This window comes from Sipha flava, unplaced genomic scaffold, assembly GCF_003268045.1.
Source record: "Sipha flava isolate LNK unplaced genomic scaffold, YSA_version1 41_pilon_pilon, whole genome shotgun sequence".
NCBI lineage: Eukaryota > Metazoa > Arthropoda > Insecta > Hemiptera > Aphididae > Sipha > Sipha flava.
This window is the reverse complement of record NW_020273144.1, coordinates 2230270-2291217: the sequence shown is the minus strand read 5'-3', so window position 1 is coordinate 2291217 and position 60948 is coordinate 2230270. Positions and strand designations below refer to the sequence as shown.

The window sequence follows — 60948 nt, the reverse complement described above, 5'->3', positions numbered from 1 at the left end:
GATATGTAACTCCAACTTTTGAGGCATTTTCTTTAAAACAAACGATCTTGAATTGGTCGTGAAATCATAACGACAGCAAATATGTCTTGAATAACTATTGTTAGTTCTGATAAAAAACCACATTTTGAAGCAAAATTTTTGACACGTGCTCTCCATTGTCACACAGATTCTTTTTGTTTTTGTTTAGCTTGATAAAATGCCATAAAGTTTCTAGTCACAGAGTACATTTTTATTGGTTTTAAATATTCGTTCAAACTTTTAATTAGAATGTCATACTCAACATCGTTACTAATGATTCGTTTGACGTACTAGGAATACGTAGACTAAAAAGTACTTTGAGAATTTTCACATTGGTCGATAATAATAATATTGCTCTTTTTTGAATATTGTTTTCAATTGAATTTGTCAATATAAATTTGTCAATTTTGATTTGAAAATTCCAGGTGACCCAATAACTTGATTGAAGTTCGTTATGGATACTGTCTTAAGATTTGTAATTTTGTATGAGTATGAATACAATACTTGAAACTTTTAATGCATTAGGTAGTGATTACGATTAAATTATTATTTTCTTTGTCGCCAATTTGTTATGTATCACTTATATAAATAATAACATAAACGTGTTAATAGACCTTTATTGTTAACAGTTCAAATCGTAATGACGTATATTATAATTGTACACGCTTATGACCGATGGAACTTCTCCACCGATCGTAATATGATACTTATGATTATTGTTACCTAATATAAACGCTATGTGTAATATATAATATAAATTTTGAATATGTAACAATTATTAAAAAATAACATTTTTTATCTTAATTAATAAACATACTCATATTTCGAAAATGTATTATTTTTTTTCCAAACCAATCAAGTCTACAATTATTTTTTCATGGAACCAACAAAATCATCCGATAAAAATATAAAAAAAGTAATGCTTAAAACTAGAAAAAAAATGAATATTTCAAATAATGCTTCTGTGTTTCCTGTTAAGTGAGAATAAAAAAAAAAAAAAATTAATTATTATATAATATTTTTTAAAGCTGAATTGTTTTGTTTTAGATTATGGAATAATCATATACTAAATTCATCAGTACCGTTGACATCTGAAAGTAAACGATTTCTTAAAATCCTCAAGTTATTATTTATCTATTAATATTAATTAATATATTCTTTTTATAATAGATACACAAAAAACACATAGTGTTAATGTCCATCAAAAGATAGATCTTAGTTCAGAAAAACTTCTGAAATTAAATCCGTATCCAATCTTAAGTACTGATCAAAGCTTAAAAAATTTAAATATCTCAAATAAATTATCCAAATCTCCCCATTCAATAGGTAAGACAATTAATAGGTAACTTGTTACCTAAAATTAATGTATGTATGTAGCTTATTTGTTTAAAAAATACCTATTTTATATATTCATATGCTAATTTTGTTTCTATCTGAACTAATATATTGTAATTGTTAGTTATCATTTTAAACATAAAAATTAGTTTATAAACCTACAGTTAATAAAATCATATATTTTAAATTAATATTTGAAAAATTATCTTGTTGATGTTAACTATGGCAGTGTTAAATGCATATTAATTTATATATGGTTTTTGTAATAGATACTCAAAAAATACTTGGTGCTAATCTACATCAAAAGGTAGATCTTAGTTCAGAAAGACTTCTGAAATTAGCTCCGTATCCAATCTTAGGTGTGGATTCTAGCTTGAAAAATTTAAATTTCTCAAATCAATTATCCAAATCTCACCATTCAATAGGTATGATAATCAATAGGTAACATGTTACCCAAATTTAATGTATATATGTAGCTTATTTGTTTAATAAATACTTATTTTTTATATTTACATGATAATTTTGTTTCTAACTGAACTAATATATTTTAATTGTTGTGTTAATTTTAAACATAAAAATTAGCTTATAAACCTACATTAAATAAAATCATGCATTTTAAATTAAAATTCCAAATTAATTGAAAAAATATGTTATTGATGTTAGTTATGGCAATATTAAATTCATAAAATTAATTATGGTATAGGAAATCACGAGCAAAAAAATATTTCTGAACAACATTCAGGCTTAAGATTAAGTTTATTTTCAAATATGCCTCCATACATACGATTTTCTTCGCATGATGTAAAAGGTAATATGAAAATTATAAAAAATGTTTGATATTAAAATCTAAATACAATAGTATTTTTATTATAGGTGAATCATTTCCAATAGATTTGCAAATACTACTGAAATGGGAATTAAGTTCCATCACTCCATATATTGTACGTCAAATTATTCAAAACAGTGGTTTAAAATTAGTGAGAAGTGAGTGTAGATTAGGTAATAATTTAAACAATCCTTCTTTCACTAATAATCAATATAATCAAAATGATATTTAATTACAAAATCATTTTGGTGTTACACCATCTACTGTTTATGATTTTTGTGGCTCCACTTCTATAGGTATCAACTAGGGATGGGCAAAATTGTTTGAACATCGATATTAAATGTATTGATACATCTATTTCTAAAATATCGATGTATTCGATGTATCGGTGAAAAACCATCGATGTTTAAGAACATCAAGTTTAAAAACATCGAAAAATGTGTTTCCCCTCTAGAGCTGCCATCTGTTGCACACCTTATTATCTGTATGTACAGTTTACTATTTTCCAGATTAAATAATAAATCCAAGAGTTAAAATACTATTGTTTAACTTATGTTTTTTAAATACATATTAAATACTTACAATAAGGACTTGTCAGTTCATATATTTGTATGTTTTTTTTTTGCTACATTGGAAAATATGCTCATTGAGATAAAAATCCGTTTCATGTCAATGGTAATAAAAATCTAAAGTTTAATAGAGCATATTTTTGCATGTTTTGTGTGTATTGGCATATTTGGCATATAGTTGATTTTTTTTTTGCAAATGCGCATATTAATTTTTGTAAATTCAGCAAAATCGTTTTTCATGGAAGTCAAAAAAAAAAATTAGATCAATAAATGTTTGAATTCATTCTTATTTACTTTTCCAAACTTGTTTATAAAATCTTAATATTTTATCAGTATTCTAATTTTTTCTGACATTAGGTTTTATAAGATCAAAGCAGTATCACGGAAACAATGTTATCTCGTATCACTATTACTCTCCTCCTATTGATGTGTTCATTGCAATCTATCTATTTTCGTCGCAACGTGTGTTCATTAATTAAAATTTTAATAAAATCGAACCGAAGAAAAAATATAACTTTTAAAAATATGAATGGATAATTCTTATTATTTTAAAAAATGCTTATACATCTTTTTTCGTACATAGTTAAGGATTTTTAATGCATATTGAAACCAAATGTTAGTGAATAGTTATTTATACGGTTTTTAGTGCATGAACTTACGAAATACAAAAAAAAAAAAATTCGAACATTGATATTTCAAGGTAAAACATCAATGTTTTTTGCCTATCCCTATTACCTACCCAATGCATTCATGATATTACCTCAATCTCATGAGTTTGTTTTTCATAATTTTCCTAACCTTTCCTTTTAGTCTTAATATAGAGTAGATAGGGGTAAGATGACGCACTTTTTTATGAAATGTGTTAAAATAATATAGTAATATATTTTTGGTACAAAAAAAAGTTATTTTTGTATAGCAAATATTCATTTCATTTCATTTTTTCAATTAAAGCTTTAATATTTTGAATAGATTAGTTTTAAAACATAGAAAACTTAACATAAGTCATACGCGCAATCTAACCCCGACATTGGGGTAAGATTGCGCACATGGTGGGGTAAAAAGGCGTAAGCAAAAGTCTTTATTTTAAATTAATCTTTTTACGGAAAATAAATTCTTAGATATATATTTTATCAATTGTAATCACTACAATTTATTATAAATGTCTATTTTAATTATATTTGCTTATAAAATTAATAATAAGTGAAGACTTTTTAAGACATATTATATAGTTATATTTATATTAAAAATGATAACATGTTAAAACGTAACAACACAAATAAAAACTATTGAACAATTTATTGAACTTTGTTTAATCATAGTATAACAAAAACAACAAAATAAACAAAATAGATAGGTACTACAATAGTAGATCTAACCAAACAAAAATTATCAATATTTCAGTTCATGCATTTTAAAACTAAATAAAATAAATAGGTAATACCTTACATAGTTTCTAAAAATTTACAAAAGTATTTAGAATATTTAGATGCTCTAATTGTAAATAATATGAATTTTATAATAACTATGTAGATACTAATATATATAATTATAATTTCAAACATATAAATATGTAGGTGTCAACATCATATGCTGAAATGCGCACTTTTACCCCAAATCGAATACGCCATCTTACCCCAATATACTTTTCATTGTTGAAAAAATTGTATAAAAATAAGTATTCGTGTTATCAGAACATAATACATGATAAATAATAGCCAATATAGTGCAGAAATAGTAAAAAAAAAAAAAAAGATTTCTATATAAATAACTCTTCCAGTGTGAATAACTAATTTTATTCTATCTAAATATTACATCAAAAAGTAAAAAATTAAAACTTATCTCATTTCGAGCTGTTGTTCAAGTAAATCTCGTTTTTTTTTTTTTTTTGTGTGTGTTACTGATAAACATAGCTGGTATATTGATAAACACTAAACAGTATGTCCATAATTAAAGATCTTAATAATTTATTGATAATAGTTTATCTTATCCCATGCGTCATCTTACCCTAGGTTACTCTAATATTAAATATTATTTAATTCCACATTTTAATTTAGAAACTATTGATTATTTTGGAACCTGGGGTAAACATATGAAATCGCTATATTTTAAAAATCTTCGTGATCAACAAAAGTTTAATCATATTCCGGGAACATTTGAAATTGGACGTAAAGATAGATTATGGAAAAACTTGTATAGGCTCATGTCGATATATGGAAATGATCAATTTGGTTTTATACCTACATCATACATATTACCTCGTGATGTTAATATCTTAAGAGAAGTCTGGAAAGAAAATGATGAAGATAAATGGATTGTTAAACCGGTATTTATTAAACTATTTATCTATTTTATAATATTTGTGAATAAACATTTTTCGTTTAACCTAACCTAATTTTGCTATAGCCAGCATCTGCTAGAGGAACTGGAATTCATGTGATATCAAAATGGAGTCAAATACCAAAGAAAGTACCTTTAGTTGTACAAAGGTATATTGACAATCCTTATTTAATCAATGATACAAAATTTGATTTAAGACTATATATACTCATTACTTCAATTAATCCACTCCGGATTTATTTGTATGACAATGGGCTTGTACGATTTGCTTCAGGTTAAATATCTTTCACTAAGTTCTAGACATTTTCACATATTTATTTTTAATTTCAGTCAAGTACTCATCTGATCTTACTACTATATCTGATCGATATATGCATTTGACCAACTACAGTATTAACAGACTCAGTAGTCAGTATACAGAAAATGAAGATCCTAATGCATGTCAAGGGCATAAATGGTAAATTATTTTTAGAAAAATAATATTTATCTTAATCATTTTTAAACCTTTATTCATTATGTAGTGCTTGTTTATTAATTATAATTATTTTAGGACATTGCGATCATTGTGGAAATACATGGAAAGAGAGCATAAAATTGATGTTAAAAAGTTATGGGATAGTTTGGCCGATTTAGTAGTTAAAACAGTAATCAGCGGAGAATTTCCTATAAGCCAAATGTGTTCATCAAACCTAGGTAGCAGATACAATGCATATGAGTTATTCGGAATCGATGTTTTGTTTGATGAATATCTTAAACCTTGGATATTTGAAGTAAAGTAAATTTAAATTTAACTTTTTGAAGATTGAATTATTGAATTGTTTTATTTATTAGGTTAACATATCTCCTTCTCTACATACTTCTTCTCCACTTGATGTGACAGTCAAAGGGCCATTAATTAAAAACTTATTGAATATGGTTGGTTACCATATACCAAACAAAATGTCACTTATTACACATGTAAGTTAAAGTAGTTTATAAAAATATAAGTTATAATAATTATAACTTACGTTTTTTTAATATTTAATTATTAAATATTAAAAATTTAATTTTTAACTGCTTAAAATTTTAGAATACATTAATTGAGGTGTTAGGAGTCAATTCACCACTATGTTATGATAAAAGAATATATACATTTAATTTATCAGCTAAAGAAAAAAAAAAACAAGAATATTTTGCAAATGTTAAATCTAGAGAAGAAGTATTAAATTATTAATAACATTTAATTAAGAATTAATACATTTTGTTTTAAATTTGTTTAGTATATTAACACCATATTAGAAGATCTTTTACCAGACGATGTTCGACATCTTATTACATATGAAGATGAACTCAACGAAATTGGATCGTATGTATTTAGTTGATAAAATATATAAATTTTATATTATTGTATATATTATATACGAGTACATGATATTGTATTTAAGGTAAAGCATTTTTAAATTTTAGATTTCAAAAAGTATTTCCAACTACTTCAACTTTTAAATATCATGAATTTTTTGATGGTCCCCGGTATTATAATATGCTTTTTGATGCATGGGAATGTAAATACAGCGAGAAAAGAGAAGAAGGTAAGATTTAAATTTTTATTTTATTGTATGTTTTACATAAATATAATAGTTATTATTTTAGCTATATTATTATTTTCAGCGGAATTTTAATAACTCATAAATAAATTTCAGAAAAAAAGTATTTCCTTTGAATTTTCTGCTATCTATATTTTTGATAACTCAAATACATTTTTCTTATATTTGTCTTTGAACTTTAAAGTTCTTCTATATTCCCATAGTTAAATTGAATCAATTCCAATAATTTATATTTTCTTAGATGAGATTATTTTATATTTAAGGTATTGCTGTGTTGGAAAAATTTTGTCAGTTACAAGTTCATTTAGAAGTGTCAGACGTTAATGATCAACAACAATCAAAAGTAATATTTTAACCAATTTAAATTAAATATAAGTTATAAATGTTGTAATCATGCTTAATGGAAATCTCGGAATTTTTCTTTGTAGCCCATATGATATATTTCTTTGGTCCACACCAATGGCGTAGCCAGGATTTCTAAAAGGGGGGTACAATAAAAAATTTTTATGAAAATTGTATTGTTTTCACTACTTAAAAAATAAAATTAAAAAAATAGAAATAATTCGTATTAATACTTATTATTTGACTACATATTATACTAAATACATCTTGCTGAAATGAATAAAATATATAACAACTTTTTATTTATAATCATTTATTGACAAAAACTTAATAAATATAAGGTATAAAAATATTTTTAATTTTAGGTATTATAATGTACAATTACTCCAATCTACAACTTTCATCCAGGGACTGGAACCTTGATGTTTTTACTGGTTCTGGAACTGATTCCGGTTATTTGAAAATTAAGAAATTAGGTTCCGGTTCTGATTCCGGTTCTTAAATAATACAACATTTCGGTTCCAATTCTTAGATATTTAAGTTACATAAAAAAAATTTCAAATTGAGAAAATTAAAAATTTATTTAAAACAATAATTTTGTTAGTTTAAAGTTGTAATTGACATACAATGGTTGCTTTTTAGATATTTAATTGTAACCATTAATTTGTTATTACTCATTAATGAATTATTTAAGTCTCCCAATTTTTTTTTTTTTACCATAATCCATTAACGAAACTTTAAGTGTCCAAAAATTAATTATTTAAATAATAAAAAAACAAAATTTTTAACAAAATTTTTTTCACTTCTATTGTGCATGAACATGTTGTATAGGTTGATTGGTCTTTTATTTTACTAAAGCTAAAATATTTGTGAACTATTGAAGTTGACAGTCGACTCATTTTTCAAAAATAATTTATGTGTTTATTATTAAAAATATTTTAGACTTTCTTCAATTCTTCTTTCAGTCACTACACCAGTCACTAAATATACATAAAACAGACCTGATGGTCATAGTGCATACTGCATAGAGATGATCGGGATGTGTAGTAGTGTGACGTGGAGGAGTAGCTTATCACGTGGTGTCGGTTGCTGTTGTGCTAAAAATAAAATATTTTTTCCAATAAAATGAGAAATTGATAAACCATAGTCTATATTATACCACATGATGTTATCTGACTTTTGTATGAATCTGGTATTATTTGGGTTATTATTGTTATTATTAAGGCCTCGACAGTCGGTACGCTGTGTATTTTCGCCATTTGTCAGAACTCGTTGTGTTTTTACGTTCGTTTCTTATACGTACGCTCGTATGTATAAAATACAAAAATTACAAGACATATATTTATCAAATCTTTATATTTTTCCTAATAAAGATAAAAACAAAAAGTCATGTTTATTGTTAAAATATTAGATAAATGGTTTTAGTTATATCTGCTGTAATTTTATAAAATCGAAAAACTCTGAAGAACCGAAAAGAACCAAAAATATTTTTAATTTTTTTAAATGGGTTCCGGTTCCGATTCCGGTTCTACGAAATAAAGAATATAGGTTCCAAAAAAGGTTCCGTTCCCTAAGTTTTCTTCAAGAACCGGTACTGGAACTGGTTCTTTCGGTTCCGGTTCTAGTCCCTGCTTTCAACCCTCCTAGGTTATTTTTTAATAAAAGCAGTTAGTACTTCTTTTTCTATGTTTTCAAATGCTTTCATAGGAATGTTATTATGTCTTAAAAAACATTGATAAAAACATGATTGCCTACTTATTATATCCATTAAATAAGTTATAAGATAAGACATAATTTGTAAATTTAATAGAAACTTTGTAATTTGTCTATATATTATAGTCATTTTTCTGGAATTATATATTTTATTTGTTCCAACATATAATTTACTAAATTAAGGTTTTGATGATAAATATGCTAGATACTTTAACTAAGTAACTATCCTTTATGTACTCGTATTCATTATTTTACTAATTTTATTTTAAATAAAATGTTTATAAATGCATGGGTTTTTAATTTTTTTTTTTTTTATTAGACTTGTGATACTTTCCAAGATACACAAATGGAAGTTGAAAGATCAGACACTGATAAAATTAATGACCATCAACAAGCAGTCATTAGGTAATCCGATAACTGATTATTACCAGTTAATAATTTTTTAAATTATTATATCCGGGTTTTTATAAAAATTATGTTTGAAAATATAATGAATACCATACATTTTATTTATTATTTTTAGTTATTTATAATTATTAATATTGCTTATTTTAAGGTATCCTATTTATATTTTGGCTTTTGTGGAGTTATAAACTATTATTATGAAGTCTGTAATTAACAACTATACGTCAATTAAGAAATAAATTCTTGACAGTTCAAGATAGAGCACTTTTTTGTAAATGTTTTGTTGAATGGTTACTTTATGATTTTTATTTAAGTTTATTTAGGTACAGTGATGAGAATATTTATTTAAATAAAAAATATATAACTATTATCAACAGCATCTACATAATTAATATAAAAAATATTTGAAAGCTTAAAAAAAATGTGTACATCTACAAAAGAAATTCAAATAAAGTATTATGTATATTATTGTAATTATTGTTTTTAAAGATCAGTTATTAAATATAAATATTTACTAGCTTTAATATATTCAATATTTAATAATAATACAATACAATTGATTATGATTTATAGGTATAATTATTTAAAATTATTTAGGAATGGTTTACTGATTTTGTTCTTGTGATATCACAATTATGTGGTATATTTTATTAAAATTATCTGTTGTTCAACCTTACAATCGTAAAAATAAATGCTATGTCTATATGAAGAATGCTAATATTAAAATGAGAGAACATTTTATATCTGATGTGTATGAGTAATGATGTTACTTAATATATTTAATAATTTTGGAATACATTTCTATAAAATAATCAGGGCCTGGGAGAGGGTGGAACAGGGAGGGCTAGGGCCCCAGGGCCCATACGTCCGAGAGAGCCCGTCGTTAACCTTGGCCAAATAAGTGCAAGTAAAGGGGACCTGGAATAAATCAGTCTCGGGGCCCTCAAAAGTTCTTGCCAGCCCTGAAAATAATATACAATCTTTGCTGTACCAACCCTCAAAATTATATTTAATTCTAAAATATATTTATTTTTTGTTACTAATAAAACAATAATTAAATATATGTTAATTGTTTGAGCTAATGCAGGGGTCACAAACCAGTCGATTTTTCTAGGAATATAGATCGATTGCTATAAAAATTAATTTTACCACCATCGGTCGATCACGTAATAAATAATCGGGATATCGGGAATATTAGATTATTATTATTACGAAGGAACAATAAATATGTTAATTATTTTTTTGGAATTTAAACCTTTTTTTTTTTACTTATCAAACAAATCTCTTCCTAAATACCTAAATTCTTCTGGATTTCGATCACTTGGGATTCAAAATTTCAAGTATAGCTTACTTGTTCGAAAAGGTTAACGATCCCTGATCTAATGTAATGAAGTAAAATAATGCTTTTCCTCCAAATTTTATTCATTATTCGTTAGATGTTAGTCATTTGATGTTAACATCTCTGCACAGTGAACAAGTAGGAATAACAATTCAGTTACTATAGACATTTTTAAAAACAATTTGTAAATTGAAATTGAAAATTATATTAAATTATTTTTATTTCTCAATTCTACTTATTCTACTATATATATGTGAGTGTAGTGTGTAAAATCTGTAGAATTAAATCATAGATTAAATAAAACTTATTTAATCTGTGATTAGATTAAATGATCAGATAGTGGCGATCGGCGGATCCGTTGTTCGATCACCGCTCGCCATGACGCGCCGTTTAACAAAAATGTCTCTTTTACGATTTTTAATATTCGAAAAACTAAACGTCATATTGAAATTCTGATATTTGCATCGTCTTAAACACATAAAACCACACAGTTTTATTTCAATAATAATTTTTTAGTTTTAGGATTCATATTCAATTGTTCAGAACAACAAAATTGTAGAAAAACTCAACAATAACGAACTTAATTCTAGTAATCTATCTGTTATTGATTTATTAGCTGAAACTAATAATTTTGATGAACATAAAAACAATGAAATTCTGTCTTCAAACTTAGAACTTATCACCAGCTCTTCAAAAAATGTATCCATATCAAAACAATTTCCTGGCCCGGATCCAGCGATTGGAATTTAGATTCTGATACAACTGACTATTTATTAAAAAATCCGCCTTTTATTAATTTGATTGATATTGACTTTTAAAGTACAAGACGTTTATGCGGAAAAAATATTAGAAAACTTCCATATGACACATTTGAAAGGTGTCTTCTTATTGGCTAACGCAAAAAAAGGAATTGCCTTCTCTATTCAAAATCTAAAAAAGCGTTTTATTGTTTTCAATGTTTTTTGGTACTAATAAACACGCCGTCAGTGATCCTATGATCCTAATTTTATACTTACAATTTGGCAAAAATGTCATCATTTAGTCCATAAACATGAGAAAAGTGTTGCTCATAAAACAAATGTCCGTAAATGGTTTTTGGGAACAACTAAAAATAAAGACGTTATTAATCATGCTTTACAAGAAGAAATACAATCTCAAATGAGCTATTGGATAAATGTATCGTATAGTGACTACAATATAATTTCTATCGGAGAGAGGGCTCGCTTTCAGGGGAGATGATCAAAACTTTGATTCCAAACATAATGGAAATTATTTAGGATGCTTAGAATCAGTGTTCGAATTGGGAAAAATTAAGTAGAGGAGCTCAGTCCAACGATTCGAAAACTGCGTTCCACGTGCGCAATTATTTAATACAGATCCGTAGGGAGCTTTGTCACCCCTACCCTCCACCAACCTTACATATATTTTGAATACCACATTTCAGCTAAACAAATATTTAAATTCCAAATATAATATATTTTGATAGCAATACCAACATCCTACATGTTACAATAGAAAATAAAAATAAAATAATAATTAACATAATTGTAGACGATCAGGCAGTTTCATGAATCGAATGATATAATCATATATTTGGTTTTTGTTTTTATCTATTTTTACTCTCTAGTGCGGGCCACGGCCTTAGAAGATTAGTTGTCGGGCATTTATTTTTTTCCGAAATGCCGATATCGTTGATCGCCAATATTAATAACAAACCTTACAATGTATAAAACACCGTTTTTCAACCTTTTTAGTGTCGCGACCCCCAAAATAGGTATAAAATATAGTCAATCACTTCGCGATCCCCTCCATCTAGGTTAGGTAAAAATTTAAACAGTAAAAATATCCTATCATTAACCAAACGAAATATAACATTTTAAATACCATACCTAGTAACTTAAGCTAATCAAGTTTGAAAGTTATGTATCGGGTCGTTAGGAATTTCCATTAGTGGAGTATTGCCCGTTTTATTGATGAGATATCTACATTTAATAGACTGCTTATTATTGTTATTTTTAATATTATTTTTGTGTGTTATGAAACGATTAATTTATCGATGACAGTCGCGCGTCGTTCGTGTTGTTAAACTCATGTTATATTGCGTTTATTAAGTTGGTTTTTAGTGCGTCTTTTTTAGTTTTGTGTAATTTGAATTAATGATAATGGATAAATATATAACAAAACGTAATGCTTCGTCTACTTCTGGTGAACCAGCGAAAAAAAAAATTCAGGCCATATAAAAATGAGTATTTGAAGTATGGGTTTATTTCACTTGATAATAAGTCACAATGTGTTGTTTGCTTTTAAGTTCTATCTCAAGAAAGTATGAAACCTTCAAAATTAATTCGACATCTGGAAACAAATCACCCACTTTTAGTAAAAAAAACCAATTGATTTTTTTGAGCGTAATTCACTTTTTTTAAAAAATCAACAAACTTGTATTCTTAAATCAAGTTAAAATAAAACCGCAACACTTGAAGCATCATATTTAGTAGCACTTAGAGTAGCTAAGGAATCAATGCCACACACGATTACTGAGAACCTCATTCTACCCGCTGCTATTGATATGGTCAATATTATGATAGATGCAGAAGAAGCAAACAAATTAAAAACTATTCCACTTTCAAATGACACAATATCAAGACGAATTAATGAAATGTCAACTGATGTCCTCAATCAAATAGTATAAAATCTAAAATCAAGAGAGTATTTTTTCTATTCAGTTTGACGAATCAATAGACGTAACAAACTTGGCACAATTTTTATGTTTTGTTCGCTACGAATGTGACGGGACAATTAAAGAAAATATGCTTTTTTGCAAATCAATACCAGGTCATACTACTGGACAAGGTCTTTTTGAATTATTTATTGAAACAACAAAAAATGAAAATTTGGACTGGAACAAATGTATTTCAGTGTATTCTGATGGCGCAAAAGCAATAACAGGGAAAAATAGTGGTTTAATAGTAAAATTAAAAGAATTAATGCCACATATTGAATGGACACATTGTTTTCTTCACAGACATGCACTTGCCGCAAAAAAAAATGCCAGATAATTTAAAATATGTGTTATCTGAAGCTGTAAAAATAGTAAATTATATTAAAAGTCGACCGCTGCTGTGCAGATTGTTTTCCACACTATGTGAAGAAATGGGCTCCAAGCGCAAGTCACTGCTTTTCTATACCGAAGTTAGGTGGTTATCACGAGGAAAAGTTTTAACGCGGATTTTTGAGTTGCGAAATGAATTAAAAATATTTTTTAAAGATCGAAGTAACACATTTTTAACTTTTTTTTAATGAGTAAATTAGTTAATGAAAATATCACTAATAAAATAAAAAAATCCAAATATTTGTTAATTATAGTAGATTCTACCCTTGACATTACCCAAGTAGATCAACTAACTATCATTGTAAGTAAGGTAGAGGACTTGTAGCTCTAAAAATTCACCAAATATGCACTTAAATATACAAAATATTTATTAAAAATATGCATTTTAAAATTAACTTTTTTGAACATAAAATAAGAATTTTTCTTTAGGTATTTATTATAATGAATACATTTTATTTACAAATTAACAAGTTACAATTAATTAATTGGGTTTATTTTATGGGTTTTCTTATCTGGATACTTACTTTAAGCATTTTTTATAATAAATAGTAAATAGAACATGTTTGAACTGTCAACCATTGAGAAACAGCGATTACTGAAATATGAATATGTCCGATGTCGGCAACAGGCGTCCCCGTGACTCGAATCAATATTTTTTGCGTTGAACAATATTATCTCATCTACCTATAAATAAAATTAATAACCCGACAACAATCTAATCTCTCGAGACGTGTTTTTAGAAAAACCATGATGGGTTTGGGAAAAGTCAATAACCATATTAATATTATGATTAAAATTTAAAATAATTTTAAATTCAACGTTATTTTGTTTATATAAATAAATAAATAAAAACGTGGACGAAAAATATTGATAAAATGATAAATTATTTAAAATATGCATCTAAAAGTATAAAATGGAAAAAATATGCCCTAAAAACCAAAAAAAAAACGCAAAATATGCATTTATATGCACAATAAAATTTCAAAACTAGCTTTGTGGAAGCATGAAACGTATTTGTTTCGCACTCTGCTATTTTTATGACTGTGCAAAAAAAATATACAAATGCTACAAGTCCTCTATTCTAATTATAAGGTATATTAAAGGTAATAACTATGGACTTTAAAGATTTCTTGGATTTCTGAAATCAGTTGGTGATAAAGCGAAATATATGGAAAATGTCTTACTTAATTTTTTTACTGATCATTCAATAATTTTTTATTTAAAAAACTGCGGAGGTCAGTTGTACGGCAATGCGTCTATATGTCGGGCATATACAATGGGCTGCAACCACGTATAAGACGTACTTCAGATCAAACATTGTACGTTCCATGTGTGCAGCTCATTCGCTAAACTCAGTAGGACAAAATGCTACTGAAGCTACGAGTGAGGGGACAAGTTTTTTTTACAACACACAAATGATATATAACTTCTTTTCTGTTTCAACAAGTCGTTGGGAAATTTTAGAAAAATGTCTTGATAAAACTACAGATTAATTAACAATAAAAAATGTATGTATAACGAGGTGGTCTTCAAGATATGATGTTTGTAAATCCCTTTATGGAGGATAAAAAGATATACTACAGTCATTAGAAAAAATAAATTTAGATAAAAACCAGAGACCAGCCATATGCCATGAAGCTCGTTCATTTCATAAAAAAATTAATAGTTTGGAATTTTCATTAATAAAATAATCAACTAAATTATTTTCAACTTAGAAAATGAGACATTGGAAGTATTCGAATAGAAAGTAAAAATCTTGTTGAACTATATCATTTAGATTTAGAAACAGATTTTGAAGAAGAATTAATACAATTTAAAAGCATCGATAAAGATTTTCCCACAGAATGTAAATTATCATTTGCTGCATTACATAAAACATTAATTACAGTCTTTAGAAACATCGTTTCCAAATATAGAGTTTATTTTAAGAATTATTTGTACTCTTCTTTCTTCAAATGCAAGTGGTGAAAGATCAATTTCTGCATTAAAACGTGTAAAAAATTATTTGTGATCATCATTAATACATGAAAAAATTTCAAATTTGTCGATATTGTGCATTGAATCCAGCCCTGGACCCCATACGTGACGGCAAAGCGACACCAGACGAATACACACCGCGTAGTAGAAAATTACAATCTCATTCACAGCACAATGACCCGGCGTTCATTGTACCCCGATTAAGCAATGGGCGATTATCGGCTGCTTTACACGAGGTACGTGCTACGCTCTTCATGGTCAACGTTCACAGCCAACTGATTGCCGGACACGTGGTCATATAATAATAATAAATGCTTGCCCAGTCGATCCGTCATTGCGACTAAAAAGGCCTTTCTAAAGGCCAATATCTGATTAACCTCCCCTTCGACATGCTTATATAAACGATCGTCTGAAGTCCTTCGACCGGCCTAGTACTTGTCCGAGTGCCTGAGAAGATAGTGCTGGTTTTCCCCAATTAATGTTTTATAATTTATATTTCATGTAAAATATAACAAGCATATTATTAAAAGGAAATTGAGTAATTTTTATAAAGAACGGTCTTCCATTACAGACGACGTAGGTGCTGCTTCAGGTCATTCAAATGACAGTTAGGATTTATTTTATACGATTCAATTTTACGATTAAACCAATACAATAAAATAAGTACCTAATATCTATAGCTATGTTAGCTATGCTGATATAGATATATTTTATACTTAAACATTTAATAATTTATCTGTAGTTCAATATTAATTAAGAATATAATATCCATATTTTATGATCAACGTAATAAAATGAAGTATCGATAAACGCTAAAATTGTATGAAGTAAATTGAAAATGTAGCACGGACCAGATAAAAAAAAAAAATACGCGGAATGCCAGTTGCCCATTTCTTGGATGAAAATATAGACATGCTTTATGGTTATGAAAGTTACACGACTGCTTGGCTGAGAATATATCAAAAGAAAACGATAACGGCAAAGATCAAAAGATCAAGGAAATAAAGAAGAAAAATGAGAAGAAATTCAAGACGATGATAAGTATGAAAAGGAAAATGAGAACAGTAAAAATAATATATTTAATTACTTTGTTTTGGCGATGAAAATTAAAAATTAAATGTATGAGGCCTACTGGGAAAACTATGTAAAGAAAAACGCGTCCCGATTCTCCCTCACTTGTGATGTGGAAACGAATGCAATCTTAATATCGTTATATACAAATAATCGTAATTTTGTATGATGAATATTAAAATTCGTATACCGAAAGAACAATTACGTACATTTATGTTTATAAAAACTTTGATTTTTAGGTTATTTTCTCCTCTACAATTTTTGTAAGAACATTTTTTTGCGCAACCAGTGTAAAGTAATATATCAACGCAGAAGCTATTTATTGCTAGTGAAGAAATCGGACTTTTTAAAAAGTTTGTACTTTGTTGGCCTTATAGCACAATAACAATTATTTTTATACAAAAATATTATAGAACCTTTTTTATAGATAATTATCTCTTATATAATTTTTGATTGAAACTTATTTCGGTACGACGAATAAAAAATGAGATATTAAAAATAAGGTAATTTTCGTGAACTGTGACGCGCACATGATTTCGTGGTTGAATATTTACACATTGTTTATGACGGCATTATAAAGTAGTGTGAAACATATTTGCATCTTACTTTGGATGTTCTAGGATGAAACAAGAAAAATATGTATTTGCTAGAACTTCCAAGCCCTGGTAATTACTATAGATTATTTATATTTGAAAAAACAGGAGTGCTACGTTTGAAATTAGGGGTGCTAAAAACCCTATTGCGCCTCCCCTACTTGCGCCTATGCTCTGACAACTGATGATGGACCAGATATACTATGAACGTGTTCAATAGGTGTAGACCGTTGACGTATATACAGCAAGTACGAACTTGATACTAAATATTGTATATGCTCATTTGATTCAGTGGCGCCGAACTTCTAAAATTTTACTCAGGCTAAATAAAAATACATTCGAATTTATTTTAAATGCGAGGCCCTAAACAATGGCCTAAAGTGCCTGCCTGCTAACGACGGTAAAATAATATACTGCATCAACAAATGGTAAAAGGTGATATAATAATAATATGTGATAAGGATATGTTATCACCATTGCAATTGTTAATGTCTTCCTGTATAAAAAAAACGGTTTTGTGTCTTAAATACTTCATTTTTTCAATGTTCTAATGCATTATTCTTGGTTATTTATTGTTTCGTCTACATACTTGATTCGCGTATAATTTAGTATAGAAAATGGACAATGTGAACAATGAATACCGCCGCTATCCATACTGCGTGGTTTGGACTCCGATACCATTTATTAGGCTAGTTTTATTTCAACTTCCGTTCAATAGAATACCACAACATACCTGCTCAATGTTTACATGATTAACACTATGATGTAGTAATAAATTAAAGAACTACTAAATATCACTATTTAACTACAAATTTTCCTGTAATTCTGTATACATTTTTTTTTTATTCATATATCAGTATTAAACTATTAAATTTTATGCATTACTCAAAATTATGTCCTTCTGACTAATAAACTTTGTATTAAAAATAGTACTCCTAAAACTGAGAGTGTTTTAGTTGCTATTGACATCTAAATATTCTAAATATAAACAGTTTTAACTTAAAAATGTCATTAAAATATTACCTTAACTTAAAATAAGCAATAAATGCCAAATAAAAATTACTATTTAAAGTGTTTAAAATTTTAAAATTGGTGAAATACAACGGCGTTTCAAATATTTTTGATACAATGGAAAAAGAAACGTGATTAATTTATTGATGTAGTTTGTTATTAGTTTCTAAATTAATACTTTTAAAAAATTAGCGGCTTGTGGGTTTATTTTATAAACGAATAGATAATATTTAGTAACTATAGTTTTTTTTTATTATTATAGCTGGTTATTTCCATTAATTGGTCATATGGGCATAACTACATCTACTGGTGTTATAAGAGATTTTTCTGGATCATTTTATGTAGCAGAAGATGATATGGCTTTTGGATATCCTACAAAATACTGGCAATTAGATGTAAAACACATAACTGGTGGTTCTAAAGCATGGGATAAAGCTGTGAATGAAGCATCCATTGAATATTTCAATAGAATGGTAATTTTCTTACAAATTCTTTATTATTATTTAATTAAAGAAGTATGTGTATAACTTTAAATGTTGATAAATTTATTAGTTACAACTAATCCTTATTTATTCTAGCATAATCTACTATGTGATAACTGTCATTCTCATGTTGGTATGGCATTAGCGTTAATGAATTACAATAAAAGTAAAAACTGGAATATGGTTAAATTGGCTTTATACACATTTATTTTTGGGAAATATGTCAGGTAAAATAAATATAACTAATAATTTTTATTTATTTACATTAAACAATAATTAAAATTTTTATTTTTAGTTGCAGCGCATGGTTTAAAACATGGGGCCCATTTATCATTTTTGTATTTGTCTGTCTTGCACTTTATTCATTCGGTCAATTAATCTAAAAATGTATAATATCATAGTAAAATAACAGCTCATTAAAATTTGTTAATTGTAATGTGATGATCTCTACAGCAGCATATTAATATTTTTTATGTATAATTTATATTTTTTTTATAACAGTGGTGTAGACTGGGAAAAGATAGTATAAGTATTTTGATTTTGTCTTTAAATTAATAAAAGATAATCCTTTTGCAGAGATAATTTTGTTATAATAGAGGTTCTTAACCTTATGAGGTATATGAACTACTGTAAAAATAATCTTTGACAGTTAAAAATAAAATTGCAACCAATAAAGTAAGCTCTCTTGGCCATTATGATAATATTAAATTCAAATTTGTCAAACTACCTTAAAATATTTTTCTACTTTTTTAAATATACAAACAATTATTTTAAGGAAACCATATGTATTACTTCATAAAGAATAAATAAATGTGTGATCTATATATTTTTACTTAACATTTACGATTTTATTATATAAACTAATATTATGAATTCTTTAGAATTTTACTTAATAATATTATATTCTTAATGTATACTAGATCAATAAAATACTGTAATATTATTTTATAACTAAAAAATATTAAAAAATGTTAGTGAATTTTTTTATTAACTATTATTTCTTATACTTCATAAATAAAATGTGCTTGATGTGGTTTTGTTAATACATTTATTTTTACCAAATCATTTGTTTTTTTTTCAACTATATTGAAGTGAAAATATTTAAATTTAATAACTATTTAAGTCATAATATTTATAAAACGCTTAAATTTAGAACTTCTTATTGTTTTTAACGATATTTTTTTTCGTATAAAACTGTTAGGTCTGATAAGTGTTTTGTAAAATTTATTTTAGCGTCATAGCTAATATATTCAATAAATATTAAATAAAGCGAATAAACAGTTGTGTAAATAAGAATTATCATTAAAATGATGATAATATGGTAAATGCTTAGGTACTAAATTTATTTTATTTACTGTTGGATAATACAAAATTTCTATTAATTTTATAACTGATTGTTGTTTTCAATTGTAATTTTATCTTGAGAACTTATTTTTAAATATGTAAAATATTTAAAAACTCATAATAGTTTATTTAATTTTGTAGTATTGAATGATAAATAATTACAATGTATGAATTTATTACATTATAGCACTTCTTAATTTATTTTTTATATATAGACTTTGTTTTTTTGTTTATATATTTTTAATTGTTTAATTATTGCTTAAGAAAGTGTTTTCAGAGATAAATATCAATTTATGTGTTAACTTTATAAAGAGTAATTCATATATGTATTTTGGTACTAAACTGTTAAAATCAATTTTTATTATAAAATATCAAAATTCAACATTATCAATTACCCAGCCATTTTGGAAAAATGATTATAAAAATACAATATAACTATAAAGTTTAGTTTTTATACTACTTTTTATGAGCAAGTTGAAAATGTAGATAAGAGGTTTAGGACAAGGGTGGCCGATCCTAAATAGTTGGGAGAAAGACGAAGGTGAAGAAAAATAATAAAATACTTATAGAACAAATAGAACAAAAAGCAAACTCAATATATCGCAATAAATTTTATTTTTTCTTACAAAGTAATTGATTCCAAGTATATTATATACTGTGACCTTTTAAGGAACATACGTTGTAGAGTTGTTCACCAGTCTTCTATCATTAGAAAAATCATAATTGTACATATCAGATTCAAGAATTTTTTTTACAGATAACAAACATCTTTTTGTATCTTCTAAATTATTTGTATAATTATTAGTATTCATATTAATTTTGCTGGACAATACAAATGGTATGCTATCTAGCATACTAGTCGGTTTAACATCTTGATCAGAAAGTTTTGATACGTTTGGTTGTAAGCTGTAGGGTGTGTTAGGCATTGTTGGTAAATTTTCAGCAGGTCTAGGTTCTAGATCAGCAGTTGGAACAGGCTGAGTGTCTTTTGTTTCCTCAATAGGATCAGTCTTTAGTTTAGAAGCTCCAAATAACCAGGATGCCATAATCTTAAAACAATAACATAATTTATTAATAAGTAGGTATTTAAAATTAAAATAATTTCATTCATTTATATTAGTATATATATATATATATTAATAAAAATGTCCATAGAAGGTAAATAATATTGTAATAAGTGTGGTATAAAATTGTTTTCTACCACTAATTTATTGATAAAAAATATAGACTTAGAGTTACTGTCAATGGATTACATTTATCAGTTATGAATTTGGTTAAGTTAACCTATATTATTAATGTTATAATAAGATAATATAATTAAGTTTTAACACTGTTGATTTTTAGATAATTATATGAATTTGTGTGTCAATATGATTCATAAATTAATAATTTTTTTTTTGTATATTTACAGCTATTAAATATAAAATTAAGAATATTATTTTAAAGTAAAATATTAAAATATCTTAAGATTGAGAGTTAAAATATAATATCAGAGTAATTAAATTAAATTAAATATTAGAGAAAATTATAATGGTAAATAGAGGGTAATTATTTTATATTTAATGATTAGAAAATATTTTTAATAAAACATGTGAATTGATATAACTATGAATACAATAATACAAATATAATACTAATTAGGTCAAAATATTTCATGAGTTCATATATTATTTATCTGGAGTATAATGCTATAATAAAATAATTTATATCTATCTTTGATACTGTTGTGCTCTTGTTCGTTTAAGTTAGGTAAGATAATGCTTAATGAGTTTAACTAGGGAATGAACAATCACAATACACCTATTTTATGTAAACTAATATTTCACTTAATTTGAATGAATGCTTAACATACACTGACTAATTTGAATTGCAAAGATGATGATGATGGTCATCAGACATAATCTACAATATGCAACTCAGCATTTATACTTGTAACTAAGAATAGGCTCTTAACATTACTTAATGACAGATTTTTATCTCATGTCTAGGTAACTTAACCAGTCATATCTTTAACTAACCTTAATCCTAAGTCTATAAGATGTACTTTTAAAATAAAAGACGCACTGTTATAATAAAAATTGACATAATGTATTAAACTATTAACTAACAACCACTAAATACAAACGGTAAACTTAATATATTTTATTATCATAAAAAAAATTAAAGCCATGACTACAGACGGATATAATTGCATTAAAAATATCTTAAAATTGCATTAAAAAGATGCCAAAATTGCAATGAAAATTTATCGAAATTGCAGTATTAATATGTTGTAATTGCATAGTAAAATCATATCAAATATATAACCATTAATTGCTTACTATATATCTATTCGTAAGGTATAATCCAAGTAGAAATAAAAATATTTAACAAGCATACAAACTTTTAGATATAGGTGACAACAATTATAAAATATGAATTATTATAGATAGCAATAACAATAAAAAGATAAATATAGTAATCAAAACGAATTCACACTTCTTTTTCCAATTCGGACAGCCAACGGATGACATCCCCTTCCAATATGTGCAAAATTTTCATACCTCCAGGAAAATGGTATATCGGACACTCTTCTACAAGGTGTTTCATAGTCTGGATCATTCCATCAGCTTCTAATTTACTAATTACTTACTTAATTAATATTATGGACATTAATATAATATTTACAAAATATATCATTTTTCTAAATTAAAATTTACAATTAAATATATCTCTAAATTGTATTTTTGAAAGTCTGTTATTTAAAATATTTTTATATAATGAAAAAGTATATTCAACGTCTACACTTGTAATCGGTGTTATGTATTTAAAATAATTTAAAAATTTGATGTTATATCTAATCATTTTGATTTTCTGTTATAACTTCAGATTAAGTTTTAATAGTTTTATTTCCTTCTTTTTTTTTAAAGACATATTTTAATTTATCCTAAACTATTTTTCCATTGAGACCGGGAATATTTATCAAAATATTTTCAATTTCACTTAATATGTTTAAACTATTAAGTAAAATTAGTTACGAATTTTCTAAACTTGTGAGTTTTGTAGATAATTCAGATAAATATAATTTTAAAAATACTAAACTACATGTAACTAAATGTAATAATTTACGTTGTAGTTATATATGTTATCGGAAATGTTGACATTTTAGGAAAGGATGACAATTCCTAGTAGTGGAAGGAAATGATATCATTGCCTAGGAATTGTCATCATTTCCGTAGTTTATTAGGCAATGTTATCACACATTTATACAAGATTTATACAAGCTATGTTAGAATTAATTTAGTATTTTTATTAATCATCATCGCATTTAAATGCATAATAGAAATCAATTATAATTATTTTTTTTTTAATTATAGGCACTTAAAAAGAATTTTTAAAACATATGTACACGAGATTGGAAATAAATCCTTGCAAGGCAAATTTATTGAATCTAACTATTGTTTTAGAGTCAGCAGGTCATGCAGAAAAACAGATATCACTTTGGGAGGCAGCTACTGTAAATAGTATTTTAGGGGCACAAGGATATACCCGATGTCTATGTAAAAAAAAAATGCAAGATAAACAGGTATGTTTGCAGATCGGCATCTAGAATTCATAATTCTATATGTCATGGAGGTTTGCCATGTGAAAATAAAACTGAGTAACTACGAAAAATAAAATTTAAAATATAAAAATTCTGAAATTATACAAATCAAATTGATAAAAAAAAAAGTTAAAAAATAACTACTCTATTTTATTATATTATTTTATTATTTTATTATAATATTAGTTATTAACATTTATGTATAGTAAAATAATTATTTTAAGTTAAATTAAATCAAATTAAAAAAAAAAAAATGGTATCACATGTATGAAAAAATATGGCATTGCCTGGAATTATAAGGAAATGATAACATATACTAGGCAATGATATAATTTCCTTCTGCTACTAGGAATTGTCAACATTTCCGGTAACATATATATATATATATATTGTAAAATTACTTTAGAAATATTAATTTGTATATTTTAGCATGTAAAGTATAAAAATTACAATAATTGAAAAATTTCAAAAAATTAAATTGAAAGACTGTAATTAATCCAATTCGCATATATATTTGAACAGATTTGATATACCTGGTATCAATAAAAAGTTGTAATTCTATTTAATCTGGTCTTTAGTCATGACTAAAGAGTGGATTTAATTGATATTGCAACTTTTTATTGATATCCAGTAAATCAAATCTGATCAAATATGTCTATGAATCAGATTAATTAGTCTTCCTATTTAATTTAATAATGCAATTTTTTGCAATTATTGCAATTTTTATATACTGATAACAATGATTTTATATGTGATAAAATATACAAATTATTATTTTCAAAGTGATTTTACAAATAAAATATAACTATGATGTAAATTTTTACATGTAGTTAAATGGATTTTAGGATTTTTAAAATGATATTTATCTGAGTTATCCATAAAACTCACAAGTTTAGAAGAATTAAATAGTTAATTACTTAATAGTTTAAACATATTTAGTATAAATACTAAATAAATAAATACTAAACAAATACTAACTAAATAAAAATATTTAATATAAATATTTCAATAAATATTCCCGGTCCCAATGGAAAAATAATTAAAGATAAATTGAGATATGTCTTAAAAAAAAATGAAGGGTATAAAACTATTAAAACCTACTCTGAGATTATGACAGGAAATCAAAATGTTTATTTAGATATAACACCTAATTTTTTAAACTATTTTAAATATGCATCGATAACAAGTGTGAACGTTGAACATACTTTTTCATTATATAAACATATTTTAAGTAACAGACAATACAATTTTTAAGAACACAATTTAGAGATGTACCTATATAATAATAAATTTTAATTCAGAAAAATGATATATTTTGTAAATATTATATTAATGTCCATAATATTATTTAAGTAAGTAATTAATGATTATATATTTGATATGATTTTACTATGTAATTTTAATGTGTTTCATTGCAGTTTTAAGATATTTTTAATACAATTATATCCGGTCTTTAGTCATGACCAACAAAATACTTGTAACAGGGTCAAACATGACTATACTCTATGACAATAATTGTTAGAAAGATTGAAAGTTGAATGAGAGCATGTCTTTGTAATCATTAAATATAAATGAGAATAATCAAAGTTTTATATAATTTATTGTGTTGTGACGTCTAATAATTACAATGGAGCTAAAGTAAGAGCACAGAAATAAACATTAAATGGTTATAAATAAAGAGGTTATGTAATGCTTATATTATATTATAACTCTAAAGCTAACAATTATGAATCCTTCTGGGCTTTTTATATTTTCAGAATTAAGACTTTTAATATTTAGTCTGATCCAAACTTGAGGTTTCAAGAAAATGCATTTGAATCACTAAATATACCGAGTTGCACACATAAGATAAAAACCATAGCGTACGAGGAATTACGTATATTTACGAACCATTCTAATTTAATCAAGATTTTAATACAGAAATTAGATCTAAATCAGAATGATACTATGAAATACATGTATTACGAGTTAAAATATATAGGTTATACCAATTGAATAGCTTCACTCCAATAACAATTGTGAAATTAACGAACATGAATTCACAACGATACACAAAAAACACACTGTCAAGAAAAACGTAACGAAGGTTTAGACGCTGTGAGAGTAATATAATAACCTTACTTTAACAGAGAGCAGTATTCTAATTCGTCACGGAATGGTTGATGTAGTATCGCAATGTTTGGTGACACGATGTGAACGTTGATTGTAGCGTGCAGCTAATACACACTCTCCGTGTGTATCCAATTAATCGATAAAAATGTATTGACTACACGAAAAAACAATAAAACAAAAACATTTATAAGAGATAGTATTGTTCAACGACCCGAGATACAACTTTGGAACACCAACAACATGTGTTCCACATTCGAATAAATTATTGTTATCATCTATAACCTCAGACAACAATCGCTGGTATAGAAGATATATATATATATATCTGTGATCGCGACACAGCTGCAGCGCAGTGATTCTCAAATCTTTCGCGTGTAACAATACCTCACGGATCTCGTGTTTATGCCGTATTATGTTGGGCCAGTGATAAATGTTTAATGTGTCGTGTGACTATTATACACGTACATATCTACTAAGTACCTATACATACAAAAAAGAAGTATTCACTATTACTCTAGGCAGGGCCGTAGCAAGGGGGTGGCGACAGATACCTACGCCACGAGCGCAATTCCTGAGACGGCGCAAAAATTAAAATCTTGCAAAAAATTACAACGGTCAATGTTGTTTAAAAAACATCATTAACATTAATTAAGGTAATCATCAAAAATAATATCTAATAAGCATATTATTTTTAAATTAAAAATACATAAGGGCGTATTGTTTGGTTAATACGGCATTGACTCTATGTACATCACTAAATAGTAAATAGGTACCTTCTATTCATGAGTAAATTTTAATTGCCATATATTTAAAAATATAAATATCCCTTTTACGTATTTTTCGGTAGCGTCAGTAAAATGTTGTTCCTTCGAAAGTACTAAAACGAAACATTATTAGGACATTTGGTATACTGTTTTCAACTAAAGTTTTTTTTTTTTACACATTATTACCTACCATTCATTTGTAATGTATTATATTTTAGTTTTTTTCTTCAAAAACTCCTCGTTTTGAGAATTTAATGAAATCAATTTAAAAATATTTTCATTGATTATATAACTGATATATAACCCAATGGTTTTAATATATAATACTCGTAGTGTACATGGATTTTTACATTAATGTGGTGGTACCTACATTTTTTTGTTGATTCTTAGGTAATTTTGTATAATTATAAAACGATATCATGTTGCGTGAACTAATTGAATATTTAATCGTGCTCAAAAGTTTTCTATTTTGTTAAAAAAAAAAAATAAAATGAATACGAATAGGTAGTTAACAATCCAAGTACTACGTGCAGGTTTCAAAGTGGTAATAAGGAGCAGGAGACTAATCCATAACTAATTCTCAGCGTTCCGTCGTATAGTACCTACTCATACAATTACTAGGTTATTAATTATAAATAGGTATATATTATGAGGAGTTGTTAGTAAATAATTTCCTCCGCTAACTATTCATATGCTGTAAAAATGTATAAACTTATAAATTATTTATTGTTTTAAATAACAGATTGTAAATATCTTTTAATAAAATAAAAAAAAAATAATAAAACCGTATTCTTTAAGAATATATTACTATACAATTTATACCTAATATTAGTTAGTTTTGTTTATAACAGTATACCTAGTGACTTCAACTAAATAGCAAAGTCAATTTATATTTAGTAGGTAATTATTATTTTAGCTATAACGTTTTCATTTAATATTAATATAAATACTCAAAATATACCCATAAAATAAATTATAAATAAATCAATTCCGATTCCTTAGTGTACATGTTATAACAAAAAAAAAAAATGTATAGCCTTTTACGAGTAGTTTTATTTATAATAATAAAATAAAATATAATAAGTCCTTAAAAACATAAAATATATTTTACCCAACTGGTATTATGTGAAATCAGAGACATACATCCACTCATAAAATAACAATACATTTATATTAATATTATAAAATATTCAATACACTTCTTCTTAAGCTGATCAAGTCATGAGAGTGAAAATTTTATTCAAAATAAAAATAAAAAGTAGAAGGAAAATTAAATATTTTTCACTTATTATTTTGTGAGATTACAGATATTCACTCATTAACAAAATAATAGCATTTTAGTTTTACTATAAAAGTATAAAATATTTAATACAATTACTTAGGATGAAGCCAACAAAACGAAAATTGATAAAAAAATAAAAATATTTAACCTAATAATTTCATTTTTATCAAATTTTCCATTCTATTGATAACTTATGAATGTTGACTTAGTTAAAACGTATAATTTTATGAGTAATTTTTTTAGTAAAAAAAATGTACCGTTAGAAATTTATTTTTGGTACCTACTAATTTATAGGTACTATTTTATTAACCATTTTTGCTTGGGCCGGTCCTGTATATTACTATTATTATTTGTTGTACTCATTTTTTCCACGATTAAGAATTCTTCCTAAAATTTATTATACATTAGAAAACTTTTGTTTTCACCGTTATTAAACTGCCATCGGCCCCCCTTTGCCCTTCCCTTAACCTAGCACTGAACATTAATTTATTATTACTTTTCTTTATTTTACAATTATACATTATTCATGAAAAATATTTACATTTTGTTACATATAATCACCATTACTTTTTAAAAATTTGCATCAGTCGTTTTCCCTCGTTTTTTTAGTCGTAACTACACTCCCTACACTAAATATACGTTCTGTCGAAGCACTACTCGGTAAATGCGTATTTTATATTTATATAAAAAAAAAAAAAATCTATAAGAAGAGAAGGAATCACCTAAAGAAGTTCAAGTCTTTGTTAAGCTCTTGGAAAAATAATTAAAAATTTCATTTTCTATAGAGTTATTGAAATTTGTTTTGTTAAACTAATTAGAAAAAAAATATTTAATACATTATCGGATTGATTGAAAACTTGGAAAATGTATTAACTGCATTTTAAACGAATTAACAGTTATTTCTCTTTTATAATTTTTTATTCAGTCGGCTTACAAGACTAATATCTATTAAATGGGAAGTTATGGGTTTTAAATCTTATTTGTGGTTAAGTCACCAACAGTTGTACTAACCCATGCAGCCACCAAGTCTCAAGTATAATCCCTTCGCTGATAATTGACGGCTTACGCGTTAAAGAACCTACATGTAATGGATTGTAATATTCATATTGGCTCTTCAACATGCAATGCTTACATATAATTTGTGTAAATATTCGGTTAATGTAGCTTACAATAGGCAATACTATCCGTTTTATACTCATTTCATGATCATTAGGATTTTTGCGATATTGCGCGTAGACTTGGAGGACAGGGAGATAGAGGGTATTATGGACATATAACTTCGGATGTTGTCCCAACAATGCGCGGGCGGATACGTTTATTTAAAATATCTTACAGACCCGCAGGTCACGGTCTATCAGTGTCTATCGACATTGCTCGGTATTGGATCTTCCTCGTAGAGCGTTACCGCGTCGTCTTCCGGAACGGTCATCAGCTCGGTTGACTGGTCGACGACTACCGGGTCTTCGAACGGCCGGCCACCGTTCTCTTTGACCCATATTGCCAAGTTGTCACGAATGAGCCGCAGAATGAGCATCGACTCGTCGTACACGTGATCGTCAATGGAGTCGATCTCGGCTACGGCTTCCTCGTACGCTTCTTTGGCCAGGTCGTGTCCCTGTCGGTGCTGGTCGCACATCTGGTACAGGAACACGGAGTAGTTGAGCATCAGTCCCAGCCGGATCGGGTCGATGGGCCGCAGGCTGTCCCGTCCCAACTGCTCGGCCCGTTCGTAGGCGACCCGCGACTCGGTGATCACAGCGGCCCGGTCCAGCGAGTCTGTGGTCACCTCGGCCGCGTACCGCTTATAGTCGGCGTACAGCTTCCTGTAGAACACGTGGCTCTCCGGGTCGGACGACTGGGCCCGCGGGGACTCCAGCCAGCCGCTGATCACCGTCAGCATTTCCGTGCACAAAGCAAGCACTTCGCTTTCCACCCGTTCCCGGTAATCCCGCGCCATCGTGGCTTCTAGCGGCGCCACGGTATCCATGTGCTCGACCGTTATCAGGCTTCGCCTGGACGTCCGTTTCGTATCCAGCAAGTGTTTGTACGCTGCCGCCAACATGTTGTCCTCGTCCTTCGACATCGGTGCACCGGTCTCGAACACCTGTCTCATATACATGGCCATGTCTTCGAACCGGTTCGCTTCTTGCGCCAGTTTGGCCTTCCACAGGTACATTTTTTTCGTTTCCTCCTCCACTTCCATTGTACTCGAAGTCATTTTGTTCCTTTAATGTTTTGTATGTACACAAATATGAGTCTGTGCGTGTCGGGCGTGTGTGTGTGTATGGTGTGTGTGATAAAATATGCTCGAATATATTTATTAGAAGAAAAATTTCAAATACTTTTTTAGCGTTGAACAAAACGTTTATTACTCAGCAACTAAATTTGAACAATTATTTAAGCCGTCTAATTATTAACCATATTTTATTATATAATTATAGTTGAAATTTGTAGGTACGTCTATTATAATTTATAATACATTTTTACTTAAGGCACTATGAATTTAATACTATTACATAATACGAACTATATTATTTCACGACAGTTATACATTATTAACTATAAGTATATTATACTCGAATAATAAATTTTTCATAATCCATAAAAATACAAATACAAAATGAATTTAAATACTGTATAAATGTTATAAATGTCTTGTAGCTCCAAACAACCGGTTTTTATCATCAAGCCCATGTGCAGGAATCTCCAAGGGCACGGGAGGGAGGGTTTCAAAACTATATACGTTATGTTTGGTTCTGAAGTAAATAAAAAAATACATGTCAAAATATCCTTATAAATAATATCAGGATTTAAAATCAATAAATGACAAAAAATGTCTGAACAGCTAGAAAAGTTGACTATTCAATAAAAATGCGTTGTATCGATATCTGTATTAACAGCGACAATCGACAGTAGATGAAAAAGACGCGAAAATTCTAAAGAAAAATGCGTCAAATCGGGATAATTGCCTTTGTTAAAACAAAAACAAAACAACTATATATGAATTTTCAAGTAAGTTTAAATTTTATAAAAAGAGGACGAGTATATTTTTAGTTAAATATATGTAAATGATTTTCAATGGGGGGGGGGGGGGGGGGTTAGAAATCTCTAAATCCTCCCTGTACATGGGCCTGTATATCATGTATACTGAAATAACTTTAAATATTTGTATTTTATGACCACTTTACTTTTATAAATAAATAAATAATAATAAATTAGTTATCATACAGATTATGTAGATCAAATTAACCAATCAATAAAACTAACCTTAATATAGATATTAATATTAGTATAATATATAATATATAATTATATTAATATTAGTACAATCATTTGTTACAATGTACTTTTATGATTAAAAAGACTATTTCAATAATTATAATTTAAATTTTATCAATGATAATAAATTCAAAGTAATTTTTTTAATTTACATAGCAAATTTGGTTTTTAGTGGTTTAGTACAGTAATAATTATCAATAAAGTTTATTATAATTTTAATTTAAAAATAAATAACAAAATACAGTTTAAAATAATTATGTAATTTAATGATTATTAAAATTGTAAAAGTACCTAAAATGTACTTTAAATTTATTATGGAATAAACGAACAAAATATGGATAATATTATCATAAAAAATCTTAGTAATGAAGATAGGAGGTAGATGATTGAAAAAAAATAATTTAAAGTAAACGGTATGTTTATAAACATAATAGAACCAAAAATGCTAGGTTGTCTTTTATACAAAAAAAAAAAAAAAAAAAAAAAATAGCAAATTAAGAAGACTTATTAAAAATATATTCATATGTATTAACTTGATAAATTTGTGTTACATGTTAAATAGATTGTATAATATTAATTTGTACCTATATCCATTTTAAATCGCTTTTTTAGCTATTCTGAATATTTACATTTGTAAATGTATGACTTAATATTAACTTAAATCTAAGATCGCATTCAAATATCTTATATAGCCTTTGTTAAACGTATTAAATGAATCAATGATTGTACAAACATCACTAGTTATATATTTTATGAAATTGAGATATTAGTAAAAATGTATACTAGTCTATGCGTTGAGTGTAACAACATCTTTAGGTATACTTTTTTTTTATTAGATAAATAAATAATAGTATCAGTGTTTTTATATGACTAGAATACCTCAAATTCATAAAATATTTGACTCGTGACGTTTACAATCATCAATTCAAATATACTATAATATACTATATTAATTAGTAAAAATCTATAATCGCATTCAAATATTTTATATAATCGGTGTTCAATGTAATACATATACTATATTAATTATTAAAAATGTATAATCGCATTCAAATATTTTACATAACCTGTGTTAAATGTATTAAACATATTATATTAATTATTAAAAATAACAGTAGTAAGGCAGTTAAAATAGTGATACATTACATTACATTAATCAATGTTTATAGTTAATTTAATGTAATAAAAAACTATAATAGATATAATAGCAAATTAAAGTTGTAGAATGTTGGTCATAAAAATTATTTGTTATTAATTATTAATAATAATAGGAATATTTAAATTGTTTAAAATATTAATAAAAACAACATAGTTTTATAAAATAATTAGTTGTATGACTATATAATAATTAATAAATACAAATTTAAGCTATAGACTATTATTTAATCCAACTAAACTATAAAGAAGTCTTATTATCTTGAATTAAGAAATAAAAAAAATGTTCAAATTTTTAATGAAATGAAACACCAAAAAATTATTAAAATTTTTAAATTATTTTCAATAATATATTGAATATAAGTTCTATTACATGAACTTGAAAATATTTTACGATACCACTATTTTGGATAAAATAGATATCATTAAATTTGAAAATTGTACAGAAAAACTATAAATTTCAATTTAACTAACTTTTAATAAATTATTGCTTAGTGAAAACTAATAATTAATTACGATTAAAATTATTTTTTGCATTATAACTTTTGTTTACAATCATATATAATCTCCAATATTTTCTATAGAGGAGCATCACATTCATATTCATTAAACACAATTTGGTATATTTTCATTTAAGAAAATATGGTTTACTTTAAATAAAATGAAACTGTGTCTATAATTTATCACATAATTAAAATGGCAGAAAATTTAAATACTTTTACATATACAAACTTAAGTAAATGTTATAATTATATATTTTTTGAAGTTTAAATTTCAAAATCAGTGAGCAATGCATTCCAATCAATATTGTTTTGAAACACTTCTTGGTCCAACCAAATCTGGTAATGTTGTTTAAACTCATTTGATAAATTAAATGGCTTACCCAAAGCACTATTAATTGAGAAATCACTTGGTGTAAATTCATCATCCTACAATTGGATATCAAATTATAAGTAAGATCATATTCATAAGACGTAACATTTTCTATAAAATTTATTTTAATAGTAGTAATTTTAAGATAAACAATGTTCAGTATTATTAAGTTTGTTTTCTCATTCATAAATCATATTTTGAGTATGAATTAAAATGTAAAATTTCTTGATTAAGGGATATATTTCTAATAATAAGCTATTAATATGAAATAGTAAAAAAACGTAATATTACAAAAAATATTACAATTTTATGGAGTTAAATAATTGAATAGTTCAAATGATATGTTTAATTTTAAATTTTTTAAAAATAAATTTCATACATTAAGAAGATGTAATATTATAAAAGTTTTCCAAAAATAAAAGATGATAAATATAAAAATATAATGGAACATAAATAGACATTGTTGGGTCATGATTTATTTTAATAACTTGAAATTTAAAAACAAAAGAGAGAAAGTTAGTATTAAACTTCAATAACATATACTGTATCATTATTGTATGATTATATAATGAACATAGACTTACATATTGTTGAGAATATCGTCTGGCATTGAACTTATCTACTGCAGATCTCAAACATCGTTCTTCGATTTGAAAGTCTGTTGGGCGTGCTTCAAGATCTAAAGAAAACAGTTATCAAAGATGAAACTTTAATTTGATGAATAAGAAATTTTTATGTGATGTACAAAAAGTTATCAATGACTTACAATACATTTTTATTCATCTAATTAGTACACAATAAAATAAAAGGTAATTTTAAAATGTAATTTATTAAAATAATTACCATTTCCATATGCCCAATCATCATTTAACCTATGTCGAACTTTTTGATATATTGTACTCATAGTTTTCATATTGGATTTGCGCCATGCCCTACCCAAGTATTTTGCTTGCATTTTTAATAGTTTTAAAATATAAAGTTGCATCATGGCATGTCGAACTTTTAATGACTTTTTTAATATTGGAGCCGACTTAAATATAACCAACATCTACATATGGATGAAAAAATTTTTAATTTAAAATCATGAAATGAAATATTAATATATTATAGTACCATGATTCTTGAGTGTTTCCATTTTGTTATTTTATTCAAAACTCTCAGTAAATTGATACAAGAATAAACATTTCTCCAGGAACATAATGGAAACTCTCCTACCTCAATGTTATCTAACGAAAGATCGGGACCATCGCCAATAACACATGTTGGAAAATCTAATATTGGAATCCTACCATCATAATTCACAAAAAAATATTTATTATAAAGTAACAGCAACCTATAATGATTATATGTATAAACATCTTAGTTTGATTACTTACGTATTCTTAGATGATACATATGAAACAAGATTTTGATTAAGAAATTTTATAACGAGAGGTATGCAGTTTGCAAATACAAGATGTTGAGAGATGAATTCAAACTGATATATGTGATTGGCTTTAAAATGTTTTAGGAGAAGAAGTAAAATACCACTAATAGCTTTTACTACAATTTCTTTTTGTCTGTTAATATCAGTTTCTAATTTAACTGATTCTGAAAATGACATTCTAAAGAGCGAAATATTAAATTTATGATTAATAAGAAATATACAGAATTATGGTTTTGTTACATACGGTACATCAACTGGTAATATATCCGCAACAATATTGATTGAATCACTTTTAGCTTTTGATGTAGGTGAAGCAGCTAATAATATTTTCAATAGTGCAATCATATGCTGAGGTAAATTTGGTAGCATTGCCTATATTATTATTATATTTTAAATTCCAATTTAATTATTTAGTTGGTATTTTTTTTTAATTATTATTAATTAATCCGAAAAATGTTACCAACTAACCTGATACAAAACTTCTGCAGGAGTCTGTTTAACATCATCTTCGCCCATAACTAATGGGCTTCTTTGAATTATTTCTTCTTTTTTTATTTGATAGTCAGCTAAAGATGTATACATATACTGAAATATTGTAATTAAATTAATATGAATATTGAACATGAAAAGTTTTTAAAAAATTACTTGTTTGAAAATAGACACACTCTCATGTATTGGATCAGGTAGGCCAATTAGTGTTTCGATATCATTATCCAATTTTAAACCAAGAAATTTAATTCTTGTTAGATTCAAAAAGAAATCTAAATCTTTATGACGTACTTTAGGTATCCATGGTAGGCCTTTTATCACTAATGGGGTAGGTGGAGTCTGTGGTCGATAATCATTTATTTCTTGAATATTTTTCATACTAGAAATATCATCCATTCCTAACTGCTGATCTTCATAATCTTGCAAGTCTTCATCATTTTGGTATGACAAATCCATGACCACAAGTGATTCATCTAATGAACTTTGTTTTATTAAGCCCTAAGATTAAAAAAAAAAAAAATTAATAATTTTACTTATTAGATGTATAATTAGATGTTGAAATAATACTATGTACATTGTACATACAAAATATTTGTGTAATACTAGTATACAAGCTATAGATGCTAACTTAGTTTAAATTTTTTTCACAGAAAGCTGGACATAAAACGTATTATTGTTTATTGAAGATTAAATAAATCCTTATATTAATTTTATAAGTAAGCTTTTATTAAAACAATATTAAATAGATGATGTGCAAAACATATAATAAATTTAAAATATTAGGGCATGTCCCTCTTTATTATTGATTCAAGACTTATAGCCAAAATTTGAATAGTAACATTATTTATATAAAATCAAATTGATACATAATAATTTTTTATTTATGCTTTACTTATTTAATTAAATTATTTTAAGTTTATTAATATTATAGAATAGAACAACTGGATCTAAGAACTTAAATACCCAAAAATTATAGTCTAATATACCAATTCTCAGTCACAATTTTTTTTCTAATTTTTAGGTAGATTTATTAATGGATTAAATACTGTCATTCTGTACAATTTATAATTTAGATTAAATATTTACATAAATATTTTTATGTAAATAAGCAGAAAGAATTTCTAATATATTATTATCCCAAACGTAATAAGCATATGAACTCTATATGAACCCAAACTCTATAATATAAATATACAGATTAAATTGGAACACTACACTAGTGGAGTATCATAAGCTATGTTTATGATTTTTTTTAAAATAACTTGTATATAAATAACTTATGTTAACCATCCTTCTATCAAATTAACTACATTCAACTTGTGGTATAACAAAAATCTCAATATAATGAATAAAACTATTGATCCCTTGATAATCTCGTGATATAATGAAAAATTAAATGTATTTTTGTCCCCTTGATATAACGAAGTTTTTTTTTTGGTCAAAGCTCTCACAATATAATGAATTTTTACAATTTTGGAGCTTGATATAACGAATTTTATGAATTTGTATCAGTTAGGTATTATTATGCAATAAGATAAGTTCATGATATTACACAAAACAACAGTGCATTTTGTAAAATTTTAAGTTTGGACAACACTATTGATCGTGTAAGCGCAAGTGGCTACACACAAACAACAATAACAGATATAAAAAAATAAATAAATATATATGTACGTAATAAGCAAACAAAATGTAATTAGTTAATAAATAATAATTCATGTATATATGTATGTATCTAATAAAATATGTAATAATATCTAATATATATGTATGTAATTATAAAAATCTAAATTTTTTTTAAATCTCATTTAAACTTTTTTTGTTAATTTATGATTTTGATACAATAAATTTTGATGTAACAAACTTTTTGTTAGTTTCTTGAAATTCATTATATATAGAATTGACTGTATTATAAAAATAATAAGATGATTAATTTAACAAGTACATAATTTTAGTACATAAATTGTTATAGGGCACAATTAATATTCAAAATATATCTTATTGCGAATTATAGATAAAAATGTGATTAAAATTAATACATAGCATCTTTGTTATTAAATTTGATTCTCCTATAATAGTTCTTAATAATCTTAAATATAAATTATAATTTAATAATAAATAAAAAATTTGAATTTGAATTGTATAATTTACATAGTAAATAATTAAATAAACAGAATGTAAATACTTCAAAAGTAAACAATCTTCTTTTTCGTCTTTCTCCCAACTATTTGGGAAGTAAACAATAACAAATAAAAAATATACTAATTTAAAAATGTCCTTTATTATATTAGCCATATTTTAGTGTATGGTATACATGTGAAAATAATCAAAATTGTGCAATTTTAAAAATGATTCTTAATTAAGGTCATATACATTGAATTAAATTGTTGTGAAATCAGTAATATTTATTTATAGCTAGAAATTGTTTAACTTAATCAGTCTTTAGATTAATAGTAAACTGATATAGATGTTAGCTAATATTGATTGTATTTAAAACATTTACACTAATGGTTTATTTATGAATACAGAGATTTCTGTGATGTACAGATGATAAAACAATCACAATTTGGTACAAACATTTATCTACAGTCTTATCAAGATATTAGTTATTACACTAAAAATATATATTGAATGAATTTGAGAGTCAAGCAACACATTTTAATAATTTTTATTTAATAAAAAATATACATGAGTCAAATAACTCATAATTCTTGATTACTTAATTGTATGACAAATTCAATTGAATGAAAAAGTACACATTATAATAACTCACAATGATTAATGAATTAGGTATGAAATATCTACCATTATTGATAGTGCAAGTGTACAAATATACACAACATAACATTAACGAAACAGCACAAAAAAAGAGGATCACACATCTGTGTTGCAATTTCCAATGGCAATGACAGAATCAGTAAAGTCTAAACTTACCTCTTCACAATAGCTAAGGGAAGTAGAATCAGCAGTAAATTGACATGATAATGCATTTAAATTATACGCCATCTAAGAAATGTTAATATATAATTTTGTCTTTAATTTATTCACAAATAAATGAAATAAAGTTCAAAGACAATACAGTTAAATTTAATCTAATTGGTCATAATCACAAAAATGATCACCATATTAAGCATTTAAAATAATAATTATTTATAGTACCAACCCTTAAAAATGAAAAAAAAAAATTACAAATATTCATTTACACATTTTTCATGTTTTCATAGCATAAATTGTAATTATTTTAATAAATGTAAAATCAATACAAGTATTTTGTCCTATAGAACTTAACTACTGAGATGATTTTAATAAATTAATCTATCAATATAATTATGACTTTAAAAGATATTCTTAGTTTTTTTTCTGTCTATTATTGTCAACATAGAAGTTGTAATAAAATAATTTTAATAATAATAATTCTTACTATTGAAGAGTGTAAAATGTTATAACCATCAAAATTATTTTTAATAACTTATAAAAATAAAATATTATTTTCAAACAAATTATGGTGTTTTAGTATGGATTCATTAAAACTGTAAATAATATAATATCATTTTGTACTGAAAGGATAAAAAATTGATATGTGCCGAGTAAAAAAAAAACTTGTTTACAAGAATGATGTATCGTACTTGAAAAAAGTACTTGATTTTGTATTTAAATTATTTTTATTTTGTTTATTCAATTAAATTTCATTTGTTTTATACTAATTCCATCTAAATATATAAAGATGAATATTATTTAATGCAAATTAAAAACGTCCAAAAGCATTTTTAAAATAGTATTAATAATAAATCTATCTCCCATCATTATAAAATTAAGCTAAAAATAAATATTGATTTTCTTACCCTCTTTTGACGGGTGCCACGTTTTTGTGCATTTATTACATCTGTAGAACTTGGTGGTGGTGAAGATGATCTCATTGTTTTGATTATTTCAATTGGATCTTCTTGTAGTTCAGGTAAATCAACATTTTTTCGATATTCATCTAACAAAGATTGATTTATTTTTATTGCTCTATCTTTTATAACATATATTATATAATTAAATATATACTATTGTCAATACTTTTTAAATTTGACAATGTGTCCATTCCACCAAGTAAAACTAGAATCAACTTCCACAGTAATAATAAAACTTTTTTCATTGGATAATATGATGCCAATCCACTACAAAATCTAGTTATCATTCCCAATAGTTTTACTATTATATGGTCTTCTGAATAAGGTAATCCTTTAAAGTTTCAAAAAATTAAATTAAATATCTTTTTTTCTAATTTAATAGATACTTATAAAACAATAATTTCAAAAAATACATTATATTTTTTTGTTACCTATTTCTAATAATAGATTTTCTCTAAATTCCTTAAATTCAGCACCTGGTTCAAATTCAGATACTCTTAATACTTCAACAAATGTATATAACACATTCAAAATTATTCTCAAATTTGTAGAGTCAGTACAATTAATTTGAGTTTTCCTATGAAACTGTACAGATCTAAAAAAAAAATTATTTTGAATTTCAAATTTAATTTTGGAATATCTCAAATTTAATATATTTCTTACTCAATTTCCATGTTCAAAAGATTTAAAAATATATTATAAACACCAAATTTATATAAAAATAGTACATTTTCTTTGGCATTCGCCTGCTGATCTTTGTCTGACTGACATTCAGCCCAACATCCCTAAAGATAACATGGTTCAGTTCAATAGTGATTTATTTACAATGTGTAAAAAAAAAAAATACTTACTTGCAACAAATATAATACACATCTTGCAGCATTTATCCGCTTTGTCTTATCTGATACTTCCAACAAATCAAGTAATCTAGATGCAACTAAGTTTTTATTTTCTACACTCAAATTATGCCAAGATGGTTTAAGGTCCAATGCTAACATTATTTTTTCAAATTCCTAAATAAAATATAGATTGTCTTAAAAACTATATGCATATACAGTCAACTCGTGGTATAACGAAGTTCAATAGAACGAAAACCTAGATATAAAGTATAAAACTGTTGGACCCGTGATATAACGAAAAATGAAATGTATTTTGGTCCCCTCGATATAACGAAGATTTTTTGGTTAAAGTTCACGCAATCTATCGAATTTTTACAATTTTGGAGGTTGATACTCCACGTTTTACGAGTTTTTTTGGGCTATTATTATGCGATAAGATAATGTTCATGTATCGTTTATATGATACACGTCTGTTAAATATAAATATACATTTTTTGCTATCGACAAAGATTTGGCTATCTGTGGAGTTCTCAATGACGATGAGATTTTGAATAAAGCTGATAACGAAGAAGAGTGTTCTGAAGATTCCCCGTAAGCTCGAATGAAGCAAAATTAGGTCTCCGCACCGTCTTAAATGTTTTATAAACACATGATATTGATGACAGTGTATTTTGTAATATTCTAAATTTGGAAAACACTATTAATCGCGCAAGAGCAAGTGGATACACACAATAAGAAAAAATTACTGATTTTTTAAAAAAATAAATAAGTATGTAGGTATGTAATTATAAAATATAATAAAATCTAAATTTTCTTTTAAATATTGTTTAAACAATTTTTTTTGACTTATGCTTTTGATATAATGAATTTCGATGCAACAAACTTTTTGCTCGGTCCCATGAAATTCGTTATATCGTGAGTTGATTGTATATACAGAGGAACCTCGATTATCAGTGTTCACAATTAACCGTGCTCACTCTTCCAAAATAAATTTGTCTCATTCTATCTATCAAAAATGTTTCGCCTGAAAAGTTTTATTAGGTTGGAAGAACATATTTTTATATTACGCACATTTACTCCAGATAATCGAGGTTCTCTGTACATATATATAAATCATATAATTTAATATTATATAAATATAATATAATATAATATATATATGTATACGTGTGTGTGTGTGTGTCTTACCAACAATATGAATAATTCAGGTTTATGCAAATTGCTGACCTATTTTAGGTAATGTTAATAAAATATATGATTTTCAATATTATTTTACATATAACCTAGGTATTTTATAAAATACCTAAGAATTATGGAAAATTCCAAATTTTTTTTGGATAAAGTAAAAAATATTTTATTATGTTATATTACATTAAGATTCTTATAATTATTATATATTTTTACTCATATTACAGACAAAATTTAATTTTTATCTATTATTATATTATTACTATTATATAAATATTTTACTTAGACTACTATTTACTTATTATAACATGTTGTAGAAAAGTGACATTTTGAAGTGCATAAAATGTTATTTTTAAGGCAAATACACTTTTTATTTTGACACTTGGACTTACAAACACATTTTAAAAATCCTTGGCCAATTCTTGTTCATTGAATTTTTATCAACTCATTATACTGTTCATCAGATAAAAAACAAGTATTAACGGTCAAATTGTTAAAAAATTTTTGTAGTTTATTATAAAATTTGACTTTAAATAAATTGTGTCCATAGTTGCAACACCAGACATGAAAATGACGATATTGTAATACAATTATTAGTACGTTCAATATTGTACCTCAGAATTATTATTATAGTAGTAAAAGAATCATAATATTTATTGTGTTAAATTGTGCACACACATTTATGATAAACGATAAGTAAAGTCATTGGTAATAGGCGATGCCCAATTTTGTTTATTTTCATCACATTGCCTACTCCACATTTGGAACTATACATAATATCTAGGCAAAGCTCGTATTATGTATATTGCTGAGTGATTTTTATCATTTTATATAATGCCTAGACTTTCTGCAAATATCGGATTATCCATATTGTCAGTAACATATATATACATACAATCATAAGCTATTATCAAATAAACAATTTTGATAATTATCAGCAACAAATTTCACTACTTCAATTACCTGAATATTGGTTTGATAATCTTCCAACTCAGAGTAACTATACAACTCTGCCATTTCACAAAGATGTGTATCAGTATCTCCATAATTATATTCAAGATCAGGACAGTCGGATTCTTCCTGAAACATTGAAGTTTACAATAGACAACAGTTGAATTAATGATTATAGAAACACCATGAGGCACATATTTTATGAAATTAAGATATTAGTAAAAACATACACTATTCATGTGTTTCTTTGTTGAATGTAGAATAACTGATTATTATTATTAATTTATCTGAAAAAATAGTATAAATAAAGACATTTTTATACTGAACGCATAGAAACACATGAATATTTTATGTTTAATAATATCTCAACTTATATGTGACTCAAGACGTTTTTTGCAATCATCGATTCAGTTAATATATTATTGTTATAATATGAAATTAAGTAAATAAACAATTCAAAATATAAGCATCTTACTTCGGAATCCTGTTTCTGTTTTCTATTTGCCATCGATTCTTTTAACTTTGGAGTAGTTCGTTTTATATTAAAAACATCCATTGTAACAAAGATACATAAATCGCAAATGTTAATTATAATTTATGAATATTGTTATACGCATAATCAAGTTCTCGTCCAAAAGATTGGTTTCATCTTAACTGTACTATAACACCAAACAGAACAAAAAAAAATTATCCAAATTAGTATCCAGATTAATTCTTTTTGAAAAAAAAACTTTAGAAAACATAAAAATTATTGACGAATATGTTGTATCCTATTACCTTCAGTACATATTAATAAAATTAAAACTTGTTAATATATTGGACACTTCGATCATTATACTATTATTATTAAAAAAAAACTGTTATCAATATTATTGTTAACAACCATGAATTAAGATAGTATCTAATATTATCTTAATTCATGTAAACAACACTTATCAATATGTTAAGAGTATAACTCCCATACAAGGTGTGTATATATATATCCATCATGCTCCCATAGTATATCACAGACTAGGATAAATAAAAATGTGATCAATGGTATCTCCTAAATCCTAAAAATATAAATTTGTAAAGAAATATCATAATATTTTATTTGTAGAGAAGTTAGATTATGGACAGCATAAAAACTACGATTTCGACAATGTAGTAATAGTTGAATTATATTATTTAATTATCTACAACGGTGATAAAAACACAATATTCTATCATTGATTAAATATACGAATTATTTTTAATCACTAATCAACGGTCGTAAAAAGATTACGAAATTGTTGTTTATGCGTTAAATATCATGGATTAACAAGGCTTGGTTATTTTTAGCTTAGATTTCACTAAATAATAAGTAGATACCTACTGTACATGTTCTTCAATAAAACGAAAAATAGTTAAAAACAGTTTACTATAAAATAAATAATACAATTGGTGATTTATTGCTTTACATTGTACAATATTTTTCCCCTTTAATATTTAGTCTCGAAAACAATACACGTCCACTAAAAATAAAATGATTTAGTTTAGAGAAATTACCTATTAAAATTAATATATATTCGCTATGATGTTAAAAAAATTTTTTAAGTAAAATAAATCAGTAATATTCAGTAAATACTGTGTTGTATTTGTTTAACTTAAGTCAAACTTTATTATTTAATACAGGTACATTGAAAATGTAAAGAATTATAATTATCATTATAATATTATATACTTAATAAAGCTAAAATTTAACTAAAGTATAATAAATTAGTATAGAATTAAATACAATTAAATTTAAATTATTAAATCATAGTGCAATATAATATAAAACCCTCCATTATTTATACCATAACAATTTTTTAAGTTTTAGAAATATATAGGTATGTACTACTTAGCTACTGTACTTGTATAATTTTAGTGGACATGTGCACCACCTTTAACCAGTTATTATAATGAAGTTGTAAAACAAAATTGTCATATTGATTATTGTTATTACTTATTATTACTTAATATTCCCTAACTTAACTTCCCGATAATTAGTTAGATATTTATTATTAGTGTTATTAAAAAAACTAATTTGTTCATTTTAATAACAAAAATGTAATTAATTGAAGGGTTTAAAATAAATAAATAAACATAAAATATTTAGAATAACACTAAAAATCAAATTAAAATAAAAATGAAGAAAAAATTAGCTTTGAAATTCTATGCATCTACAAGATAGTATAATAACCTTAAGTCTTAATCTAATATTAATACTAATCAGTGATGAATAAGATAATTGTACATGAATTTGACTTATGATTACTAATAAGTATTCATTATTATGTTAATGCCACTAAACTACAACTTTATACATCACTGTAAAAAAAAAATATGTAAAACACATGATTTTACTAAAAATATAAATTACTTATAACTATAGTCATTAAAGGTAATATTTTATAGTCAATCAGTTTTTTGAACTTCAACTGTAAGACTTTAATACGCTATATAAAAAAAAAAAAAAAAGTAAAACCTTTTGATTTTATTTACTGAATGGGTACCGTTTAATGTATAGTTGCTACATATGTTAAAAATATCAGACAGAAATAAAAAGTATTATATAACGTCTTTCAATTTCATATTCTTATCCCATGGTAATTTTAAGTAAAACCCTTGACATTTGACCAAAAATATGTATCAATTTACCATGGAAATATTATATATCTGCCAACGTATCAGAGATTACATGGTCCAAAAATGTACATATTATTTTATATCACATTTGTGTATGCATTAATTGTTATTAATTATCTTGAAATAGATCAAAATGAACACGTTCCACTGGTCCATAAAATAATTCACTGTCCGCAGTCGCCAATCGTGCATCGGAATAATTAATGATCCGACGTAATTATGTGTTGTATTGTACCGTTGTAATACGTGTAATCCATACAGTCCTTATGCGCGTGTGGACGTTTAACACATTAAACATTTAAGCGCATACTTTAACAGAACGCAGCACGCGACGAGTTTCGAGATGGGAATCGTTTGACGTGATAGCGTTTATTGGTGACCGCCACATAATACGCATATGCATTATATCACGGCTTGCATTGCATCGTTCGCGCAAACTGTGATAACATTCTACCTATAACCGTGCGCCTCGGATTTACAGCCATGGTGTGAGGGGAACGGTGCGGAAGGGAGTGATTAAAAATGACAAAAAACTTTTCGCCCCGCGAACCAAGGTGAACTGGTCGGACGGACGGGCGCGGCGATGACAAGCGCGCGCGCGACGGCGTCGGCGGTGGGCAACGCAAGCAGCCGGTGCGAACCGTCCACCGGCGTTGCGGTCGGACGTGATAACCGTGTGACGTCACCGTCGTGCCACACTATCATTCATTGTCGTCCGACGGGCGATTACTGCGGCAACGGCGACCTACTAAGTGTCCACTACTGCCTAGGGCCAGTGTACCGTTACTCGCGTAGTACGTGCCGTTCTCGTCGGCCGCCGGTCGTCTCCCCATGTCACTGTCAATGGTGTATCTCGATTCCTTGAGCTGCTACCACCGCTTTTCTGTTTGAACCGCAATCGTTAACGTTAGCTGGCGAACTATTGTGTCCGTTGACAGGTTTAAACGTGAAATACATATTCAGAAGTCAAGTCGCCTCGCTTGAATGTTTCGTGAAACGCGACCATAATAGACGCGAACTCGCTCCTCTCCAGTGCCTCTGACCCTTGCCGTTGCTGCTGTTGCTGCTGCTGCTGCTGCTGCTGCTGCTGCTGCTGCTACTACCACTACTGTTATTGTCCCAAATCTAGACGTGTACGGTCGATTTTGAGTCCTAGTGACAATAATGCAATGTTCGATATAGGTGAGCATAGACGACAATAACTACTGCGACCATTGCAATCACCACTATCACCATCTACTACTTAAGTAATTGGTTACAGCACTAATAATATTCATCACTTTTAAATATTATTTCTAGGTATGATCGGTCTTCACCGTCATTTTATGTGAATATAAGCACAGTTCCTAACGAAGTAACGTTCATGCGTTTAGATATTTCGGAGATGGGTGATCATGCGCAGAAATATGCCAATGATAATGACATGAATCTCAAGAATTCATTTTGGAAGAAAAATATTAGAAATCTTCCTGGAAGGTACTTGTTACATTCAACTTGTAGATCATATAATTGTTTATATATATATTTAATTGTTCATAAATACTTATGCTTTATTTATTTTTATTTTAATTTTACTATAGAGCAAGTCCTAAGAAAGAAAGCAAATCTGTATCGTCATCTGCATCAACATCATTTGATGATTTTCAAGAAAGTGTTAGTGATGCATGGGAAATTGAAACTGAGGATGAAATACTACGTATATCTGGTAAAATATTATTTAATTTTTTAGGTTCAATAAAAAATAATAAAACTTATATTAATTTGTAAAAATTGTTGTTTATAAATAAGATACCTTTAAAACTGAAAAAGTTTTTTTCATATTTTTTAAATGGATTCAACTTTTTTACATTGATAGTCTGAAACATAAAAAAAAATCACTTAAGGTTTTAATTAATTTAATATTATCAAAATGCATTTGGTTCAATTAGTTTCATATTTTATTATTATTTTCAAAAATCAATAAATTTCTCAGTTATAGGATGTCATTTATTGAATTCTTGTAAAATGTATCCTTCATGAACTCTGCAAACATAGATTTTATTAATTTATCAGATGTACCTGTAATTTGTAAAAATGATATATTCATAAAAATAATTTTTTGGTCCTGGGTAGAAAGAGCTTATGTTAATTTTATCAACTTTTCAACATAGCAATTTGAAAGTTGGAAAATTTCTACACTTTGAGTATTATAACTATAAACATTCTAGAAATCATTTATGTATATTAATTGAATTTTAAGTACATTTACGACTTAAAATTTTTGAATTTAAAATTATTTATTGACTTAACTGAAGTTATGCCATTTGAATTTCACTTTTTCTGACATATTATTTTAACAGCTTCCAAACAGATGATTATCAGGGTTATAGTAACAAAGTCATTCTTTTACAAACTAACTATAATATAACCATATTCATCTAAATTCAAATGTCCTAAACTGCCCAATAAAACATTATTGAGTATGTTTTTACTTTTTATGTACAAAATTGATTACACTTCTCTTATAACAAAGGAAAACATCACTATTGAATATAATTTTGTTTGATATTGTCGTTTTACAAATTTTAAAAAATTAAATACATATTACAATTATATTTATATTATATTGATTATAAAATTAATATACTCATATTTATGTCTGTTTTTAAAATCAAATAAAAATCATCTTACCTCTTTATGTATTAATTCTCTTTTATTGTCAAATACAATAGTATTTATTCAAGTTATACGCGACCTTCATACCTTTCAGACATTATAAAATTCAATGTTTTTTTAAATACTTTAAAGTTTAAAATAAAAAAAAAAAAAATTGACATAACACAAACTCAGAACAGTATATCAGTTAAATTGAGGAATAGTATATTGTATATTATATTGACGGCAATCGTAATTCTTAAGAAAGTGTTGTTATTTCCAAAGTTTTTCTATATAGATTGTTCAATGTAATTTATCTTATAATTTAATTATTAAATATTATTTATGATTAACATGAAAATGTGAGATAGTTCTCATCTATAAGCCCAGCTGAAATAATTATAACACGAATATTATGATTTGCATTTTTTATTTCATTAAGTATATGAAAATATTATTTTAATTTAATAAATATGTAAAAAAAATTATAATAATAATTTTATTGTTCATTTTTTTATGCAATGTAACAAAAAAAGTTTGGAAACTTACTAAGTACTTATAAATATTGAGTATGCTCAATCATGACAAAAAAAGTAGGTAAAAATGTGTTGTAATCAACTGTATTGTATTAAAACTGCATTATCTTGAATAATTTAAGAATAATGAATGGCTTTTGTTATCTATATTGTTAAATGATCAATTAAAAACTTAAATAATGATTTAAACTAATATTGATAATTGCTATGATTATGTTTTAAAAATCAAATAAAATGTATATATTTTGAAAAAATATATTTAATATATTAAGTTTAAACTAGACTCAGTGTTTTATATAATTTTATTATCTCTGAAAATTTAAAAATGTATATTTTTTGTGATATAACTATCAATAAAAACAAAATATTATTTATGAATTAGTATATTGAATGAAAATATATAATAATATATTAGTACAACTAATATTATCATTAAAAAAATGGTCACTAATTTATGATTAAAAAGCAGTGTTTATAAATTCACATATTTTTTTTATGTATTAATTATTTTGGTCAATAGTAATAAATAGTAATCAAATATGATTTACAAAGTCTATATTTTAATTTTGCAAACTTTTTTCAAATTTTATCTTTATCTTTTTCATATATTTGTATAAAATACCTAAATAAATTTTTTTTTTGATTTTAATATTAGTTTGTGCATAAAAATAAAACAAATTTAAGGTAATAAGTGTATTCAAAATGTAGTTTTATTTGAATGAAAAAGTCTATTATATTATCATTTTCAACTATATAATTCATTATACATTTTAAAATACCTACATTTTTATCTATTTTACTAGCATTTTTATATTTTTGAATATTTACTAAGTAAAAAAAATAATATATATATATTTACTTTTTTAACAAGTTATACTCATATTTTTCACTTGAATATATTGAGGTACTAATATGTTATTTATTTAATCAGTTAGGCTTGTATAAATAAATTATATCATTAATAATAGTAATAATAATAATTAATAATCATTTTAATTAGTTAGGCATGTAATTTAAAATGTTTTTAATCAGTTATCATTTAACTATAATTTATAACTAAAATTTTATAAAAAATAATGTATAATAAATAATAGCTAGGTAAATAATAGTATTTTTGCTTTACCATTTACCATACATTTTGTTTATAACCTATTATAAATATTCTATAGTAATGTAAATCATTTTTAATTTAGTTGAGATTAAATTTTCATAGATATTTACTGTCCAATTATTTATTATCTATTACAATTGATTTTGGTTTATAATATTCAGTTGTTTTTCAGTATAGACAAGTTCGCAATAATAGTTTATATCCACCTATAACTTACCATATATACTTTTAAATAATAAGCTGATGTTTTTATATTTTAGATTACAAATTATTACTTCATAAATTAAAATATTTCTAAATTTTTAGTAAAATAAATCTATTATTTTATTTTTTATATTTAAAATTTATTTTTATTCTATCCGTTACAATGCAGAAACAATAAGAATAATTAATAAAAATAAATAGATAAATGTAAATAAAAATAAAATGGCAAATTTGACAATGTACTTCCCAGTAAAGGTACTACAGTATTTATTTTTTTTTATAATAATTAATTCTTTTTGGTCACATAAAATTTTTCCTCATTAGAAATTTAAAATTTTGTTAGTAAAACTATGTCTGTTTATTTATTAGCATACTGTTTATGTTGTCAATTAGTAATATTATTTAAATCTCTAATTTTATTTTGGGTTTTCAAATCATTGAATTTTCAGACGTGAAAATATCGAAGCGTGTGGCCCATTCTGCTGCTGTCAATGTAATTAATAATCATAAGGCTTCAATAGAGGAAATCCATAAATCAAAAACCTATTCCAATCCTGATTGTAAGTCTTATTATTTTAGATTTTTTACTGTTACAATATAAAATTGTACTTGTTAACTTTACATAATTTATACTTTTTATTTTTTGCAAAATTGTGTATGTACACCTTATTGTCACTATAAATATTAAATTTATGTAAAGAATTAAAATTGTATTATACCTACAAAAATATCCTTTAAGCATTGATAACTGGTTACTAAACCCTCATATGAATATCACCAGAGGGTCACAATATTTTATCTGTAGAAATTGAAATAAAATAAATTAAATGTTTATTTGTTCTATAAATTATTTGTTTATAATATGTATAAATGCTTATGTGAATTGATATTTTATAATGATTATTATATATTAATTGATTGTAGCAAAAAAAGAATCCAGTTCACAAACTAATAAAGAAACTAATAAAGAAAATAGAGTGAATTTTTTCCAGTAAGTTGTGGCACAAATATGATTTAAAGCACTCTATGAGTATAATAAATATTTTTATATTAAAGATGCTGATGTCGATTCCAACAAATTAATAAAATTCCAGATGTTACTTGAAAGTAAGTTATTACACCTAGAAGATTTGAAAAAACTTAGTTGGTCCGGTGTACCAGTAGAAGTGCGTCCTAAGACTTGGAGACTATTAGCTGTAAGTTGATTGTCACTGTAGCCTATTTAAAATATTACTAAATATTAATAATTATAAACATTAATATGGAAGTGTAAGTAAAATGACTCATTTAAAATGTTGTTTTAATTTTTATTAAAAAATAAAATATAAATGATCCATTTGTTATTTAAAATACAATATAAATTTCATATTATTTTCTAAGTTATTATTTTATTGAATAGGGGTATTTGCCAACTAGTTCTGAACGTAGACAACAAGTACTTGAACGAAAGCGAATTGAGTACGCGAATCTCCTCAAACAGTATTATGACACAGATAAAGATGAAGTGTATAAAGACACTTATAGGCAGGTTCGTCTAAAAATAAATATGATAATATTTTTAATTTCTTTAACATTTTAGCTTAATCTATTGCATTCTTTTTATTTTCTTAGATTCATATTGATATCCCACGTATGAGCACTCCACTTTTTCAACAAACTATAGTGCAAGAAATGTTTGAAAGGATTTTGTTCATTTGGGCAATCAGACATCCAGCATCTGGTTATGTTCAAGGCATGAACGATTTAGTTACGCCTTTTTATATTGTCTTTTTACAAGAATATTTTCCTATAGGTACTAGAAAATTGTTAATTTAATTAAAAACATTTATTATTAAATTTGCTTTTGTTTTAATTGATATTATTTGTTCAGTAAATATTTTAAATTATTGGTGTAATAGTTACTTGATTGTTATTCGTATATTGCATCATACATGAAGTGAAAAATAATGAATACTCTCGGGGGATGTATTAATGTTTGTTTTTTAATAATTTTTAGAAGAAAATATTATTGCTACATACAATATTTTTATTTTTTAAATTATATACATTTTTTTGTTAAGGCACAAATATTGAAACACTTCATGTAAGTTCATTATCAAAAGAAAATCGTGATTCTCTTGAAGCTGATTCATTTTGGTGTTTATCCAAATTTTTGGATGGTATTCAAGATAATTACATTTTCGCACAGCTCGGTATTCAGCATAAAGTTAACCAACTAAAAGAACTTATTCAAAGAATTGATGGTAAACACATTTTTTTTATATATAAATTGTTAAGTATGGACATTTTAATATTTGAATTATTAAGGTACATTGCATGAACATTTGATGAAACATGGAATTGACTACTTACAATTTTCATTCAGATGGATGAATAATTTATTAACAAGAGAACTACCTTTGAGGTGTTCTATACGTTTATGGGATACATATCTAGCCGAGTCTGATTGTTTTGCTACATTTCAGCTTTATGTATGTGCTGCATTTTTGTTGCACTGGCGGCAAGAATTACTAGAAGAAAAAGATTTTCAGGTAATGCACCATTAAAAATGTTCCTTATGTAATATTTTTAACTGGACTAAATTTTAGGGTCTTATGATAATGTTACAAAATTTGCAAACACAAAATTGGACTGATAAAGATATCAGTTTATTAGTAGCTGAAGCTTACCGATTGAAGTTCACATTTGCTGATGCCCCAAATCATTTGACTACAAAAAGATGATCATTTTATGACAAATTTATTTGTAGCACATCGATACCGCAATCCATATTTATTTTTATTAGTGAAAATGATTATATACTATTGTTTCTTATTTTGCCGTTAAATTTATTTATTTTAACCACCATTATTGTACACATAAAAATTCATAATTATAAATGATAATGTTAAGTGTATACATTATTGACAAATGTCAAAGTTATGTAGTTTATTCTTGTTTTTTATTTTTATTGTTATTGTACACCCACCAATACAGGGTGTTTTGATGGTTATTATCACAGAATGTGCATACTATATATAAATTTATTTTTTCATTACTATTATTATAATTATTATTATTATTATTTAATTGGTATTAGAATAAAAATTTATTAATAAAAACAAATTATGTTTTTATGAACAAAAAAAAAAAAAAGAACTAATTCATAATATTAGCAAATAAAATATTATTTTATTATGAGTGTTTTTAACATTTTAAAATATTGAGTGTTATTATGTGTACACTGAACACTGTTGAGCTGTACATTTTAACTAATATACTAGGCAACATAATAGTTGCCTAGTAAATATTTTTTGTTGCCTAAAGATTATATCTTTAATTACTGGGCGACAATGATGTTAGATATTTTTAATTATTTTATAATTTTATTTAGTAGTCATTTATTATGCTTGATTTTGTTGTTTGTTAATCATATAATTTGACTTTTTGAAGTTGAAACATTAATTATATTGATCATGAGAATATCTACAGTGGAAAACCAATAAAAATCATAAAATATTGTATTACATGTATCAATTTTGAATGGTATTAGTAGTTTCTAAGGTTTGAGAAATTTTCCAACTCTGATATTTTTTTTCTTATAGATTTTTCATAGTTTGTTCATGTTGATTTTTATCAATTCTGATTATATGCATGGATAATTTTTTTTCACTCACAGAAAATTCCTTAAAATATTTCTGCCGTTGAGTAAAACATTTGAGGGTAAAGAGAGTTGTGATTTTTCCTAATAAAACTTCAAAAATAGTATGGGTTGTAGAAGTGAAGACTCAGTTCGATAGGTAATGTTACGGTTAAATTGGAGATAAATTTAAATTTAGCACGGAGGAAAGAGAAATGTTTGTACCTAATCAGATAGAAGTTTGAATGATTTAGACTAAGCAAACACTAATTCTGAGCTCATTTGTGTACTAAGAAAAAAGAAGGAAGAGTGAAAATATATTTTTAGAACGAAAAATAAAATTGAATAGTTGAAAGTATCAAAGATCATTCTTTTGGTAATTTGCAACTGATGACACAGTATGTTCAAAAAATCAGTTTTCACTAATAAGAATTTTTTTTTACTATAATTCATATTAAAGGTTATAAAGTTTATATATTATACATCAGTCCATTGATACTAAAATCTTGCTGCAAAATAGTTTTATATCTATTATCATTAAATCAAGTTATGAAATGTTTTGTGACGTAATTTCTACAGATGACATCAAGGTTCTTGATTTATAAAATATAAAACAATTATTTAAAAAATAATACTTTTAATTGTTAATATAACACATAAATTATAAATAATTTTAGTAATAAAACTAAATTTTTTAATACTTACAAAATAATTCATAAGAAAACATTTTTAACACACATTGAACTATGTTCATTGATTTAATAATTTTAGTTTTAAATATTACACAAATATTAGCTGTAAATATTTACTAATACTCTAGTAGTCATACTAAACGGTCCTAGTAATTTGAAGTTAAAACAATCAGTCTTGAATTTTCATACTATACCTAAATAAAATCTATTTTTATTTATTTATTATATTTCAGTCGATAATAGTGATATATCATACTTAACACCACAACATTAAGAATTGTTGAATTCTCACATAATTCTTTCATTATCTCATCTTGGTTTATTATTCTTAACATAATAATCTAAAAATAAAAATAAGTCGTTAATAAAAATAAAACGGAAGAAATATATTAGAAATTACATTATTTAAGAATCGTTTGAATTTCTTGACATATCTGAGTCTGAATCATCACCAAAACTTTTGATTTCTGTATTCCATTTACATGCAACCATAGCAATTTCATCGGCAAAATTTTTACAAGGCAATTGTATAGGAAATCTCTCATCAGGTGGTAAGTCTAATGCAACTTTACGAACTTTATTTATGTATATATATTTTTTTTCATCACACTTTTCTTCTTCTGATAAATCATTAAATAGTGGATGTTTTTCCATCAATTTTTCCTCTCGTTGTTTCCATTCTTCTTGCTTATTTTTGAGGGCCACTTTTAACTCTAACATTAAATGATGATTGTTGGATTTATCAAATATTTCCTCGTTGCAGGATTTATTGTCTATTATTTCAGTTACTTCTTCGGAAATACCAAAAAATAACTCATCTTTACAAATTCCCTTATCTGGTTCAATAGTCTCTTTTTCTGTATAATCAACTACTTCAATTTGATTATTAGTCAAATTAACTTTATCTTTCATGTCATCATTACATGTCTTGAGACAATAAATTTGTAGTTTTGAGATTAGTTCATTAAAAATATTGACTTCTTTCACTAAAACATTTAATGTGCTATTTATATTATCAGTGCAATGAGTTGAGGTGTTATCTTCAATTGAGTCTTCCATAAACTTAACATGTACCATCATGTTCTGAAGGAATTGCCGAATACTGCATATCTTTAATTTTAAATCTGAAGTATTAGTATCTTTACCAGAATACTTATCGTGTTTCATATTATTATTTTTAAATAGTGAATAAATATTATATTCATCATATAAAACATCATATGAATTTGAGTAAACCTTTTCAATTTCTTCAATAGTTTCAATCAGACGGTTCATTTGTGAAGAGCTGTTGGGTGTCCATAGTACTGGACAAAAACATAATGCTGACAGTTTCAAAAATTCTGATTGCAATAAAAAATAAGTGTACTTAGCTTTCTGTAATATTATAGAAAAAACATAATTATTTATTTTAATATTATAACAAAATTATAAAGTAAATTAAATATTATACATGATAGTATAATTAGAACAATACCACTCACATTTATATTTTCTAAAGATGTATTTTCCAAATCTATTTTACAGTCCGTAAGGTATAAATATACAATGTTGGATATAGAATCTTTTAATGGAAAAAATTGATGTATTTCCGATATATTATGTATAAGATTATTGATCAAGTCTTGCATAACAGTTAAAAGTAGATTTTTCAATTCTGGCATAAGTAAATATATGAAAGCATTAGCATTCTTACTGGCATACGTGTAATTATATCTAAAATAAGAATAATATAAATTCAATAAAAAAGAATAATTAGATATTTTGTTAGTAAATAATCAATTTCATTATAATTCTAATTGTTTTTTATTAAGTCATTACCCATTATAGAGAGAGTGAAGATTGTTACACTCATGAAGGAAATTAGAAGTTTTTTGTATAAGCATCGATGATTTTTTCATTGACTCAATAGTTTTTATTATTGTTTTTTTAATCATTCTATTATGATTTAAGCTAAATAATATTTCTATAAACACATAGCCCAACCACATAAATAATATTCCAACTGCTGTCCATTCATTACAGTATTTTGGTAAAAATACATTTAGAACACCACAAAATATGGACAATAAAAGAAGATTCAAGCTGAAAATTAAAAATCTTATAATAGATATTCTTCAAATATAAATTAATTAATATTATATACACACACACACATACATACACATGTAAACATATATAAATATATATATACGAAACTGTGAAACATTCATATAACTACTATTCAAGGGACCACAAATAATCACCATTATTTAGTAGCAATTGCTTTATAAAGATAACTTTTAATAGAAATTATTTCCAGATGACTGCTACATAGAATTAAAATTTTGAAATACATATTTCATTTATTTATTTATAATAAGTATGGAGATTAAAAATGTTAAATAGCAATTACTTAATATTCTTCGATAAAGATTTTTTTTTCATAGTAAATAAATAAAATATTTTAAGAAAGTAACAATTTTTAATTTTTTTTTTGAAATATCATAACTTACCCATTTTGTTTTGTAAAAAATGTTGGATACTCAATATAATCTGATGGAATAAACTCTCTAATGAATGATGTATCTTCTTTAAACATAAGTTGACTTTCTAATATTATCTTGATTAATGATAAACACAATTCAAAATCCTTAAAGAAAAAATGTTAACTCAGAAGTACAAAAAATAAATAATATATAGTCTATAAAAAAGTAAAAATCAATTAATTAAGAGCAATATTAATATTAATTAATCAATATTTATGGTTAAAAATATGTTTTAACTTTTAAATTTACTTAAATTAATTGGCAGATTACTAACTTTCATATGATTTTTAGCTGGTCTGACAATTTTTTTTATGCATTTTGATTCTCTTGTATAACCCTACAATTAAGTAAAATTAAAAATAAATGATTTTTTTTTATTATTGTTCAAGGGAAAAAATATAAATTTGTGAAATAAAACAACAAGTTTACTCTTTAAAGATATAAACATAGAATTTTTTCGTCAAAAAAACTACATTATTATTTAAACATAGTTATTTGTTGATTAAAGTTGTTTGTTAGTGTGCTTAAATTTTACTATTGAGGTTTCAGACTTACTTTAGAAAAACAAAGCTTTTCATTGTTATTTTGTTTACATGAATCAAATTCTAAATCTGAATGTCCGACAATATTTAAATACTTTTGCAATTCTTTGCCCTGAAACATTAATGAACACAGCATAAAATGTATAAGTAAATGGACGAGGGATAAAAGCGAATATTCAATTTCTCAGTACTTACGGCAATAACATCTTCATCATCGACTTCCATATTTATTATACCGTACCTAGATTAAATGTATTTTTTACGTATTCTTCTGAATAGTATTTGAATTTGTGATTTCTTCTTGGAACTCATGTCCATATTCGGTATTTCGTTTTATCAAGATAGATAACAAATTGTAATCTCGTTATTAGCTAATGGCTGTACGAATGGAGTTATCAGTACAGTATCATAAATTATTAGAAATATATTAAATTTCATTATTTTTGGATGTCAATTAATATGATATTTTTTTTTCAACCATTTTTAGTAAAAATGGAACTTATGTCAATGGTAAGTTTTCATATGATCATCAAAGTACAACGCCTTATATAAATAATTATTATAATTCCTTGATTATCTGATTATTTCTAAATACTAAGTAGAATTAGATCACAAATTGGATTTCGTGACTAATTAATGACTTATTAATTCATAATTATAAGTAGATAATAAAAGTTATATACTTGTTTACTGTAAAATAGATTCAATTTTCAACTTATCATTGAATATTAAAACAAATAAGAAAAATATTAACATATATTTAATATTACGTCAAAAATGATTATTAGACAATAGTTATGAGGTAATTGTCGAATAAAAAAATTCGAATCAATCCTTAAAATTCATTTTTTTTTCCAACATCTGTGATTTCATATAATTTTTTTTATATGACAAGTACCAAATAACTATTGTCTAATAATGATTTTTGACAGTATATTAAAATGTTTTATTTTATATTTTTCTTATTTGTTTTAATATTACTTAAATATAATTTTATAATTTAATTTTAACTTTTTTATTTTTCAAGTGTTTAGGTGTTGCTAATTTATTTTTGTATTGATATTTATTATTTCCCCGAAATGACGTCGTTCATAAATAATTAACCATAATATACCATTTATATCCTATTATTATTGTTACTTGATATAATTAATTTAATAAAATTAATAGCATAAACGAATGTCGACTTGAACGATTTTATGATTTTATTTTAAACCCATCTGTGACAATATTCACATTATGGTTCATGAACGTAGAAGTTGCATAGATAGGTAGGTACTTAATTAGTTGTCATCGGCAATTATTTAAAGGTCAGTTATTTTTTGTGCAATTGAATAAATTTGATTTGTGAATAAATTATACCGGTTAAGTATGATATTATCTATGTGTTTTGTTTTACTTATACAGTTTGAGTTATATACTTATATTCTTCTTCAGTTGAATATTTCTTTTATTTATTTAATAAATACAAAATAAGTAGTTATATAGAACCCCCTATTCATATGTAATCTCACTATAGCCCATAGGTATAAAAATATTTGGTAGAGAGGTTGGAGGCGCTAAAAATAATTCTTGGTACCGGGCGTTAATTATGCTAGACACAGTACTGGTTAACTTTCAAAATATGATTTATTTAGGTAATTGTCTCGATTCATAAGATATTAAGTTAAAAATTCATAAAAAATAATAAACTATAAAATGTCTGTAAAAATGAAGCTAGATTATTTGTACCACATTTTATTTTTAATCATAATGTTAGGTATACTTATTATTTATATCCTAGAGAATATGTTTGTATTTATTAATTTCTCACTGCTAGGTAGTATTGTTTGGCTTATTCTTATTCCGTATAGCGTAAATAATGAATATTGATTAAAATATTGTATTAAAGAAAGTTAAACCCCCCTCCCATTCAAAATTCCTGAGCATGCCTCTGCATGACATATTAAATTTAATACAATATTGTTGTTTTGTTAATTTGTTTTATTATAAATGAATGTTATTACATGCCAACGGATTTCTTAGGAAATTGCACTCGGTAGGCGATCCACACATTACACATTTTATTTTATGAAATGTCCATACAAAATATTTTTTAATGGCAATTTTAAGCGCGAGGCCCTCGTTTTGCCTCCTCTTAACGCCGGCCCTGCCTACGATTGTATGTGTATATTTTTGGAATACAACTGCATATAAAAATATGTTAATTTCCATGCTAATACATTGTGTTGCCAAATTATAAGTTTCTACTCGTATTTGTATTTTCAAGCGATTATAATGAAAGTGAATAAATTTATATTCATATATACTTCTATAGCTCTATATATTTTTAAGAATAATTGTAAGAAACCGCTTAATGAATACAATCTGAAAGTAGTGCTTAAAATTACCCTTTTTTATTAAATTGTAATGAAGAAAAAAATTTTTTACATACACAGATATTTTTGACGAAATATTATGGTAGGTCCAGTTCCGAACTTCTGCCTAGGCAAACTAGACAGCTGTATAGGGACCTTTAGGTATAAGGGTCTGTATGGGACCCTTACCTTCCCGGAATCCGGGCTTTCGGCCAAATACAAAAAAAAAAAAAAAATTTCATATAAAATGGATCAATATGGAGAAATATTTTAATATTATTTCGTGTACCTATTGAATATTATTTATTTAGATTTTTTTTTTTTTTTTTTTTGAGGCTTAGATAGAAATAAAGTTATAAGAATATTATTAAAAAATAGTTAGAAACTTGAAAATTAATATTATCTTGCACTATATTGTTAAGTATGTATAAAATTATAATGTGTATCTGAATCGTATTTTTACATTTCATGGTGTTTATTAGTGATTATTTTTTCTGTTAAATTATTTTTATAACCATTATTAATAATTTAGTTAAGCTAATTGAAAAATATTTAAGATCCAATACAGAAAATAACAGACTTAATTTACTCTCCTTGTTGTACTTAGAGTCCGAAATAACTCAATCAGTGGACTACAGTGAAGTCATACGTTATTAAAAAAAAGTTGTTCGTATAACAATTTAATTTTGTCATTTAAAAATTATGTTAAGTAAATAGTATCGTAAAACTTATCAATTTTTTTCCATAATTTGTTCTTTTATATAAATATATATTATTTGCTTATTTTTTAATTAAAATAATGATATACGTATAATAATTTCTCATTAAAGTATGTTGAATACATAAAAATTAAAAGCAGTTTTTACTAAAATATATTTTTAAAAAACTTCTTTTTTTTCTTCTTCTTTAGTAGCTTTCTTTGGGCCTTGATACCTCGGCATTGGGTAAGCCATCCTATTTTCATACGTATATCGAAAAAATGAAAAGATACCGATTTTAAAGTAAAACTTTCTTGTAGTTATAGTTACTGTGTATGACTGTGGTATAAAAAAATCATAGCCACAAGTTTATATGAACATTGTGTTGTGACAATGATTAAATAATTAATCAATACGATCCAACGATATATTTAAAAAAATTGTTTTAAACGCATGGTTAAATTATTCAATTTTTATTGAAACCATTTATGGAATGTGAGTGAAATTATCAGCTGAGGGGTGATAAATAAACAGATACATTTTTACGCTGATATTATAAAATATAATCAAAATATTGTCATATTATCAGCTATGTAACATTTCATCAAATTCATAATTCCTCAGGTCAGTCAATGAGTTTTGGGTTACTTCAATGTAATAAGAATTTGAGTGACATGAGTATAAGCGATATAAGTATATGATGTGTAAGAACTCATATAATGAATATTACCATTACATTTTTTGAAAGTATACTAAAGCCCAGGGGCGTAGGTATAGATTATTAAAAAAGGGGGTTTTGGCCTTCAATTATTAGTAATAAGTTGACATGAAAAAAAATTATAAATATAGGTATATTTCAATAAACTTTTCGAAGAAATATTAAAGAAAATGCTTTAAAAGCGCTGTGAGTGGATGGGGAACTTGCGTTCTCCCATTTTAAGCCTTGTTTATAATACTATAGAGAAATATATATGAATACATGTGAATGCATGTATGAAATTCACCCTCCTCACCTTCCTATAAAGGGACGCCACTGATGTATATCATGATCTTTATCAGCATATCTGCTGCTTATCTGTCTCACCTCCATACCAAAACGATCAACCCAACCAATGCTAATTAGTCTGATTTTGTCTCCCTAATAGATTTTACGCCAAACCAGGGCAACGTACTCCCCGAGTTGGAAATCAGTGTACTAGAAAGATATTTTATTTAATATTTTTTATATTTATTTTTTATTTTATGAACACGGTAAGGACGTTATTTTTATTTTGTTAATAAAATAACTCAATGAATAATATTAAAATATTAATTTTTTAATATATCAGCACTAATATACAACAATAAAGTTTAAAAAATAAAATTATATATGATATAAAAAACAAATTAAATGGTCTTTAGTAAAAATGTAAATATAGTAATTAGTTTAAATAATAATGATAATAATAATTTATATCTCTAAAATCAATCATAATATTTAAGGATAATTT

General features: G+C 25.6%; 8 protein-coding genes across 12 annotated transcripts; 4 read left to right on the top strand and 4 right to left on the bottom strand.

The window, feature by feature from the left end:
• Nucleotides 1-958: 958 nt before the first annotated feature.
• LOC112689043 (tubulin polyglutamylase TTLL4-like) lies at nucleotides 959-9316 on the top strand. The gene is made up of 17 exons (XM_025562539.1): nucleotides 959-996; nucleotides 1066-1115; nucleotides 1189-1344; nucleotides 1623-1778; nucleotides 2057-2161; nucleotides 2227-2337; nucleotides 4803-5071; nucleotides 5152-5359; nucleotides 5416-5542; nucleotides 5636-5855; nucleotides 5917-6042; nucleotides 6155-6283; nucleotides 6345-6430; nucleotides 6532-6653; nucleotides 6932-7011; nucleotides 9043-9128; nucleotides 9280-9316. The coding sequence occupies exons 1-17, from the start codon at nucleotides 959-961 to the stop codon at nucleotides 9314-9316; spliced, it is 2106 nt and encodes a 701-aa protein (XP_025418324.1).
• A 3439-nt stretch (nucleotides 9317-12755) lies between these two features.
• On the top strand, nucleotides 12756-13523 carry LOC112689042 (protein FAM200A-like). The gene is made up of 3 exons (XM_025562538.1): nucleotides 12756-12843; nucleotides 12948-13150; nucleotides 13191-13523. The coding sequence occupies exons 1-3, from the start codon at nucleotides 12756-12758 to the stop codon at nucleotides 13521-13523; spliced, it is 624 nt and encodes a 207-aa protein (XP_025418323.1).
• A 4168-nt stretch (nucleotides 13524-17691) lies between these two features.
• LOC112688965 (transmembrane protein 222) lies at nucleotides 17692-19547 on the top strand. The gene is made up of 4 exons (XM_025562417.1): nucleotides 17692-17905; nucleotides 18491-18701; nucleotides 18807-18937; nucleotides 19006-19547. Exons 1-4 carry the CDS (start codon nucleotides 17835-17837, stop codon nucleotides 19091-19093), a joined length of 501 nt encoding a protein of 166 aa, XP_025418202.1. The 5' UTR covers nucleotides 17692-17834; the 3' UTR covers nucleotides 19094-19547.
• Nucleotides 19548-20650: 1103 nt separating this feature from the next.
• On the bottom strand, nucleotides 20651-26029 carry LOC112689025. Of its 2 annotated transcripts, none has more exons than XM_025562521.1 (2): nucleotides 25759-26029; nucleotides 20651-21103 (listed from the first exon to the last, which is right to left on the bottom strand). In XM_025562521.1, the coding sequence occupies exon 2, from the start codon at nucleotides 21098-21100 to the stop codon at nucleotides 20720-20722; it is 381 nt and encodes a 126-aa protein (XP_025418306.1). In that variant the 5' UTR covers nucleotides 21101-21103; nucleotides 25759-26029; the 3' UTR covers nucleotides 20651-20719. The 2 variants fall into 2 exon arrangements, with proteins under 2 accessions (XP_025418306.1, XP_025418307.1); XM_025562522.1 differs by lacking the exon at nucleotides 25759-26029 and adding an exon at nucleotides 25626-25748.
• A 3120-nt stretch (nucleotides 26030-29149) lies between these two features.
• Nucleotides 29150-30013, bottom strand: LOC112689040 (14-3-3 protein zeta/delta-like). Its single transcript, XM_025562537.1, has one exon. It carries the CDS (start codon nucleotides 30011-30013, stop codon nucleotides 29150-29152), a length of 864 nt encoding a protein of 287 aa, XP_025418322.1.
• A 2922-nt stretch (nucleotides 30014-32935) lies between these two features.
• Nucleotides 32936-45109, bottom strand: LOC112688931 (striatin-interacting protein 1). 2 transcript variants are annotated; one of them, XM_025562365.1, is made up of 16 exons: nucleotides 44553-45109; nucleotides 42367-42550; nucleotides 41904-42020; nucleotides 39765-39926; nucleotides 39577-39698; nucleotides 39345-39508; nucleotides 39080-39244; nucleotides 38860-38999; nucleotides 35174-35515; nucleotides 34997-35113; nucleotides 34773-34900; nucleotides 34479-34706; nucleotides 34216-34387; nucleotides 33946-34150; nucleotides 33687-33781; nucleotides 32936-33158 (listed from the first exon to the last, which is right to left on the bottom strand). In XM_025562365.1, the coding sequence occupies exons 2-16, from the start codon at nucleotides 42445-42447 to the stop codon at nucleotides 32997-32999; spliced, it is 2400 nt and encodes a 799-aa protein (XP_025418150.1). In that variant the 5' UTR covers nucleotides 42448-42550; nucleotides 44553-45109; the 3' UTR covers nucleotides 32936-32996. The 2 variants fall into 2 exon arrangements, with proteins under 2 accessions (XP_025418150.1, XP_025418149.1); XM_025562364.1 differs by lacking the exon at nucleotides 44553-45109 and adding an exon at nucleotides 42669-42749 and having other exon boundaries at nucleotides 32997-33158.
• An 87-nt stretch (nucleotides 45110-45196) lies between these two features.
• LOC112688932 (TBC1 domain family member 22B) lies at nucleotides 45197-52065 on the top strand. The gene is given in 10 exon segments (XM_025562366.1): nucleotides 45197-45722; nucleotides 45914-46016; nucleotides 46121-46245; nucleotides 49475-49585; nucleotides 49950-50221; nucleotides 50425-50553; nucleotides 50637-50817; nucleotides 51086-51268; nucleotides 51333-51556; nucleotides 51614-52065. Coding segments are annotated over 10 exon segments (1476 nt in total). The 5' UTR covers nucleotides 45197-45709; the 3' UTR covers nucleotides 51749-52065.
• A 1318-nt stretch (nucleotides 52066-53383) lies between these two features.
• LOC112689001 lies at nucleotides 53384-56754 on the bottom strand. Of its 3 annotated transcripts, none has more exons than XR_003149096.1 (9): nucleotides 56599-56754; nucleotides 56417-56515; nucleotides 56136-56198; nucleotides 55829-55965; nucleotides 55155-55418; nucleotides 54818-55049; nucleotides 53737-54710; nucleotides 53593-53677; nucleotides 53384-53541 (listed from the first exon to the last, which is right to left on the bottom strand). XR_003149096.1 is itself a non-coding variant. In XM_025562485.1 (8 exons), the coding sequence occupies exons 1-7, from the start codon at nucleotides 56626-56628 to the stop codon at nucleotides 53742-53744; spliced, it is 1794 nt and encodes a 597-aa protein (XP_025418270.1). In that variant the 5' UTR covers nucleotides 56629-56754; the 3' UTR covers nucleotides 53384-53677; nucleotides 53737-53741. The 3 variants fall into 3 exon arrangements, 1 of the variants encoding a protein (XP_025418270.1); XR_003149095.1 differs by having other exon boundaries at nucleotides 53384-53530; XM_025562485.1 differs by having other exon boundaries at nucleotides 53384-53677.
• Nucleotides 56755-60948: the final 4194 nt, after the last annotated feature.

What these genes read in the sequence shown, in the direction of transcription:
- LOC112689025 (XM_025562521.1), bottom strand. Translation starts at nt 21,100, where the DNA reads ATGGCATCCTGGTTATTTGGAGCTTCTAAACTAAAGACTGATCCTATT.
- LOC112689001 (XM_025562485.1), bottom strand. Translation starts at nt 56,628, where the DNA reads ATGGAAGTCGATGATGAAGATGTTATTGCC. An exon ending in AAAAGCTTTGTTTTTCTAAA is followed by an intron (nt 56,199 to 56,416) that starts GTAAGTCTGAAA and finishes ACTTAATTGTAG; the next exon opens with GGTTATACAAGAGAATCAAA. An exon ending in CTTCACTCTCTCTATAATGG is followed by an intron (nt 55,050 to 55,154) that starts GTAATGACTTAA and finishes TTCTTATTTTAG; the next exon opens with ATATAATTACACGTATGCCA.
- LOC112688931 (XM_025562365.1), bottom strand. Translation starts at nt 42,447, where the DNA reads ATGGATGTTTTTAATATAAAACGAACTACTCCAAAGTTAAAAGAATCG. An exon ending in CACATTGTCAAATTTAAAAA is followed by an intron (nt 39,000 to 39,079) that starts GTATTGACAATA and finishes AATCTTTGTTAG; the next exon opens with ATGAATATCGAAAAAATGTT. An exon ending in GGAAACACTCAAGAATCATG is followed by an intron (nt 34,151 to 34,215) that starts GTACTATAATAT and finishes ATCCATATGTAG; the next exon opens with ATGTTGGTTATATTTAAGTC.
- LOC112689040 (XM_025562537.1), bottom strand. Translation starts at nt 30,013, where the DNA reads ATGACTTCGAGTACAATGGAAGTGGAGGAGGAAACGAAAAAAATGTAC.
- LOC112688965 (XM_025562417.1), top strand. Translation starts at nt 17,835, where the DNA reads ATGGACAATGTGAACAATGAATACCGCCGCTATCCATACTGCGTGGTT. An exon ending in TTGAATATTTCAATAGAATG is followed by an intron (nt 18,702 to 18,806) that starts GTAATTTTCTTA and finishes TATTTATTCTAG; the next exon opens with CATAATCTACTATGTGATAA. An exon ending in ATTTTTGGGAAATATGTCAG is followed by an intron (nt 18,938 to 19,005) that starts GTAAAATAAATA and finishes TTTTATTTTTAG; the next exon opens with TTGCAGCGCATGGTTTAAAA.
- LOC112689042 (XM_025562538.1), top strand. Translation starts at nt 12,756, where the DNA reads ATGTGTTGTTTGCTTTTAAGTTCTATCTCAAGAAAGTATGAAACCTTC. An exon ending in AAACAAATCACCCACTTTTA is followed by an intron (nt 12,844 to 12,947) that starts GTAAAAAAAACC and finishes CAACACTTGAAG; the next exon opens with CATCATATTTAGTAGCACTT. An exon ending in CTGATGTCCTCAATCAAATA is followed by an intron (nt 13,151 to 13,190) that starts GTATAAAATCTA and finishes TTTTCTATTCAG; the next exon opens with TTTGACGAATCAATAGACGT.
- LOC112689043 (XM_025562539.1), top strand. Translation starts at nt 959, where the DNA reads ATGAATATTTCAAATAATGCTTCTGTGTTTCCTGTTAA. An exon ending in TTCTTCGCATGATGTAAAAG is followed by an intron (nt 2,162 to 2,226) that starts GTAATATGAAAA and finishes TTTTTATTATAG; the next exon opens with GTGAATCATTTCCAATAGAT. An exon ending in TGGTTTAAAATTAGTGAGAA is followed by an intron (nt 2,338 to 4,802) that starts GTGAGTGTAGAT and finishes ATTTTAATTTAG; the next exon opens with AAACTATTGATTATTTTGGA.